We start from the raw sequence: 71,305 nt of genomic DNA, 5'->3' as shown, positions 1-71,305 counted from the left end.
TGTGATCATGAGCTTTGTAATCTAGTTGACTAAGTAGATGTTATTCTTCAACTATTGTGCTATGCAAGTAGTTTTATTATATGATCTTCGGGGACACCTTTCCTAATGGTGTGAAGGTGACAGTGTGCACACCATATTTGTTTCTTAAGCTTAATTTACAGAAATACTTATGAATTGTGGCGACTAGTCTATACCATCTTTGTATGCTCAAAGTGACAGCGTGGGGTGTCCATAGATTGGGAATGCGAACTTTAAGGAATGCTTATGCAGCCCTACGTAGTGATTTGTGTTTAATATCAAATCAGAGAGTGGTTCAGAGTAGCGTAGTGAAGAGATAATATCTATGTATTCAATTATGGTATCATTGTTGAGAGTGTACACTAGTGGAGTATGATCCCTAGGCCTTGTTTCCAAGCATTGAAACACCGTTTACAACCAGTTTTGCTACATGTTTGTTTGCTTCCATTTTTATTTCAAATTGCAATTACTACTTATAATCATCCATATTACTTGTATTTTACTATCTCTTCGCCGAACTAGTGCACCTATACACCTGACAAGTGTATTTGTGTGTTGGGGACACAAAAGACTTCTTGTATCGTAATTGCAGGGTTGCTTGAGAGGGGTATCTTTGACGTCTACCTCACTGAGTTCGATAAACCTTGGGTGATCCACTTAAGAGGAACTGGATGCTGTTCTACAAACCTCAGCACTTGGAGGCCCAAAACTATCTACAAGAATAGAAGCGTGTGTAGACGTCAGTTGCCGACGCACGTCCTATGCCCCCTATGTGGATCCACAAACGAGACTAGCGATCACCTTTCGCAGAAAGAAATGCCCTCATACCATCTCTAGTCGTGTCCCCCAAAACCTAAAACCCTTTGGGCGTGCCGGACAACACGCTTAGATGCGCCCTCCAAATGTCGATTCGATCTGGCGCGGCCCATTACGGTGTCTATCGCGCCAAGGCCAACCCCACTACACAAGGGTCGTTAGAGGCGCACAAGACGCAACTAAAAGCAACACGACCAGCGGTAGGCCCATCGCGTTAGTGATGTAGAGGTATGGACACATGGGTTTAAACCCGTCATCTATATCAGTGTCGTGGTATCGTCACGGCATATGCCATAGGGTGGCTAACGAAGGTGGTTCCTAGGTGATCTCACGGCGGTATCCGGATGCGGGTATGGGGACGAGCGACACGGCGACGTACCCAGGTTTGAGGCCCTCCGATGGAGGTAACACCTCTACTCCACCTCTACTCCTGCTATGAGTGTATAAGGTGATCACACAATACAATGATGCTCCTAGAGCTGTGTCCGGCTGCTCCTAGGAGGCTAAGGGAGATGATGATCTCTCTCACGGGGCAGCGCTAAGGGTGGAAATGGAGTCAGAGTGATCGATCCCCTGCACGAGAGGGGGTAGTGCGGCTTATATAGGCACCGACACTTTACATAAAAGACCCTATAGTCTACTGGCCGGCTTGGCCGGCTCCGGCTTCCGCTCCTTCCCGAGGCATGACGTCAGGAGCCGTTGAGGCCTCATGGCCTGTCCCATCCGGCTGCCGAAGTCAGCGGTACGGAGAGGAAGTGTCCCTGTCGCCATCAAGCACTGTAGCCAGTACGGATCGACGTTTGCCATGATGGCATGTCCGGCGCGTGGCACTATTGCTCCACAGTGCCCCGCGCTTTACGGGAGATGAAGTCAGCGTGGACTTTGTGAACCCGGATCACCTACCCGGTTCCTTCTAGTGCAAGACTCACCAGCCGAGTCGGTCTGAGGTACAAACCCCCAGTCGGATATGGCTTGTAGAAGCCGGCCCAGCTACAGCATTGGCGGCCGTAGCCAAGCCGACCAAGACCTAGAGCCAGCCGACTTCCGGACCAGCCGGCCACGGCTCCAGCCGGCTGCTCCTCAGCCGGCCTTTGCCGCGAGCCGGCCGGTGGTCAGCCGGATGCCCCGCGTCCATTGCCCTACCCGGGGTCTTCCCCCCACATTAGCCCCCGAAGCTGGCAAGGTCCTGCGTTTAGAGGGACCTAGGCAGGTTTTCCTGGCTTTTTGATCTCTTGAATATACTTGACGGCACTCGGAGGGGCCGACTGAGAATTCCCATTTAGCCGGCTGCGCCCTCATCCGGCTAGTTTCGGTCGGCTGCTCCTAGCCGGCCGCTATTTTCACTTCTGCAGCTTTTGCTTTTTTTACAAGTTTTGGTGATGTCTCCACCTTGCTAGGAAAGTTTGGGGCCGACTCGAAGTTAACGTCCGGCTCCAGCTTGAGTGCGCCGGAGTTTCCGCCGCCTCGGGTCCTGCGCCCGACTTGACCGGTCTGACGTCAGGCTGCTGCTGCCGGTTCGTCTGGTCACATCAATGTCTCCTCCGGATCCGGTGCGGTCGTGGGGGACGTGGTGTGGCGGTTTCCAGTAACCGCAGCGGTCGAGGGAGGCGTTATGGCGCAGTTAATCCGGGCGACGTGGCCACGATCGCCACCTGGAGGCTAACCGTCCGCCGCGGGCGGCTATAAATGCCGCGGGGGAGGGTACCGAGGCGGCCACTGCCTCACTTCATCTTCCTCGCGCTTCCGCTCCTCTCGCTCTCTTCTTCGCGCTCGAGCCTCTTGCTGCCCCGAGCGTTTCTCACTGGCGAACTCCGGCGAGCGCATCTCCGCCGATCCGCCGCCGCTACTCCGACGAGCCGGCGCCACGGGGCCCCGCGTTTCAACGGAGCGTCCTCCGCCACCACCGTCGCGAGATTCTTCTTCACCTTTCCGTCTTTCGTGGTCTTCTTCCTCCTCCTCTTCGTCAATGGCCGGCGCGAGCGGGTCTTGGAGGGGGTCTTACATGAGGGAGGATGACATCGAGCGCCTGGTGCGCCTCCGCCGGATCCCGTCGACGGTGACCACGAGGGCGCCCGGCGCGGAGACGGAGCCCAAGCCGGAGCCCGGCGAGCGCGTCGTCTTCGGCGCGCATTTCGACCGCGGGTTGGGCCTGCCGGCGTCCAACTTCTTCCGCCAATTCCTCGATTACTTCGGCCTGCAGCCGCACCACCTACCGGCCAACGCCTGCATCCTCCTCAGCTGCTATGTGGCTTTTATGGAGGCGTACGCCGGCTTGTGGCCGGAGATCGACTTCTGGAGCCGCCTCTTCTTCATCAAGGCGCAAACGACCGACGGCCATCTGCGGATCTGCGGCGCCGCCTCGATCTACTCCCGGCCGGGTACGCCCTTCCCCAAGATTCCGATTGTCGACTCGGTGAAGAACTGGCAGATGACGTTCTTCTACGTGCGCAACGAGAATCCGGGCTTCGACCGGATCAACCTGCCGGAGTACAATCCGGCTCCTCCAGTCGGCCGGATCAACTGGGGCTACAACGCCCGAACAACGGACCCGGACGCGGAAGTGAGCCAGCTCTGGGACTTCCTGGGGGCCGCCGTCGCGGGCGGGCTGACTGCCGAGGACCTCCTCTGCACCGTCGCCGAGCGCCGGGTGCTGCCGCTTCAGCTGCGCACCCACAAGATTGGGCACATGTCCGGCCGGTTCGATCCGACCCGGACGTCCAAGGTGGATCTCTCCAAGCCCCAGGTGGCCCGCCGGGTGAACAACATCACCAAGGCCAACATGCCGGAAGATTGGAACTACGGGCTAGCGCCCCGCAACCGGGACTTGCCGCCTGAGCTGGTAAGTTTCCTTGTTTTGGCCGACTTCTGGCTTGCGGCTGCGTGGCCGACTTAGCTCTTTGCCGACTTCCGGCTTGCGGTTTACTTATATTTCTTCTGTCTTCTTAGCTCTTCGACCGCCAGAACGTTGAGGACGGTGACCTGGCGACGAGGAGGTGGACGCCGGATCACGCCGATCCGGCCGACCAAGCCGGCGACCAGGCTGGCGACGATGACCTGCTGCAGGCGCCTGACCAGGGCGTCCAAGGGGAGCACAATCCGCCTCCTTCGCCAGAGCAGCAGGAGGACGACGAGCCAGCGACGTCCACCACGGGGCCGATCCCCGCAGTGCCTCTGCGCGCGAGGCCGCCTAGCACCACGGCGACTTCGGTGCCCAAGGGGAAGAAGCGGGTCGGCGACCGCTCCTCCACCGCCGCCTTGGAGGCGAAGGCGAAGAAGCAGCGCCGGCTGCAGCCGAAGAAGGTTCCGGAGCAGGCCGGGTGAGTCTTTCTTCTCTTCTTGTTTGATTCCTTTTCTTTCCTTTCTTTTTATACTCATCTTTTTCTTATTTATTCGGCTAGGGCTCCCATCAAGTTTACCCAGGGCGGCGGCTCCCGGCAGGCTCCCCGCGTCGTGTCGCCGCCTCCGCGACAAAGGAGGGAGCCGACGCCGCAGCCTTCGTCCCACGCGCCCACGCCGCCACCTGTCGTCGTGCCGCCTGCGGGCACTCCGCCTCCCGCAGGGGCGCCTTCTTTCGTTGTGCCTCTGGCTTCAGCGCCTGGCCGCGGCGCACGGGGTGAGCTGACGTGCCAGCCGACTCTGGACGATATGTTCCCGCGCAGCGCTCGTCTTCTGGACCCAGCGGCTGGAGCCGGCAGGGGCATGCCGCCTGCGACCGGAGCCGGAGCCAGCGGGGCTGCGCCGCCTGCGACCGGAGCCGGAGCCGGGCCCAGCGTGGTGGTGCTGGAGGAGAGCCCGGAGGGGGCACCTCAGGTGCCGGAGACGGCTGCCCCGACCGGGCCGACTGCTTCACCTGGAGCGCCTCCATCTTCGGAGCCGATGAGGGAGGAGCCGGCCAGGCAGGAGCCGGCAAGGGACGAGCCGGTGCACACGGGGGACACCAGCTCGCGCGCGTTGGTGAGGATGGAGGGCTCGTCGGCGCCGTTGGAGGGCCTTCATGTGGCTAAGGGCGCTCGGCTTCTGCATGTGGCGTCCGCCTCCGACTCCAGCCTTGGCTCGGCTGGCATCATGGAGCAGGCGTGGCTCAGCGCGGACTCCTACGAGGTGACCAGCCGGGAGGGGAACCCAGGCGTGGCGTCGGTGAAGATGTTCTTCTCCGGCTTCCAGGCCAACCTCAAGGCCAGGGCTGCTGAGACCGCGGCCAACCTCGCCAAGGTGGAGGAAGCCAGCAAGGTACGTACTTCATCTTTTTTGCAATTTGGTTATTATCCTGGTAGCCCTCCGAGGCGTGGGCCGGCTGCTTGGAGCCGGTCCGGGTTTCGTCTGGTTGACTGATTCTCTTTTTCCTTAGGCGGTTACAGAGCGGCGTACTAAGCTGTACAACCGCGTCGTGACCCGCTATCACAAGGCCAAGCTTGAGCGGTCCGACTTGGCTCGCGAGCTGGAGGCCGTCAAGGGTAAGGTCTTGTTCCTTCCGACTTGGTTTCTTTTTTCTTTGATCTTGTTTGGCTGACGCCTTTTCCGGCTGTCTTGCAGCTGAAGCCGCCAGGGTCCCGCAGCTGGAGGCGGACCTTCGGGCCGCCCGCGCTCAGTGCGCCGAGAGCGAGGAGGCGGGCCGGGCTGCTGCCGCCAAGCTCAAGGTGGCTGATGGGGAGCTGGGGCGGCTGCGCCGGCTTGAGGAGAACCACCTCAAGGAGCTTGCCCTTCTCAGGACGGCTGAGAAGGAGAAGGTGGACGACCTGAGCAAGCGGCTGCATGAGGTTGAGAAGCAGCGGCTTGCGCTTCAGGAGGAGGTGACCACCAAGTCTGCGGAGTTGTCGGCCACCGCCAAACGCTGGGTGGAGGAGATTGGCGCGCTTGATCGCGGCTTGTCAGGTAGGCCTTTTTATTTTTCTCTCTTTCCCCTTTGCCGGCTTTCGGCTGTCGGCTGCCGGCTTGGGCAGGCGGCCGGCAGCGGAAACTTTGGTTTTTTCGCTATCTCCCTCTTCGAGCTGGGGGCAGTCGGCTTGTGCCGGATGCCGCCAGGCTTTTTCTTCTTCGAAATTTCCATCTTCGGGCTGGGGGCAGTCGGCTCGTGCCGGCTGCCGCCAGTCTTACTTTATAGCTTCGGAATCTCCCTCTTCGGGCTGGGGGCAGTCGGCTCTTGCCGGCTGCCGCCAGGCCTACTTTAGGACTTCGAAAGTTCGCATTTTTTAGTTTTTTTCGGCCTTGACAGACTTCTGACGTGCTTCTCCTTTGCAGCGGCCTTCCCAAAGGCGCAGGATGCGGCGTTAGCGGCTGTTGGTGCTGCGCGTGAGGCTAGGAGGCGGGCGACTGGCGAGGGCAGCGCGGAGTACTTCACCATGGAAGATTACATGGCGTCCATGGCCGCCCGCGTCGAGCCCATCACCAAGCTCGGCTGGGAGCTCCGGAAGGCGGCTGAGGAGCTGATGCAGCTGCTGTGGCCAGCGGAGACGTTGCCGCAGGATCTCTCCAACCTCATCGCCTGGCTGGAGCGGGCGCCGGATCGCTTCCTCGACTGGAAGGAGTCTGCCACGCGCGCTGGAGCCGACATGGCACTGTCCTTCGTGCTCTCCTGGTACAGCGAGGTGGATCTCGGGCAGCTCGAGTACCGGCGGGCCGGCGTGGAGGATGCTCTCCCGGCTGAGATCAAGACAGCCCGGCTCGCCCGTCCTGCGCCATCGCCGACTTCGTCGACAAGGGCCTCTTCATCCCGGACCCGAACCCGCCGTCTGAAGACGAGGACGAGGAGATGGAAGACGAGGAGGCGGAAGACGTGCCTGAGGATGACCCGGCAGCCGGCTCCGCTGATGCTCCTCCGGCTGGTCCTCCTCCAGCCGGTGCTTAGTTTTACCTGTCTGTATTTTGCTTTTGCCAAGACAATTCGTTAAATCCCCGGAATGCCGGGTGCATATGTATGAATATTGTTGTCCTTTTATTATGTCGCACTTTAATGCGTTTGTTAATCATTTGTGTGCCGGCTTGCTTTCTTTCGACTTGTTCGCTTTTTCCCATCCGCCCCACTCTTTGGCTTTGCTCTTGCCGATCGTACGTCCGATTTGCGATCCGTCGCCGGATCAAGAGCGGGCCGCTGGGTGAGGCCGACAGTATTTCAGTCAAACGAGCCGAGTTCGGCAATCCGGCACTTTTATGAAAAGTTGCAAGTCAATTCGCTTTCACTCTTTCCCTTAGTCATCTTTCGCGTGCCGGCTTCCTAGGCCTTACTCCCGCCAGCCGGACAACCGGGTTGCGGTCTGTAGCTGGATCGGAAGCCGGCTGTCGGAAACCGGATCACGTTACTTAGCCGGCCACGTGAGAGGGTGTAAGCCAACTGGCGAAACAAAGTAGAGTACGCAAAAAACTTGTCGGAAACGGCGCTCTTGGCGCATGCTTTTTCATAGCTTACAAAAGGAGTACAAGGGATACATACATTCCTGCTCTCAAGTGTAAAATGGGCATAGCAAGTTGACATTCCAGGGACGTTTAGTCTCTTCGTCAGCCTTGTCCGGCTTGTTTTCTCTAGCCTCTTGGGCATCTATGAGATAGTAGGAATCATTGCCTACTGCCTTGCTCACGATGAAGGGACCTTCCCATGGGGATGACAGTTTATGATGTCCGGCTGTCCGCTGGATCAGCCGGAGCACTAGGTCTCCTTCTCGGAATGCTAAGGGCTGGACCTTCCGGCTGTGATAGCGTCGGAGGCTCTGCTGGTAAATAGTAGATCTGGACGCGGCCAGCAGCCGGGCCTCTTCGACCAAGTCGACTCCATCTTCGCGAGCTTCTTTGGCTTCGGCTTCTGTGTAGAGCTTGATCCTTGGCGCGTCGTGCTCGATATCAGTTGGCAGGATGGCTTCAGCCCCGTATACGAGGAAGAATGGTGTGAAGCCGACTGAGCGGTTTGTAGTTGTTCGCAGGCTCCACAGCACATTGGGCAACTCCTCAATCCAGTAGCCGGCTGCTCGCTCGAGCGGCTCCACCAGCCGAGGCCGGATGCCGGCTAGGACCAAGCTGTTAGCCTTCTCCACTTGTCCGTTAGACTCCGGGTGCGCCACAGAGGATAGGGCCATCCGGATCCCCATTTCCCCGCAATAGCGAGAGAAGATGCCTTGGGAGAAGTTGCTGCCGTTGTCGGTGATGATGCTATGGGGGTAGCCGTATCTCACGATGATTTCTTTGAGGAATGTGACGGCTGTGGAGCCGTCCAGCTTCTTGATTGGCTTGGCTTCGATCCACTTGGTGAATTTATCAATCATCACCAAGAGATGTGTCATGCCGCCTCGCGCCGTTCTAAACGGGCCCACCATGTCCAAGCCCCATACGGCAAACGGCCATGTGATGGGGATGGTTTTTAAGGCGTAAGCCGGCAGGTGCCTCTTCTTTGCGAAGCGCTGGCAGCCGTTGCACTTCTTCACCAGTTCTTCTGCGTCTCTGAGCGCAGTCGGCCAGTAAAAACCGTGCCGGAAAGCTTTGGCCACTATGGCTCTGGATGAGGCGTGATGTCCGCACTCTCCTTGATGGATTTCCCGTAGGAGTTCAATCCCTTCAGCCGGCTCGACGCACCGCTGGAACACCCCACTTACGCTGCGTTTGTACAGCTGGTGGTTGATGATTGTATAGGCCTTGGCCCTTCTCTCAATCTGCCTGGCCTGGACTCTATCATCAGGCAGCACACCGTCGGTGAGGTAGGAGAGGAATTCTTGTACCCATGAAGGTACGCATCTTATCTCGAATACGCTAACCAACAAGGCCTCCTGTGTGGGAGCTTCCGGATTCGACTGCATGGTCGCCGGGTTCGGCTTGCTAGCCGGCGGGTTCGGCTTGCTAGCCCCCGAGTTTGGCGATGAAGCCCCCGGGTTGGACTGAAAAGTCCCCGGGTTCGGCATGGTAGCCGGCGTGTTTGGCTTGTTAGCCCCCGACTTGGGCGATGAAGCCCCTGGGTTCGGCTGAGCAGCCCCCGGGTCAGCCGGCACGAATATTGAATCCGAGTCCGGTGACGGTGTGATGGACGGCTTCTTGAGAACCGCCAAGGCGACACCCGGCGGAATGGCTTGCCGGGTTGAGCCAATCTTGGACAAGGCGTCAGCCGCCTCGTTGTTTGCTCGTGGTACATGGTGAAATTCGCAGCCGTCGAAGAATCCGGATAGCTGCTGGACGTGGAAGCGGTACGAGGCCATGTTGGCGTCCTTCGCGTCCCAGTCGCCAGACGCTTGCTGTATAACCAAGTCGGAGTCGCCGAAGCAAAGTATGCGACGCACGCCGATCTCCTTGGCCAGCTTCAGCCCATGAATGAGCGCTTCATACTCCGCCACATTGTTGGATGCGGCGAAGTGAATCTGCAGGACGTAGTCCAGCCGGTCTCCCTTGGGAGAGGTGATGACGATGCCGGCTCCTAAGCCGTTGCGCATCTTCGAGCCGTCAAAGTGCAGATTCCAATGTGTGGAATCCGGCACAGGCGGTAGGTACTGCATCTCGGCCCAGTCGACGAAGAAGTCCGCGAGGATCTGCGACTTGATGGCCGTGCGAGCCTCGTAGAGGATGGTGTGGGCGGCTAGCTCCAGAGCCCACTTGGCGACCCGGCCGTTGGCGTCCTTGCTGCCGATGATTTCCGCCAAGGGCGCTGTGGCAACCACCTTGATGGGGTGCTCTTGGAAGTAGTGCTTCAGCTTCTTGGCCGCCATGTACACGCCGTAGGTGACCTTCTGGTAGTGGGGATAGTTTTGCTTCGACTGGGAGAGCACTTCGCTGAGGTAGTAGACTGGGCGCTGAACCAGCTGCTCCCTGCCGGCTTCTTTGCGCTCCACCACCAGGACGACGCTAACCACCCGATTGGTGGCTGCGATGTATAACAGCATCGGCTCCATTGAAGCCGGCGTTGCGAGGATTGGCGCGGTTGAGAGCACGCGCTTCAAGTCACGGAAGGCTTCATCCTCCTGCGGTGACCAGATGAACTTGTCCGACTTCTTCAGCAATTGGTACAGGGGCAGTGCCTTCTCCCCCAGCCGGCTGACGAAGCGGCTCAAGGAGGCCAGGCAGCCAGTGAACTTCTGGATGTCCTTGAGGCACTGCGGCAGTTCCATCTTCTCCAGGGCACTGATCTTCTCCGGGTTGGCTTCGATTCCTCGCTGAGAGACGAGGTAGCCAAGGAGCTGGCCAGACGGCACGCCGAATGTGCACTTGGCCGGGTTGAGCTTCATCCGGAATCTTCTCAGATTGGTGAAGGTTTCTCTCAGGTCATCAAGGAGGGTAGTCGTCTCCTTGGTCTTTACAACGACATCATCCACATATGCGTGAACGTTTCTGCCGATTTGATCCTGCAAGCATTTTTGCATGCACCTTTGATAGGTGGCGCCTGCATTTTTCAAGCCGAACGGCATAGTCGTGTAGCAATAAGCCCCATACGGGGTAATGAACGAAGTCTTTATTTGATCATCCGGATTCAAAGGAATCTGGTGGTAGCCTGAATAGGCATCTAGAAAAGACAACAGTTCACAGCCGGCAGTCGAGTCTATGACTTGATCTATGCGCGGCAGGGGGAAGGGGTCCTTTGGGCATGCCTTGTTCAGGCTGGTGTAGTCGATACACATGCGCCAGGAGCCGTTCTTCTTCAAAACCAGGACCGGGTTCGCCAACCAGTCCGGGTGCAGCACTTCCATGATGAAGCCGGCTGCCAGCAGCCGGGCGATTTCTTCACCGATGGCCTTCCTTCTTTCTTCGGCGAAGCGCCTGAGAGGCTGCTGATAACCCACAAGTATAGGGGATCGCAGCAGTCTTCGCGGGTAGTATAACCCAATTTATTGATTCGACACAAGGGGAGACAAAGAACACTTGGAAGCCTTAACAGCGGAGTTGTCAATTCAGCTGCACCTGGAAACAGACTTGCTCGCAAGAGTTTATCAGTAGTAACAGTTTTATAGCAGTAGCAGTAGTGAAATAACAGCAGCAGAGTAACAAAGACAGCAGTAGTGATTATAGTAAACAGCAGGATTAAAATACTGTAGGCACGGGGACAGATGACGGGCGTTGCATGGATGAGAGAAACTCATGTAACAATCATAGCAGGGCATTTGCAGATAATAATAAAACGGTGTCCAAGTACAAAGCAATCAATAGGCATGTGTTCCAATTATAGTCGTGCGTGCTCGCAATGAGAAACTTGCACAACATCTTTTGTCCTACCAGCCGGTGGCAGCCGGGCCTCAAGGGAAACTACTGGATATTAAGGTACTCCTTTTAATAGAGTACCGGAGCAAAGCATTAACACTCCGTGAACACATGTGATCCTCACGTCACTACCATTCCCTCCGGTTGTCCCGATTTCTGTCACTTCGGGGCCATCGGTTCCGGACAGCGACATGTGTATACAACTTGCAGGTAAGATCAATAAACAATGAATATCATGATGAAACAATAACATGTTCAGATCTGAGATCATGGCACTCGGGCCATAGTGACAAGCATTAAGCATAACAAGTTGCAACAATATCATCAAAGTACCAATTACGGACACTAGGCACTATGCCCTAACAATCTTATGCTATTACATGACCAATCTCATCCAATCCCTACCATCCCCTTCGGCCTACATCGGGGGAATTACTCACACATGGATGGGGGAAACATGGCTGGTTGATGGAGAGGCATTGGCGGTGATGATGGCGATGATCTCCTCCAATTCCCCGTCCCGGCGGAGTGCCAGAACGGAGACTTCTGGCTCCCGCGACGGAGTTTCGCGATGTGGCGGCATTACGGAGGCTTTACGGCGACTTCGACTTCTCCCGTGCGTTTTTAGGTCGAAGGCAATTTATAGTCCGAAGGAGGGCGTCGGAGGCCGGCCGAGGGGGCCACACCATAGGGCCGCGCGGGCCCCCCCTAGGCCGCGCCGCCTTATGGTGTGGGGCCCTCGGGCCTCCACCTTACTTGTCCTTCTGGCTCAAGTCATTCTCGGGGAAAATAGGGCCTTCTGCATAAATTCCGAGGATTTTCCCGAAAGTTGGATTTCTCGCACAAAAACGAGACACTGTAACAGTTCTGCTGAAAACAGCGTTAGTCTGTGTTAGTTGTATCCAAAATACACAAATTAGAGGCAAAACAATAGCAAAAGTGTTCGGGAAAGTAGATACGTTTTGGACGTATCAACTCCCCCCAAGCTTAGCTTATTGCTTGTCCTCAAGCAATTCAGTTAACAACTGAGCGATAAAAGAACTTTCACGAACACATTTGCTCATATGATGTATATATTCTCATGCTATGGCTAATACTTAACCAGTTCATAATGAGATACATGCAAATAAGATCATCTAACAGCTATGTCAATCATGGAGAGGTACCAACAATTAATAATAAGCATCATGAATCATGTATATAAGCAGGATTGCAATATTCATAAGAGAGTATGATAAAGTGGTATCTCGCTTGCCCGTATTTGATCGGCAAAACATAAATGCCCAGGCACCTCTGGAGTTCATAGAAAGACTAGAAGTAGTGATTGTCAAAGATAAAAGCATCAAAGTTATACCACAATCAATCATATTTTGGGACAAGCATATTATACTAAGAATGACAGTTGTGCTCTCAAGATAGTGCTCAAAGAAATAACTGAGACACAACATAAAAGTAAAAGATTGACCCTTCGCAGAGGGAAGCAGGGATTAACATGCGCTAGAGCTTTTCATTTTTGAAATCAGGAGTAAAATTATTTTGAGAGTTGTTTGTTGTTGTCAACGAATGGTAATGGGTACACTAACTACCTCGCCAACCGGACTCCCAAGAGCGGCTCCCATGAATTATTGCATATTTATGTGGCACTCCTTCCAACCTTTCTTTCACAAACCATGGCTAAACGAATCCTCGGGTGCCTGCCAACAATCACATGCCATGAAGGAGTGCCTTTTTAGTTTAGTTTTATTATGATGATGACACTCCCCCCAACCTTTGCTTACACAAGCCATGGCTAACCGAATCCTTCGGGTGCCGTCCAACAATCACAAACCATGGAGGAGTGTCTATTTAAGTTAATTAATTCGGGACTGGGAATCCCATTGCCAGCTCTTTTTGCAAAATTATTGGATAAGCGGATGTGCCACTAGTCCATATGAGAGTCCGCCAAAAGTAAATGACAAGGTTGAAAGCTAAACACCACATACTTCCTCATGAGCTATGAAACATAAACACAAATTGAGAAATATTTTGAAGGTTTTAAAGGTAGCGCATGAGAATTTACTTGGAATGGTTTGAAATGCCATGCATAGGTATTTATGGTGGACACTTTGGAACAACTTGGTTTTTAGGTGTTTGGAAGCACGAGCAGCGTTCCCGCTCAGTACAAGTGAAGGCTAGCAAAAGACTAGGGAGCGACAAATCAAGAGAGCAGTAACTGTCATAATCATGCTTGCGGCAAAATAAATTAACGGAGGCATAAAAGTGATACAAGAACTCTGAAGAAATATAAATCATAGAGGCTTAATTGACTTTTGTTCAGTCATATGCATGCGTGAGCATGTGCCAAGTCGATATAGATGAATTATTCAGAGGAGGATACCACAATGCCATACTTACTTATGAATAAAACAATGCAAGCAAACATCCATGACATGCTACTCATATTAATAAATTGGAGCTAAACATGAGAGATCATAAACTACTAGACTTTCTTAAATAACATATACCTCACATGAACCAACTAAGCGTTCTCACATGGATGAGTATATGTACAAAAATGAAAACAAATAGAGTTCACACCAGCCTCTCACCACAATCCAATTGTCGTAGATCGTCATTATTGCCTTTCACTTGTGTAGCTTGGATAATATGAAATGAAAACCACGCTCCAGCCACCGAAGACCATTGAACTCATAATGAACTTTACAAACCAAAGAAGAACAGCAAATATTTTTGGTGTTTTCGAATTGGAAACAAGAACAAAAGGAAACAAGCAAACAAAGCAAAATCTTTTTGGGTTTTCTTGTAGCAAACTAGCAATAGCAAATAAAAACGAAACAAATGCAAGAAACCAAAGAAAACAAATGGTGAAGAGAAACAACAGAAATAATTTTGGTCTTTTTGTGTTTTGGGAAGGAAACAAAGCAAAAACAAGAAATAGCAAACTAGAAAAGTCACATAAACACAAAGCAGCAGAAATTCGTCAAACTTGACAGCAGTACAGTACTCGATTTTTAATAAATTCTTCCACTGCTCAAATCGAAAAGTGTTCAACTAATGAAAGTTAGATAACAACCTGGGAAACACGCAAAAAAATTGGCTTCGCAAAATATCGTTCTGGCTATTTTTGAGAATTTTTACGGTAACAGTCCAGAATCTGTTTTCAGGCAGCACTTCCCCAAATATCATCTTCCTCTCATTAGAAAACCACTCAAACAAACAAAACAAGTATATACAAGTATCCAGAAATCATAATATGCAAAGAATGAGTGATGCCGGTATACCTCCCCCCAAGCTTAGGCTTTTGGCCTAAGTGGAGTTCAATCCCATCGAGACCATGAGGTAGTGTCTCCGTAGTACGACGAAGATGGATCATATTCCGGGCATGTGCTAGAAGAAGCACCCGGATACGTGAAGGTGTAGTCGTAGGAGGGCTCGGCGTCCTCGGAGTCATGCTGCTGGTGGAAGTCTTGTATCTTCATATGTTTCTCCACCTCCTCCTTAGTCCGCGACCATGGTTCCCTGTCAATACTGAACAAACCCGGCTGGGGAAGAGGGATTTCCTTCTCATCCCCGTCAGCAAACAACATTCTATAGACCATGTTATCTAAAGTGGAGTCAGTGGTAACAAAATAATGGCTTTTCATAGCAGCAATATCAAGCCTCCTAGGGGTTAATGGCACATCATTAGGATCAAGAGGAAGTCTTAAATGTGTTAAAACGCGTAGTGCAATAGTTCCTCCAAAAATAGGCCCCCTATTAGACAGGCGGCGAGCAGTAAGAGAACCAAGGTGATAAGATGTCCGACCAGTAAGTGCAATATTCAAGAAAGCAAGATGGTAACTAGAAATATTGCTAGTGTTCTCCCTACCAAGAATGCTAGTAGCAATGTAATATGCAAAATACTTAATGGCGGGGAGTTGAATGTTCCTTATCTTGCCACGCTGAATGGTGCGACAATCATCATCGGTGATCCCTCGATAGAGCTCCAACAAGTCCCGGGGGTTGTCATCAATCCTCCTTGCTGTACCTACAGGGGCAATATCCAATGCACGACAAAAATCTTCCAATTCCATAGTAACAGGATTACCATAGATCTTGAATGCAACTGTCGGCTCGTATTGCGTGTTGTTGAACCTGAAGCTCTCGACGAAAATTTTGGTGAGCATATAGTATTGCTCCCTTTCGTCTCCCACGTAGGTGGTTAAGCCCGCCCTATTGACAAGGGTGAAGAAATCATCCAATATCCCTGCATTTATCAGAAAATCATAACAAGGGAAGGATGAAGCATTAGGAGCTCCATTGTCCTCTTCGGGTGCGAAGCTAGGCGCGATGATATCCTCATTGTACGATCGCCTAAGCCGGGTGGCGGCCCTAGAAGGCCTCCCGGTGCTGGTTGTTCCTCTCTTGAACAATTCTCCAAAGTTGAACTTCTTCATCTTTCTTTTCTGAAATTTTTCAACAAACAATATAAAATTTGATTTGGTGACATATAATCAAGGGGAACTACTATAGGAACTTGCTAGAGTGCTAATCATGCATCAAAACTAGTTTATACAACTTAGAACAAGCATGCAAGCTCACTAAACATGTTACCTACTGCAGCAAAATATTCAATATATACTCAACCAAACAAAATTCTACTTGGATAGGCGGAGGAGTCACATACCGGAGAGCAAATGTGCCAAATTTCAGACAGAAATCTGGGCTGAGCAAGGAGATCGAAAAATCCTGAGCTCTTGAGCAAAAACGCGAGTGAGAGAAAGCTGGTTCGAGTTTTTTCGGGAGAGAGAAGATGCTGGGAGAAAGAGATGAAGTAGTGGGGCAAGGAGGCGCCCACACCACAGGGTGGTGCGCCCCCCTCCTTGGCCGCGCCGGCCTGTGGTGTGGCACCCTGGGGTGCCCCACAGGTCATCCTCTGGTGCTCCCAGGTGCCTCTTCGAAAAATAGGACCAACGGTATAATTTTTGTGAATTTTTGAAAACTTTGAAAAATGCACATTTCTGGGTATTAAGTTTATTATTACTGGCCAGGAAATTTTTTGAAAACTCTAATTAACTAAGGAACTTTGCAAAACAAAAGTGCTACAGCAAATAAGACAAATGAAGAAAGAAAGAGATGTTGTTTACCTCCTCTATGCATATAAAAGGTATTCGTTAACAAGGTTGATCAAGTCTTGCCACCGAATAATTTTTACATAGCATATGAAGAAATAAACCTCAAATCAATCATGTTACCTTGAATTGTATCGATATAGATCCAATCATAAGATTTTGATAACCTTCTTTAGGCTCATATATAGGACAATCAATAGTTCCGATTTTGATAGTTCTCACATTTGAAATAGTATTGACTCCACATACTTTATCAATCTTCTTGGGGAAATAGACAGTATGCTCCTTATCATCAACATTGAAAGTAACCTTTCCTTTATTACAATCAATAACAGCCCCTGCGGTGTTAAGAAAAGGTCTCCCAAGAATAATAGACATATTATCATCTTCAGGCATTTCCAACACAACAAAATCAGTTAATATCAAGCAGTTAGTAGTAACTTGAACAGGAACATCCTCACATATACCAACAGGAATAGCAGTAGATTTATCAGCCATTTGCAAAGATATATCAGTAGGTATCAACTTATCTAGATAAAGTCTCTTATAAAGAGAAAAAGGCATAACACTAACACCGGCTCCCAAGTCACATAGAGCAGTTTTAACATAATTATTCTTGATAGAACAAGGAATAGTAGGAATACCTGGGTCGCCCAATTTCTTTGGCACTTTGTCATTGAAAGAGTAATTAGCAAGCATAGTGGAAATTTTCTCATTGGGGATTTTCCTTTTGTTAGTAACAATATCTTTCATATACTTTGAATAAGGAGGCAATTTAATAGCATCAGTCAAAGGGATTTGCAAGAATAAAGGTTTCATCCAATCACAAAATTTATTATAGTGTTCTTCTTCCTTTGATTTTAATTTCTTAGCAGGAAAAGGCATTTGCTTTTGCACCCAAGGTTCTCTTTCATTACCATGTTTCTTAGCAATAAAATCTTCTTTAGTATACTTTTTATTTTTAGCATGCTTTTCAGGTTCATCTTCTACCTCTTCTTTATCAGAAGCATCATTCTTATCATTATCATTATCATTATTATGTTCATTACCACTTTCAGTTTCAGCATCGGAAATAGAAATACTATTAGGATCATTAATAGGTTCAGAGGATTCTACAACATTTTTATGTTTCTTCTTCTTTTTCTTCTTAGAAGGAGCACTAGGTTCAATGCGTTGAGAATCTTGTTCAATTCTTTTGGGGTGCCCTTCAGGATATAGAGGATCCTGGGTAGAGACACCACCTCTAGTTGTTACTTCATAAGCATGTTTCTCTTTAGAATTATTATTTAGCAAATCATTTTGCACTTTAGTGAGTTGATCAATTTGAGTTTGAATCATTTGAAAATGTTTAACAAGCACCTTAACATCATTGGAGGTTCTCTCCACAATATCATGCAAATTGCTAATAGCTTGGGAATTTTCCATTAGATGATTCTCTACTCTCATATTAAAATTTTCTTGCTTAACAATATAATTATCAAACTCATCTAAGCATTGCGCAGGAGGTTTTGAATACGGAATATCTTCCCTAGTAAAGCGTTGAAGGGAGTTTACCTCAATCATGGGTGAAGGGGGAATTATCTCACATATATCTTCTATGGGAGGTAGATTCTTCACATCTTTGGATTTAATACCTTTCTCCTTGAGAGACTTCTTAGCTTCCCGCATATCATCATCATTCAATTCAATTAAACCCCTCTTCTTCAATATTGGCGTTGGAGTTGGTTCAGGTGTTTCCCAATCATCATGATTCCGGCTTATTCTAGCCAATAAATCTTCAGCTTCTTCTGGAGTTCTTTTCCTGAAAACACAACCAGCACAACTATCCAAATATGCTCTAGATTCAATGGTTAGTCCACTATAAAATATATCAAGTAGATCATTCTTTTCTAAATCATGTCCAGGTCGAGCTCTGATAAGAGAACAAAATCTTGCCCATGCCGCAGGCAATTTCTCTTCATCTCCCTGATCAAATCTGTAAATTCTCTGTAAAGCAGCATGTTGAGCACTAGCAGGAAAGTATTTTCGAAAGAAAACATCACGCAAATCAGTTGGACTTTTAATAGAACCAGGAGGCAAATTATTATACCAAGTTTTAGCATCATCCTTTAATGAGAAAGGAAAAATTGTAATGACAAAGTAAGTACGCATCTTGACATCATCAGAAAACAAGCTACTCATAGAAGAAAGTTCAATCATGTGTTCTACAGCACTTTCTTTTTCAGTACCACAAAAGGGTGTTTTCTCTACAATAGTTATATGAGATAGATCAAGAGAAAAATCATAATCTTTATCCTTAATGCATATAGGAGATGTGGCAAATTCAGGATCAGGAGATAGCTTATGTTTAACAGTATATTGTGCGAGAAACTTTTTAATGTTTCTTGCATCAGTAATAGAATTGCATTTATCAATAAAATCATCATTAAGCTCCACATAATCTTCATCAGGGTCATCACTAGAATAATCAAGTTCAGGTGAACTAACAGGTGTAGTGGCATTTTCATCAGGAGTTTCAGCATTTTCAATTTGTCTAGACCTAGCAATTGTAGCATCTAGAAAGGATCCCAGTGAACCACTATCATCAAGCACAGCAGAAACATTATCAATATTATGAGAGTTTTCAGATTCAGCAGACATACCAGCTTGTGGCGGTGAAACAAGTTGACTTATACAGATGGTGAATCAAGTGTAGCAGAGGTACTCAGAGTTGTACCTTTTCTTGTAGTGGATGGTAATATTTCGACTTTAGAATCGCGAGCTTTACCCATGATGGAGAATTTATAGCGAACAATATCAATCCAAGTGAACTTCCAAATAAAGCTATGCTCCCCGGCAACGGCGCCAGAAAACGGTCTTGATAACCCACAAGTATAGGGGATCGCAGCAGTCTTCGCGGGTAGTATAACCCAATTTATTGATTCGACACAAGGGGAGACAAAGAACACTTGGAAGCCTTAACAGCGGAGTTGTCAATTCAGCTGCACCTGGAAACAGACTTGCTCGCAAGAGTTTATCGAAGAGTGAGTTTTATAGGAGTAGCGATAGTGAAATAACAGCGACGAGTAACAAAGACAACAGTAGTGATTATAGTAAACAGCAGGATTAAAATACTGTAGGCACGGGGACGGATGACGGACGTTGCATGGATGAGAGAAACTCATGTAACAATCATAGCAGGGCATTTGCAGATAATAATAAAACGGTGTCCAAGTACAAAGCAATCAATAGGCATGTGTTCCAATTATAGTCGTACGTGCTCGCAATGAGAAACTTGCACAACATCTTTTGTCCTACCAGCCGGTGGCAGCCGGGCCTCAAGGGAAACTACTGGATATTAAGGTACTCCTTTTAATAGAGTACCGGAGCAAAGCATTAACACTCCGTGAACACATGTGATCCTCACGTCACTACCATTCCCTCCGGTTGTCCCGATTTCTGTCAGTTCGGGGCCATCGGTTCCGGACAGCGATATGTGTATACAACTTGCAGGTAAGATCAATAAACAATGAATATCATGATGAAACAATAACATGTTCAGATCTGAGATCATGGCACTCGGGCCCTAGTGACAAGCATTAAGCATAACAAGTTGCAACAATATCATCAAAGTACCAATTACGGACACTAGGCACTATGCCCTAACAATCTTATGCTATTACATGACCAATCTCATCCAATCCCTACCATCCCCTTCGGACTACAGCGGGGGAATTACTCACACATGGATGGGGGAAACATGGCTGGTTGATGGAGAGGCGTTGGCGGTGATGATGGCGATGATCTCCTCCAATTCCCCGTCCCGGCGGAGTGCCAGAACGGAGACTTCTGGCTCCCGCGACGGAGTTTCGCGATGTGGCGGCGTTCTGGAGGCTTTCTGGCGACTTCGACTTCTCCCCGTGCGTTTTTAGGTCGAAGGCAATTTATAGTCCAAAGGAGGGCGTCGGAGGCCAGCCGAGGGGGCCACACCATAGGGCCACGTGGGCCCCCCCTAGGCCGCGCCGCCTTATGGTGTGGGGCCCTCGGGCCTCCACCTTACTTGTCCTTCTGGCTCGTCGATGTCGGGAAAATAGGGCCTTCTGCATAAATTTCGAGGATTTTCCCGAAAGTTGGATTTCTGCACAAAAACGAGACACCAGAACAGTTCTGCTGAAAACAGCGTTAGTCCGTGTTAGTTGTATCCAAAATACACAAATTAGAGGCAAAACAATAGCAAAAGTGTTCGGGAAAGTAGATACGTTTTGGACGTATCAGCTGCTTCACCGGCTTGGCTTCAGGCCGGACGTGGAGGTGGTGCTCAGCCAACTCCCTCGGCACACCCGGCATGTCTCTTGGAATCCATGCGAAGATGTCCCGATTCTCACGGAGGAAGCTGGTGAGCTCGCTTTCATATTTCTTGCTCAAGCCGGCACCGATGGTGACGTACTTGTCCGGCTGCGCCGGGTCCAGCAAGATCTTCTTGCTGTTGTTGGCCGGCTGGAAGTGAGTCGTCCCAGCCGGGTTGCCTGCAGCCGGCATGTCCGTCTGCGCGGCCTTGGCGAGGGCGACGGCGTCGTGGATGAGCTGTTTCTCGGTGGCGATGACCAGCGTCTGGGCCATCTTGGAGCTCTGCGTGGCGCAGTCCATGGAGCGGCGGTAGTCGCCGGCTATGGTAATGACCCCTCTAGGGCCAGGTAGCTTCATCTTCAAGTACCCGTAGTGGGGCACCGCCATGAACTTGGTCAGGGCCGGCCTGCCCAGGAGCGCGTGGTAGGGACTGACGAGGTCCACCACCTCGAACTCGATCTTCTCGGTGCGGAAGTGATCCGGCTTCCCGAACATCACCTCCAGCGTGATCCGGCCGATCGGCTGGCAGCAATGGCCCGGCACGATGCCATGGAAGACGGTGGGGGTGGGATGCAGCTCGGCTTCTTGGATGCCTACCTTGCAGGCGGTGTCGCGGTAGAGGATGTTGATGCTGCTGCCGCCATCGATGAGGACGCGCGAGAAGCGTACGCTGCGCCGGGTCGTGCCAATGGTGGGGTCGAGGACCATGGCGTAGCTGCCCGGCTTCGGCAGGACAGCCGGTGTGTCGCGGTGATCAAAGGTGATGGCCTGCTCTGACCAGTTTAGGTACTGGGGGACCGGCGGTATGACCGCGTTGACCTCGAGGGAACGGCTCTGCTGGCTCGTCCTGTCCTCAGGCTCGGAGGTGAAGATGATGTAGGTAGCATCTTCGGCCAGATATCAGCCATGGTGCACTTGGTTAGCCTCGTGGTGCTCGAGGTTGGCGTTCTCTGCGCCGGCTGGGCCACCCGGCCCGCCGGCTGGAGGGGGCGGGGGTGGAGGCGGGAGAGGTTCACCGCTTGTCAGCCGCTTCATGAAGTGGCAGTCGCGGGTGGTGTGGTTGGAGGGGTTCTTGCCGCTGTGGTACTTGCACGGCGAGTCGAGCATCTGCTCGAAGGTGTACTTCGGCTTCCATTGCCGGTCTTGCTTCTGGCGGCGGCTGCCGCCTACCGCGTTGTTCGCCACGGCTGCCACATGGGCAGAGCCGTACCGGCGGTCCGGCTGGTCGCTGTGACGCTTGCCGCGGTAGTTGTCCCGCCGGCTGCCATGAGAGGCGCCGTCAGCCGGCTTGTGCTCAGCCGACTTGTGGTGGTCCCGCCTGGAGGGAGCCGGCGTTGGTTCAGCCGTCGCCTTGCCGGCTTCTTCAGCCAGCGCGTACTTGTCGGCAATGGCCATGAGGGAGGCCATGGACTTGGGCTCGCTGCGGCGCAGCTTGTGCCACAACATGGTGTTGGGCCGGCAGCCGCCCATGAAGAAGCTGATGGCCTGGATCTCGTGCACGCCCTCGCAGGAGTTGCGCATCTCGCACCAGCGCGTCAGGTACGCGCGATCCGTCTCGTCCGGGCCCTGCTTGCACATCTCTAGCTGCTGGGGGCGACCCGGCCGGCGGTAGGTGCCGGTGAAGTTGCTGATGAAGGCCTCCTCGAAATCAAGCCAGCCGTTGATGCTGCCAGCTGGCAGGTTGTTGAGCCAGGTGCGGGCGGAGCCGACCAGCATCAGGGGGGAGTATCGCACCGCCCAGCGCTTGTTGCCTCTGGAGATGCCGACTGCGGTGGAGTAGTCCTGCAGCCAGTCCTCCGGCTTGGCGGTGCCGTCGTACTTGGGCGTGTCGCGGGGGAGCTGGAAGCCGTCGAGCATGGGCTCGTTGGCGATGCGGGGCCCGAAGCACTTGGGGCAAGCCAGCGCCTCTTCTTCCGCGATGCGGGATTCGACCAGCCGATCGAGGCGGTCTCTGGCATCGGTGGGCTCGATGCGGGGGCCCAGCCGGGAACGTGCCGGCTGGCGAGTGCCGGCTCGCTCTGGGGCCGGCCTGTGCTGGCGCCTTGGCGCCGCCTGCTCGGAGTCATGCTCCTGGTTCCGGCTTGGTGGTGGCCGGCTGCGGCCGCTGTGGCCGCTGTCCAGCCGGCTGGTCCGTCTTGAACCTGCGTGCGTGTCGCGGGAGTCCTTGCGCCGGCTTGGTGCGGGCGAGGCAGACTCGGCCGTGTCCCTATGGGGGTCCTTGCTGTTGCCTGCAGCAGCGCGGACGTGAGGAGCTTTGGAAGCACCATACCTGGTGATGAGGTCTAAGACCCCGTGTGTGGCCCGATCTCGCGGATTGACTTCGAAACCAAGGGGAGAGATGGGAGAACGCGAGGAACACGAAGAACACGACGAACACGAGGAACTCCGAGACTCACGCATGCACACCAACCCGATACACCCGATGCTTACCTCCGTGGCTCGATGGACCACGCCAATAGAATCTCCGAGGAAGAGGCACGCGGCAGAATTCCCGGAGAGAGATTGGGGTTGGAGAGGAAGAGCTTGGTGAGGGAGAGAGAGTAACTAGTACTAGAATCTCACTCAACAAGATCAAAGTCAACAACCAAGGTGCCTTGATTACAGAGGGATGATACCCAAGGGAGACTAAGCTCAAAGGTAGGTTTGAGTTCAAAACAAGTCTAAGGGTAAAGGAGGGATCCAAGCTACTTATATAGGCACACATGGCCAGCAAGGGCGAACAGGTACGCGAATGGATAAGTTAAGGCAGTTTGGTGGGTCATTCCCGTCAGATCCGGTTTGGGTCCGGTCTGACCGAGCCTGTGACCGGGCGGTCCGGTCATGGGTCCGGTCTGACCGGGCCTGTGACCGGCTGTCCGGTCATGGGTCCGGTCGACCGGGCGCAAACCGGGAATCTGCGAAGAATCCGGTCCTGGGTCCGGTCGTCGTCCGGTACGAGGGAGCTGGGCCGGTTTGCGCCCGGTTGGCCGGAACTGTGACCGGGGCGTCCGGTTGTGGGTCCGGTCTGACCGGGCTTGTGACCGGCCAGCTTCCGTCTCTTCCTTGGAGCGCTTCGAGCGACGTCGGCTTCGGCTTCACGATCATCTCCATGTCCAGATGCTTCTCTCCCTCCCTTGACCTTGGCGTCTCCTCCTCTCCGGGGTCTTGATGCGCCTTGTACCTAATGACACATAGCACGTCGGCATGAGGTAGCAATCCATCCAAAGGGGTACCAAGATCAAGGGTGGTGAGGAGCGAGTTCACCTCATCATGTAGAGCCTTGACTCGGGCTCGTGTCATCGGTCCACTTGGGGGACTTGTTGGTCTTGGTATGGAGGTGACCGAAGGCCACCCCGCATCATCTCCCCCCCCCCTTGGGAAAGAGTCATCCTCGACTCTTGTTCCTCCTCATCTTCATGATATGGCGATAAGTCCGCAACGTTGAATGTGTTGCTCACCAAGTACTTGGAGGTGGGGATGTCGATGACGTAAGCGTTGTTGTTGATGCGTTTGAGGACCTTGAAGGGGCCATCTCTTCTTGGCTTGAGCTTCGAGTTGCGTTCATGAGGGAACCTTTCCTTCCGTAGGTGGATCCAAACGAGGTCGCCTTCTTGGAATATGCGTTCCTTCTTCTTGGCGTTGAGGCGGGTAGCTTGACGAAGCACATGTTCTTGAATGGTAGCTCTTGTTTCTTCATGAAGTTTCTTCACGTCGGTGGCGCGCTTGGCGAAGTCCATGTTCGTCCGCTCATGAAGGGGAAGTGGTAGTATGTCGAGTGCCGTGAGCGGCTCAAACCCGTAGACGACCATGAAGGGACTCCTTGATGTAGTCGAGTGCTTGGCGCGGTTGTAGGCGAACTCCGCGTGTGGAAGGCATTCCTCCCATGACTTCAAGTTCTTCTTCACGAGAATGCGTAGGAGGGTGGAGAGGCTTCGATTGACCACTTCCGTTTGGCCGTCCGTTTGCGGGTGCGAGGATGATGAGAATAAGAGCTTCACTCCAAACTTTGCCATGATCGACTTCCAAAGATAACTCATGAACTTGACGTCTCGATCCGACACAATGCTTTGCGGTACTCCATGTAGGCGAACAATTTCCCTGAAAAACAAAGAAGCAATGTGTGAAGCATCGTCGCTCTTATGGCAAGGTATGAAATGAGCCATCTTAGAGAATCTATCCACTATGACAAATATGGAATCATGACCATGCTTAGTGCGAGGCAAGCCTAGAACGAAATCCATGCTAATATCGGTCCATGGTGCATATGGAATAGGCAATGGAGTATAAAGACCATAGGGGTTGGAGGTAGACTTAGCTTGTAAGCATGTGGTGCACCGGCGGCAAAGGCGTTCGACGTCGCGGTACATTCTTGGCCAATAGTAGTGGGTTGAGAGCATGGCATATGTCTTCTCTCGACCAAAGTGTCCCATAAGACCACCTCCATGTGACTCTTGCAAAAGCAATTTTCGAAGCGAAGACTCGGGAATGCAAATCTTGTTAGCTTTAAACAAGTAGCCATCATGCAAATAGAAATCATCCACTCCTCGTTCAACGGAGCACTTCTCAAAAATTGGAGCAAAGAAAGAATCAGAAGGATAGAGTTCTTTGATCTCTTCAAGTCCCAAAACATGAAAATCCAAACGGGTTAGCAAAAGGGTGTTTTTGCGGGAAAGAGCATCCGCCACAACATTGTCCTTGCCCTTCTTGTATTTGATCACATATGGGAAGGACTCAATGAACTCGACCCATTTTGCATGTCGTTTGTTCAAGTTGTGTTGGCTTTTCAAATATTTCAAGGACTCATGGTCGGAATGAATGATAAACTCTTTTGGCCAAAGATAGTGTTGCCAAACTTCAAGAACACGAACCAAAGCGTAGAGCTCCTTGTCATATATAGGATAGGTGAGGCGTGCGCCATCCAACTTCTCACTATAGTATGCCACGGGTTTGCCCTCTTGCATAAGAACACCACCAATACCAAGCCCACTTGCATCACACTCAATCTCAAAAGTTTTTGCAAAATTTGGAAGAACAAGAAGGGGAGCTTCAGTAAGGCGTTTCTTCAACTCATCAAAAGCATTTTGTTGGGCCTTGCCCCAAACAAACGGAACATTCTTCTTGGTAAGCTCATTCAAAGGGCAAGCAATGGTGCTAAAATCTTTCACAAAGCGGCGATAGAAACCGACAAGTCCATGAAAACTTCGGACTTGACCAACATTTGTAGGAGTAGGCCAATTGTGTATGGCCTCCACCTTGGAAGAATCAACTTCAATCCCATTAGCGGAAACCACAAAGCCAAGGAAAACCAATTTGTTTTGAGCAAAGGTGCATTTGGGGAGGTTAGCATAAAGCTTTTCATGGCGCAAGATGCACAAGACCTCTCTCACATGTTGCACATGGTCCTCGAGACTTTTGCTATAAATGAGAATATCATCGAAATAGACAACCACACTCTTGCCAATGAGAGGACGCAAGATGTGATTCATGAGGCGCATGAAAGTAGATGGAGCATTGGAAAGACCGAAAGGCATAACGAGCCATTCATAGAGACCGAGTTTGGTCTTGAATGCCGTTTTCCATTCATCACCAATAGCCATGCGGATTTGATGGTAACCACTACGTAAATCGACTTTAGAGAAAATCGTGGCACCACTAAGTTCATCAAGCATGTCATCTAAACGCGGAATGGGATTGTGGTAACGGACGGTAATGGCATTGATGGGGCGACAATCCATACACATCCGTTGCGTCTCATCCGGTTTAGGCACAAGAATCACGGGAACCGCACAAGGGCTAAGGCTTTCGCGGACGTACCCTTTGGCGAGGAGATCTTGAATTTGGCGTTGGATCTCCTTAGTCTCTTCGGGGTTGGTGCGGTAGGCGGCACGGTTTGGAAGCGGAGCGCCGGGTATGAGGTCGATGTGGTGTTCTATGCCTCGGAGTGGTGGTAGTCCATGAGGGAGCTCGTCAGGGAAGACGTCTTGAAATTCCTGCAAAAGAGACAACAAAGACGGAGGAATGTTGGTTAAGTCGTTAGTCGCCGACGAGGGTCCCTTGCATATGAGCACATAGTGCAATATGGTGGATGGGTTCTCTTGGAGCTCTCTCCACTCACTCTTGGTGGCTAGAAGGACACTCTTGGACTCACTCATATATGGCTTGTGGCGCTCACTATCTTTGTGGTCGGTCGCTCCCTCTCCTCTCATCTCACTATGGTGGGTGCGGAGTTGTGCCCTCGCTAAAGCCTTCGCATTATCCGCGATGATTTGGCTAGGAGTCATCGGGCGCAACTCGAACTTCTTGTCGTTGACCTTGAAGGTGTATGTGTTGGAGAGTCCATCATGTATAGCCTTCTTGTCATATTGCCAAGGGCGGCCAAGCAACATGTGGCACACCGTCATGGGTACCACGTCACACTCAATAGTGTCCTCATAAGGGCCGATCTTGAAGTTGACGGTGACGGTATGTTGTATCTTGACGTTGCCCTTGTCACTCAACCATTGGATATTGTAAGGGTGAGGATGCTTGCGGAGAGTGAGGTTGAGCTTCTCACACAACTCGGTGCTTGCAAGGTTATGGCAACTTCCACCATCGATGATGACCTTGATCGATTTTCCACCAATTCCGGCACGGGTTTGGAAGATGTTGCACCGTTGTTCTTCCATAGCGTGAGGTTGTGTGGTTAGCACCCTTGTGACCACAAGTGAGGGACTTGGGTCATGCTCACATAAGAGAGGATCTTCTCCACTTTCTTGCTCATAAGCTTCTTCACTTTCCACGGCGGCTTGCACAAGGGCTTCATATTCATCTTCATCTAGCGTCTCGATGTCACCATTCTCCATAGTGATCATAACCTTGGTGTTCTTGCACACAAATGATTTGTGACCTTGGGTGCCACACTTGAAGCAAGTGACACTAGATGGTCCCGTGGATGCCTTAGAGGAGGCGGTGGAGGAGACCGTTTGCTTCATTCGACTTTGGATAGTCGGTTTCTTGGATGTTGTAGATGACACGTCGGCCTTGGCACTTGTAGCATGAGGAGTTGATGTAGTAGGAGGAGTTGATGTAGCGATCTTGGAGGAGAAATAGGTCTTGGCCTTGGAGTACTTGATGTCCTCAATCACTTGGCGCTCGGCCTTCGATGCTTGGTGGACCAACTCAACCATGTTGGAGTATGGTTGGAACTCGACGATCCTCTTGATGGGGTAATTGAGGCCATTGAAGAAATGAGCAATGGTTTGTTCCTCGGACTCTTGGATGTTGGCTCGCATCATAGTGAGCTCCATCTCCTTGTAGAACTCCTCAACGGTCTTGGTGCCTTGCTTCAACTTTTGGAGCTTGTTGAAGAGGTCGGTCATGTAGTGCATTGGGACAAAGCGAGCATGCATCTCTTTCTTCATCTCTTCCCAAGTGTCAATAGGAGGGTCACCCTTTTCTTCCCTAAGAATGAGTACTTGCTCCCACCAAGTGTTGGCGTAGTCCTCGAACTCAAGAGACGCCATAGCCACTTTCTTGGCACCGGAGTAGTTGTGGATGCGGAATATCTTGTCCACCTTGAGTGCCCATGAGAGATATGCCTCGGCATCTTCTTCACCCTTGAACTTCGGCATGGTGAACTTGAGTCTTCCAAACATGTTCTCTTCATCCTCCAAGGTTCTTCTACGAGGAGGGGCGCCTTCATCTCTTGCGGCTAGAGGAGGAATAGGAGGCCTTCTACGGCCAACCATAGCATTGGGTTGGCGTTGGAGGTGCACACTTGCTTCACTTGGTTCACGGTGAGGATGTGGTTGAAGATCTTGTCGTGGTTGTTGACGATGCTCAAGGTTGGGTCTCTCATCTTGATCATGGTGTGGCTCGCCTCGTCCACGTTGGTCATGGCGAGGGTGGCGGCGAAGATCTCGCCGAGGTTGATCTTGAGGACCTTGGACTTGGGGTTGGTCGTCACGCCCATGGTGGGCATGGCGATCCGCTTGGTGACGATCTTGTTGTAGGACTTGGTCTTGTGGAGGGCGCTCATGAGGATGAGCATGGCGATGTATTTCTCCACGCCTAGAGTTGGAGCGAGAGTCTTCATGACGAGCTTGTGGGCGATGAGGTCGATGATGGTCTTCATGCCTTGAGGACGAAAGGCCACCATGAGAATAGTAATCTTGTGGCGAGCTTGATGAAGAGGAAGTAGAGCGGTGTCGGCGATGGCGACCCAAGTTGGTGATGGCGCGCTCGAGGCTATCCATGCGCCGCTCCATGTTGGCATCATTGGCCGCCATTTGGCCATTCAAGTTGTCCGTAGCTTCACGAAGAAGAGCCAAGTCTTGGTTCACGGTGGAGAAGTTGTGAGCCACCTCATCGTATTGCTCTTCGATGCGCGTCTCGAAGAGGGTGAGTTGCTCCTTGAACTCTTGTCGTTGCGTCCATAGGTTGTGTTGAGTAGCCAATCTCTCGGTGTTGCGGAGGATCTCTTCATCCCTTGTGGTATCTCCGTTCCTATCCATGATGGAAAGACAAGAACTATGTTGTGTATGTTAGTGGAAGGAGACTACCTCGCACTCTTACCAAGGTAAGATAGTATTGAGGCAACCCACCAAGCCGAAAGTAAGATCAAGTGTATCGGGGACACACGCAAAACCACACGCAAAAGCTAGCAAATATGGTGTTAGGTGAGTGTTGTGGAAAGCCAAAAGACAAATCTAAGATCGAGTATGTTGTTAAAAGTGAGTAAGGTCCAAAAATCCAAATGTCAATGTGAAGATCACTATAAACACGGAAAAAGTTGTGGAACACACACACGAGATAAGCGGGGTTAGTGCAACCAAAAGTGAGCGGAAAAGTGTATGTATAAGTGCTCGGTGTCACACTAACACAAGGAGAGCCAAAGCTTCGGTTGCAAAGGAAGAGACAACAAGATTCACACGCGGCCTCTCTTCTCGTATCTCTCTTTTGCTTAAAAGCTTTTTCTCTTTTGTATATGGTGGCACTTGCACTCGTTTGTATCTTTGGTGGCACGTGGACACTTTTGTATGTATTGGCGTATGGATGTATGGATGTATGGATGTATGGTGCTACTCGCACTCTTTTTGTGTTTTTGGGGCTTTTTCACGCACTATGTTAGCGTTAGCCTCGCTTTTGCTATCTTGCCACACGAGTGTTTGCTTGGATGCCTTACTCAACGCGACACACACACCTCACAATGCGGGGCCACGTGCAATGTCTCGCAACACTAGACAAGCAATGCTCGATGGGATAGATCGCAAAAGGAAGAGGGGTTACAAGGTGAAAGCTGCAAGTTATACCTGCGATGATGGTGGTGGTGGTGGTGGTGGTGATCGCCGGAAAACGAGGTCGAAGGGGGCGCGAAGATGCGCCCGGTGCAGGGCCGGTTGGACCGGATCCTGGACCGGCCTGTCCGGTTGCCGCCCGGTCGACTGGGTTCTGGGCTGGCTCGTCCGGTCGTGGGCCCGGTGGACCGGGTTCGAAACCGGATTTCGCGAGCTGGAGCTTTCTCTCTCCTGTTCTTCCCCAAACCAAAACCAAATCGACCAAAACGAAGGGAAACGATGGAATTGGAGGCTCAAAGTTGAGGAAATAGTAGATCAAGCACAACAACACCAGATCCACGGACCAAAACCACTCAAAACGCAACCAAATCACTGATCAGTCAAGAGGCAATTTGGGGCTATTTTTGGGGATTTTTTTGGAAAATTTTCTAGGAACGAAATCGGGTGGGTGGAAGGTCAAATCCGCAGTAACCAAGAGCTGCTGATACCATATGATGAGGTCTAAGACCCCGTGTGTGGCCCGATCTCGCGGATTGACTTCGAAACCAAGGGGAGAGATGGGAGAACGCGAGGAACACGAAGAACACGACGAACACGAGGAACTCCGAGACTCACGCACGCACACCAACCCGATACACCCGATGCTTACCTCCGTGGCTCGATGGACCACGCCAATAGAATCTCCGAGGAAGAGGCACGTGGCAGAATTCCCGGAGAGAGATTGGGGTTGGAGAGGAAGAGCTTGGTGAGGGAGAGAGAGTAACTAGTACTAGAATCTCACTCAACAAGATCAAAGTCAACAACCAAGGTGCCTTGATTACAGAGGGATGATACCCAAGGGAGACTAAGCTCAAAGGTAGGTTTGAGTTCCAAACAAAGTCTAAGGGGTAAAGGAGGGGTCCAAGCTACTTATATAGGCACACATGGCCAGCAAGGGCGACAGTGTACGCGAATGGATAAGTTAAGGCGGTTTGGTGGGTCATTCCCGTCGAGATCCGGTTTGGAGTCCGGTCGGCCGAGCTGTGACCGGGCGGTCCGGTCATGGGTCCCGGCTCGATCGCCTGTGACCGGCTGTCCGGTCATGGGTCCGGTCGACCGGGCGCAAACCGGGAATCTGCGAAGAATCCGGTCCTGGGTCCGGTCGTCGTCCGGTACGAGGGAGCTGGGCCGGTTTGCGCCCGGTTGACCGGGCCTGTGACCGGGGCGTCCGGTTGTGGGTCCGGTCTAACCGGGCTTGTGATCGGCCAGCTTCCGTCTCTTCCTTGGAGCACTTCGAGCGACGTCGGCTTCGGCTTCACGATCATCTCCATGTCCAGATGCTTCTCTCCCTCCCTTGACCTTGGCGTCTCCTCCTCTCCGGGGTCTTGATGCGCCTTGTACCTAATGACACATAGCACGTCGGCATGAGGTAGCAATCCATCCAAAGGGGTACCAAGATCAAGGGTGGTGAGGAGCGAGTTCACCTCATCATGTAGAGCCTTGACTCGGGCTCGTGTCATCGGTCCACTTGGGGAACTTGTTGGTCTTGGTGTGGAGGTGACCGAAGGCCACCCCGCATCACCTGGGGTCCTTGGTCTGCTCAGCTGCAGCCCGGCACAGGTCAGCTACGCGCTGCGTCTGGCGGCGCAGCTCTTCTCCTTCGAGGAGGGCCAGCTCCTTCGCAGCGGCTTCGGCTGCGAGGATGTTCTTGTCGGGGGTGTTGTAGACGGGTAGCTCCGTGGATGGAGCCGGCGCTTCCGCGCCGTCGCGCTCGATCTCGGTGCCTAGGCCGCCTCCTCGCCGGCGGATCATGCCGGCTCGGCTGGGGTTGTTGCCGCCCGGCGTGAAGCCATGGGCGTGCTCGTACTCGCGCTGGGTGATGGCCAGCTGGCGCTTGGCGCTAGCCAGCTCGTCGACTCTTTGGAGGAGGAGGCGGCGATGCGCCTCAGGTCCGCCTCGACGGTGGTGGCGTCGCCGCCTGCGGTGAGCGGAAGCTGGCTCGCCCGGACTTCGTCCAGCCGGGATGGTGGCGGGGGCGCCTTCGGGCCCGAGCCGGATGCGTTGGGGTCGACGTTGCGCTCCAGGTTGGGGCCACGGATGCGCGTGGACTTGATGGGGGGCTCCTCGCCAGCCATCATGACTTGCACGACGGCGGGGCTAGCGGGAGCGCTGCTGGCGCCAGCTCGCGGAGGAGGGCTTGCGCAGCGCAGCACCTGCCGCGGGTAGCGCGGCGGTGCGACGGTGGCGACGTAGACGTCGTGGCCGCCGAAGGAGATGACGTTGCCGCCGGCTGGGAAGGGCCGGTCGACGAAGCAGCCAGCGTTGTCGGCGCGCGGTCGAGGAGCCGAATCTCGGATCAAGCACAGGGCGACTCGCTCGCCGGTGGTGATGGTGAGGCCCGTCCGGATGAAGACACCGGCCGAGGATGCTGAAGGCCCCACGGTGGACGCCAAATGTCGTGGTATCGTCACGGCATATGGCATAGGGTGGCTAACGAAGGTGGTTCCTAGGTGATCTCACGGCGGTATCCGGATGCGGGTATGGGGACGAGCGACACGGCGACGTACCCAGGTTCGAGGCCCTCCGATGGAGGTAACACCTCTACTCCTACTATGAGTGTATAAGGTGATCACACAATACAATGATGCTCCTAGAGCTGTGTCCATTTTGCTCCTGGGAGGCTAAGGGAGATGATGATCTCTCTCACGGGGCAGCGCTAAGGGTGGAAATGGAGTCAGAGTGATCGATCCCCTGCACGAGAGGGGGTAGTGCGGCTTATATAGGCACCGGCACTTTACATAAAAGACCCTATAGTCTACTGGCCGGCTTGGCCGGCTCCGGCTTCCGCTCCTTCCCGAGGCATGACGTCAGGAGCCGTTGAGGCCTCATGGCCTGTCCCATCCGGCTGCCGAAGTCAGCGGTATGGAGAGGAAGTGTCCCTGTCGCCATCAAGCACTGTAGCCAGTACGGATCGACGTTTGCCATGATGGCCTGTCCGGCGCGTGGCACTATTGCTCCACAGTGCCCCGCGCTTTACGGGAGATGAAGTCAGCGTGGACTTTGTGAACCCGGATCACCTACCCGGTTCCTTCTAGTGCAAGACTCACCAGCCTCGAGTCGGTCTGAGGTACAAACCCCCAGTCGGATATGGCTTGTAGAAGCCGGCCCAGCTACAGCATTGGCAGCCGTAGCCAAGCCGACTAGGACCTAGAGCCAGCCAACTTCCGGACCAGCCGGCCACGGCTCCAGCCGGCTGCTCCTCAGCCGGCCTTTGCCGCGAGCCGGCCGGTGGTCAGCCGGCTGCTCCGCGTCCATTGCCCTACCCGGGGTCTTCCCCCCGACAATCAGGTCAAGCGGTGTAATGGCCATGCATCTTTCCTAGGGAGCCGCATAGTTTCCCTAGGTGGTGCAAGGATGTGTCTCGTCGTGTATGGTCGTGTGGCCATCGCCCTGCCCGCCTCTACGCTTACCTCCGTTGTATAAAAGGTGACCTCATCCTCTCGCCGCTCTCCCCACACCCTCGTCCCTCTCTCCCTCGCCATTCACTGCTGCAACATTCTCGCCATGAACGACTTCGATCGGCCGCTGCTGAGGCGTGGGAGTTGTACATGGCCTGCTATCTGGTGCCCCCGGACACCAGATAGCATGCCCCACACCCTCGTCCCTCTCTCCCTCGCCATTCCCTGCTGCAACATTCTCGCCATGAACGGCTTCGGTCGACCGCCGCTGAGGCGTGGGAGCCGTACGTGGCGTTCTATCTGGTGCCCCGGACATGCGCCTACCCAACAAAGGCGGCTGGAAGATGGTCGTCAATGGTGTGGGCATCCCTCCGGCGCCCTCGCGTGGGACGGAGCGCTAGTTCGACAAGTATCCGAGCCCAACACCGCCGCCTTCAACCGGAGGAGTGCGCTGATCCCACCTGGGTGGCCACCGACAATGATGAGTGTTGGATCGACTTCTTCAAGTTTGCCTTCAAGTTTTCTAAGGCGTGTCGGGCCGCACTCTGTCCACCGTCCTCGACGGGATTCGTCGCGGCGCTTCGTACAATGACGCACAAATGTATTGCGGATCCTCGAATAAAAACATTATCCATGTTCTCTTTTAAATTTGGGTCTTAAGAGCATCTCCAGCCGCGTCCCCCAAAGCGCGCCGGATTGAGCGTTTGGGGGACGTATTTCCTTGGTGCCGCGTTTGGGGGACGTCGCTCCCCAGTCGCGTCCCCCAAACGCCGCCCCCAAAATTTAAATAGATAGAATAAAACTCTTTACTAATATTTAAATCGGTTCAACATAAACAAAATACATATAAAACTTCGAAAAACATAATTAAATTACATATAAATTATTTTAAACTACTACTTCTTCTTCTTCGATGATGGCCCTGCCTCGTCATCGTCATCACGGTGGCGCTTCCTGCTCGTCACCTCTTCCGAAGAGGCGGTGTCGGCCGACGCGTCGAAGTCCTCCTCGTTGTCGCCGGTGCTCGCCGGCTGCGCCTTGGCCTTGGCGGTATTGGCCTTCGCGTCCGCCTCCGCCTTCGCACGGGCCACCGCCGCCTCCTCTGACCCTTGTTCCTCCGCGTCCTCCTCCACGCCCAGCCATTCCTCCCGCGGCTGTCCAAGTGGCGGGAAGGGAATAAATGCGTCGCTGCTGGGCGTCGGAGCTTTCTCCCACCAATGGCGCCATCCAGCAGGCTTTCCCTCGCTGGAGGTGTCGGACGGGAGCTCGGAGATGTAGCTCATCGTCGTTGGAGGTGTCGGATGCGGCCGGTGAAGATCCAAAAGCGCCGACGTACGGGTCTTATATTGAGCGCGGGACGGCGGCGCAGAAGTCGAAAAGTGCAGCGGTTGCTCTTCCGAGGAGTCCCGACTCCATTCCGGCGGTTGCCGCGTCGTCGACGCGGTTGTCAATGCAACGGTTCCGCTTCCCGGGAACTGCACCGTCGCTACGTAGGCGGCGGCTAAGCTTCCGTGCCGCTGACGCGTCGGGCCCGCGCCTCCTCGCTTCTCATTTGGTTGTGTCCGGCTTGCCCGGTGCGTCCCCTGTGGGACGGGGACGGGCTCGGGGCGCCGGACAACGAATGGGGCCGCGCCGGACAAAAATGGGCTTTGGGGGACGCGGCTGGAACGCATTTTCTATCCGGCGCGCCCCAAATCCCTTTGGGGGACGCTTTGGGGGACGCGGATGGAGATGCTGTAAGTTGTTAATTTTGGATGAGAAGGTGGGTCATGTTCTCTGTTAAATTTGGGTTTACTAACTTGTTGATTTTGGCGGAGAAGAACACCAGCAAGCATATCCAAATTAACAGTGCGGTGCAATGATTCGTGTCATTATAAACGGAATATCTTTACTATAGTAGTACTCCCAGAGATGATAACTCCATGATTGATCCCTTTCCAGCGCCTTGCGCGTGTTGGCGTCCTGTTTGGACGATGTGCAGTGCACGCTTCGTAACGTAGCACGCTGGTGATTCCAAAAACGGTGGTCGTAGGCGATGCCAGACGAGCGAGCATACTGGGCACTCCCGGATTAGTCAATTGTGGAGTTGCCGGGACACGGAGGTGCGGTTGAAACATGAAACCCAGCGGCGGTGACGGTGGGTGCCCGTGGAGCGTGGACCCTAGCTAGCTAATGGACGGTGTTGGGGACCGGGCTAGGGCTTGGGCTGAGCGAGTTGACGAGGGTGGTGGTGAGCGTGCCAGCCATTCATGTCACAATTATCGGGCCCAAAAGACACCCTCGGACTCCACGCGCGCGCATCGGAATCATCCCGCTCCGATCCGAAACACCAAGAGAAAAGACACGACCCAAAAGTGAACCCACTCACGCTTCAGTCTTGCCCAGCAGCAGCTGCTGCACACTCCCAGTCTCTGTTCCACCATCTTCCCTTTGTCAATTGTCACAGCCCGCAATTAGCTAACATATTAATAAACCGGCTCCGATTCCACATGTCCGGAGGTTTACTCGCAAATCTAGGCGCCGATTAGCATAACCATTGCTCCCATCATCACACTCAAAAAGGTCCTCAAAAGCTAGACCTGCCTGCTTTACCAATTTGTAAGTTTGCTTACAGGCTTTACCTGCTTAACAGTTAGCCCTCGTGGCCATTGGGCTTTGGGCTTTCTACTCTTTTAGACTTGCCTGCTCTGAAGGCCAGGCCAGTGCACCACCACCCTGTGCTGCGGTGCGGTGCCTCGTCACTCCCCTATTTACTCCCACCACTTGCTGTCGCTCACGCTACGGCTAGCACTACTTCTTGCAAGCTTCCATCTCCAGCGGTGAACAAACGGCAGCAGCGAGCAGACGAAGAGCTGGGGACGGCAATGTCCAGCGTGCAGTGTTCCTTCTCGTTGCTCCTAGCGTTGCTGCTCTGCTCCTGGCTCGTGCATCCGTCGCAAGCATTCAAGGTACGTCCGCAGAGCTCAGTTCCAGCTACATGTCGGACTGAATTGTCGCCGTCGTTAATGTGTAATGGCTGCCGCTCAGCTGCATGGCGGCTACGGCGAGGAGAAGGTGCCACTGAGCTTCATAGTGGCGGACCCAACGCCCGTGATGTCGCCGCTCGCCGCGCCCCCGCCCGTGACCGGCGCCAACGACGACGACGACGGCATGAAGCCGAGGCTGCCGACGGAGCGCTGGAGGCGCGGCCACGGCGGCGAGGTACGGCGCCACGCGCACGCTCCCGCGCTCGCGCCGTCGTCGTCGGGCCCTGCCCCTGCGGCGAGTGCGCCAGCCTCGGCCGACGCGCCGGCGCCGGACTCCGGGAGCGGCGCCCCGTTCATTGAGAGCAGCCCCGCCGTGCCGGTCCCGCGCGGCGTCAGGGACACCGCCACCATCCTGCCAATGCCCGCACCAGGCGTCAAGCGCCAGGTACTACTCGTCTACTCCTACTTGCAGTTTTACTTTCCTTTGAGCAGGTACACGCGGTGCGCATTCCGATTTTCTTCTTCTTTCTCGTTAACTTGGTAGCGATCCTATCTTTTGCAGGACGTGGGGAGAGCTGCTTTGGTTCGACCTGGTGTGGTGGTAGGGCTTATTACCATCATGGCGTCTTTAGGAGCTTTATGCTAGACTAGATCTTCGTCTTCTTTCATCTCTAGGAGTAGTAGCAGCCAGTCTAGCAGATTCGACGGAGCTTTATTTCTTTTTCTTCTTCCTTTCTCGCTGTCTTTCTGTATACCTGCCCTAATCCTCTGTAAACAAAGCTCGTCTTCCTTTTGTTTGGGGCTACCTTCTTTGTCTTCCTTTCTGCTACTAGGCTTAAAGCTTGCTGCTTTCCTCCATGTCAATCCATGCCATGCGCGCGCACGGTAAAGCACTGCGTGGTACATACATGGCGGAGAAAGGAAAAGAAGTGCTAGGAAAAAAAGGTTGAGTAGTACTGTAGGGTTTCTTTGAATCACCGGATTACAAAACACAGAAATAGGAAAAAGTTACATGAGTCTAATAGGATTGCAGGAGGAAAACGTTAGCAATAGACACTTGTACAGAACATGGAGAAAATACAGGAACAACGACTCGATACTACGCGAATGAGCATAAACAGGGGCGGAGACGCGGGGGGGGGGGGGGGGGGTAGCGAGGTCCAGTACTCTATGTCTGTATATCTATAAGCAGGATGCGCTATTGGACGTACATAATTAGGTAACTAGCAGTACTTAAGCCCATACACGGACGGAAGCCCAGCAAGCAGAACAGCCCATGTATACCAACGATCGTGGACTCGTGGTGCGCCTGGTCGATGCCCATCTTCTACTCTGTCCACTCGATCAGATCGATCGGATCGATCTATCTTGCTACCAGTTGCGCAGGATCGCCTGGCGGCGGCGACAAAACGCCAACCTTTGATTGGATGTGCTGTCTCTAGTCTCTAGGCAGCGGTAGCAGCAAATGCCACGGCTTCGGCGGATATCGCTGGCTACGCCCGCACTAAGAGCATCTCCACTCGTGCCCCCGTCGAGGCCCCCGGCGAGCGTTTTTTCCATCCGGACGGTGTAATTTGGCCCAGTCGCGCCCCCGGTTCCTCGTTTTCGTCCAGATTTGGCCCTTCATCCATCCGGCGAGCCCACGCCACCCCCGCCCCCCCTCCCCCGGGGAGCGCTCGGGAACTCCGGACGAGTGAAAAGCGGGGAAGGGCCCGATCTGTCGGTGACTCGACGCACGAACCCCACCGCCACGTCGCTCAAAATCTCCCCCACCCCTCGTATCTCTCTCGCCGCCGACACCACCCCGCCGGCTTGTTGCCCAGAATCCGCCGCCCCTCCTTTCCCACCTGCCTATATTCCGCCGTCTTTGGACGACGGCCTATCTGGCTGCTCTTCCGCCGGCCTGTTTTCCGGCCTGCTTGCTCCTCGTCGCTCGCGGCTCGGGTTGCCTCAACCACGCCCGTCAGGTGTTCGTCCATTTGCCTCGCCGGCCATGGACTCGGACGAAGAGGAGGAGCAGATGTTCGTCGAGCTTATGCAAGAAGAGATGGCAGCAGCCGCCCAAGACGACAAGCACATGATGATCCTTGGTTGCTTGGCAAGCATGTACGCATGTGGACATGGCAAGCTGGCGGTCGACGTGGTGGGTCGGCACGAGGTCGCCGGAAGTGCAAGCCGAGACAGCGAATGGAGGGATCTCGCATGTTGTACGCCGACTACTTCGCCGACAATCTATTGCACGGTGAGAGTGTTTTCGGCGTCGTTTCGGGATGAGCGAAAGCTATTTCGCAAATTGTGTATGCCACCGCCACTTTGATCCCTACTTCGGATGCAAGGCGGATTGCACTGGTTTGGTTGGATTTTCGTCACTGCAGAAGTGCACAGTGGCTATGAGGATGCTGGCGTATGGAGCTCTCGGTGATACTGCAGATGACTATCTTCGGATGGCGGAGTCCACCGCCCTTGATTGTTTCTACCGGTTCTGCAGGGCCGTCATAGCAGTGTTCGGGGACTATTTCTTGAGATCACCCACTTTCGAAGACACTCAGAGGATCCTTGCAACAAATGAAGCTAGGGGTTTTCCAGGGATGCTTGGAAGTATTGACTGCATGCATTGGCAATGAAAGAACTGTCCGTTTGCGTGGCAGGGAATGTACAAGGGTCACAAAAGGGCACGCCTTTGTGATACTTGAAGCAGTGGCTACCCATGATCTTTGGATTTGGCACTCTTTCTTTGGTATGCCTGGATCCAACAATGACATCAACGTCCTAAACTGCTCCCCGGTCTTTTCCAAGCTTGTTGAGGGTCATGCTCCTCCGGTGGACTATGTGATCAATGGTCGGCACTACAACAAAGGATACTACCTTGCAGACGGTATCTATCCAAAGTGGGCAACATTTGTGAAGACTATCTCCAACCCTGGCACCCCCAAACTTTGCGAGTTTGTCAAGAAACAAGAAGCTTGCCGAAAAGACGTCGAGCGAGCATTTGGTGTCCTCCGAGAGATTTCTTTGTCGTCAGGTTCCCGCTATGACTTGGTCCAAAGATCAGATGTGGGAGGTGATGAACTGCTGTGTGTGCCTACACAATATGATTATTGAAGATGAGCGAAAGCATCCGGTTCCTCTGGCTGAGCAAGAAGCACCATATGAGAGAGAGGGTCCTCTTGCATAGCCTAATCACCAGGTGCCTCCATCATGGGCCGCCTTCTTTGCTATGCGCCAGGAGATTCGAGACTCTACAATGCATCAGCTGCTGCAAGATGATCTGGTGGAGCACATATGGAGGCTCCGAGGCAACGCCAACGCCGACGCCAACTAGTCTGTCTTAATTTGTTTGAAAAATTGTGAAATTGTGTGCTTCATTTGTTTCAGCACTTGTTAAACATTGTACTGATTATCGCCGAATTTGTTTCAGCAATTTTCGTACTCTTGTTTGCCGAACTTGTTAAATTTTATGTTGAATTTGTTTGAAATATGTCAAATGGTCGAGGTTGGGGGTTTCCTGCCGGGGGGACGGCTGGAACTTCGGCGCTTCCCACGCCAAATCTTCATCCAATCCGGACGAAAATTTCGCCGGATTTGGGCGTGGGGAGCCCAAACGAGTGGGGATGCTCGAGATTATGAGTCAAGGATTCAGGTATGTACAGCCGTACATGGTAATCTGATCTAGTTCGCCTTTTTTTTGCTTCATTTTATGTATTCGCTAATTGGAAAACAAAGATAAAGCATACAATACTGTATCTCTTTTCGCTCAAGTTGTTTCACTTTCGAATCTGACCTAGTGCTAGGAATTTAGATCAATTCGGTGGTGAATGGTGATAGTAGCGCTATATTTGAACTTCTAAAAAAATAGGCGAAAATGTACCAGTTAACTAATGCTATTAGCTATTTGCAAACATTGTTAATAACTTGATATTTAAGTCTTGTCTAAACTTGATATATTATACTACAACGTGTGATCGTCGCTGCTCGCCCCCCTATGCCCAAATCCTGGCTCCGCCCCTGAGCATAAACAAAGGTTACAACGGATGTTGAAACTTCTATGCGTTTGATGTGTAGAAATGCAGTCCATAGAAATTTTAGAGGTGTCATTTCTTTGATATATACAAAAGGTTTGTTTAGGAAAAACAATCCTATAGATTGGATCATCCAAATTTTCTTTGAAAATCCTTCGATCCAAAAGGGACCTTATTTGCTGAACGCAACTCATATGTCTCATTGTCCCAACCTAAGGGCAACTCCAAGGACGCTCCACATTTCGATTAGCGGTTTACAAGTGTGTGTGGCTTGTTCGTCCGATGCACCCAAGCGACCCATTTCAAACACAGACAAGTCCTTTTTTTTTACTTTTTGCAAACATTTTGAATCAAAGATAATTATACAAATGGGCCAAAATTTCAGTGTATAACTTTAAACTAAATATAAACTAGTACATAACGTAAAACCTAAACTAAAACATTTAATAAACTAAACCCTAGTAATCTAGGTTTATATTAATACTCTGAGCAAGACTCTATCTTCATGAAGATCGACGGCTCGGTCTTGACTCTCTATTCATTCCACAATTATAATCGCATTCTCTCTTCGTAATTGGGTCTTCAAAACAAAGAGATAGAAAAAATGTTGGATTATAGTGACACGTACTTCAATGCTTGAGAACTTTTTAGGTTTTTTAAATCATCTTTTCTTAAAACAAATCTAACACGAGCTACGAGTGGATGGAAATTTTCCTCTAAAACATGATTCTTGGAGGATTTGGATACTGAGGAGTCCTTATTGTCTGGTATGTCGTTTCATTTGCATATTAGAATCAAAACAAATCTAAGAAATTAGGTCCTCGAAACAAAAATCTTATGAAATTCCTCGAGCGAGAGAAACTCTTATGCTACTTCCTGAATTTGTACACTCCACAGGTTTTGAATCAAATAACCTTATGATCGTTTCAGGTGTGGTCGGTACTACAATGGCAAATAGTAGGAGTGATGTTCGACTTCATGATGCTTAAAACTATAAAATGAGTAGAATGCATGTTTGCTCACCCGTGTGAAGGATTCAAATAGTATATGTTCATGTAATCCATATGTGTAAATTAATGTGGAATATTAACGATTCAAATAATCCTAGTTTTGTAGAAGATCTGCTAACTTAGAATTCATTATTATTCAAAACATGTCGTGTAACCATCTCACTTTGATGATTTTGTCATATGGGGATCAACATATGGTAAATAAGAAGTCTTTTTCAAAACTTGAAGGTGATTCAAATTCAGAACAAAAATTTGATCTATTTGTCACAATGATAGAGAGGTGGCTGACGAGATAAAATTGTTCTATACCCGTCAAAACATTGTATCTTTTCTTTCACTCACCACCTAAAAGGAAAAGAAAGAGAAATCTAGCACAAATATATATAGGAACAATGATACTTTGGTGTGGGAGTGGTTGGATTTTTTCAATGAGGGATTTTTTTCATTGAACTCAAATGTTAGCATCAAGATGATACAAATGACAATAATTTAGACTCGCGCGCTTTCCGCATAACTAGGATGGCACACGGCCGCGAGAAAAAATAAAAATACAAAGAACATTTACGTTCTTGATTCATATATATAACACCTAGGGTGGCCGAGGGCCGATCGAAAGACTATGTTGCCAAGTCTATTATGAAATAAAAGAATATTTATTTGTTTGTACTCAAATAAACATATGTCCATCTGGTGTTTAAACTTCCCTGGTTGGTGCCTTGGTGGCATTGTCCTACAAGAAGAAGCTCATGGGTCTAGTATGTTGCAGGAGAGCCATGGCGGCTACACGCGGGTTCATCACGTTTGCACAGAAGCAGTTACACGTAGGTGAAGCAGGGTGTTGTCGCTGGAGTCGTTGGTGTCTCATCAGCCCTCACCCTCTCCTCGCAGGTTAAAAATGTGTAAAAAAAAGAGAAGTCCAATTTACCCCCTAAACTCGTCTCAAAGTTCAGATTATAACCCTTAACTTTATTTTGGTTCAATCTTCAACCCTGAATTCTATAAACCGTTCGGAATTGGACCTTCTACCCTTTTTTAACATGTATTGAACCGATTTTTCTCGCCAATTAGCAGGTTTTCTTCCTATATACTGTACCAACTCATCAACATACAACATACACAGTACAAGAAAAACCAGCTTAATACAATTCAAGGTGTGATTTTGAACCGTTTTTAGAATTTAGGGTTGAAAGTTGAACCAAAATAAAGTTGAGGATTGTAAGCTGAACTTTCAGACAAGTTTAGGGGGGTAAATTGAACTTCTTTCTAAAAAAACAACATATTAGGTAAGATAAATATGTCCAGTAACATTCGATGCCTAGCAGCAACATCCGCTTCGCATTTTGTACCCTTGAACATCCGTACGCGCATTCGTAAATTTTTTAAAAAAAATATGGAAACGAAATGTGGAAGGGAAACTATATAAATAGAATCAATTCGCTCACGAGACGAAGTCACAAGCTGGTGATCGGCACTAACGCAAAACATTCGGCCGGTGCCTCCCTCAAATCGAATGCGCGCGTGAGTAGTGGTATGAGCTCGATCGTGCCCCTGGACCCTGGTCCATTCTGTTAAGTGCGGCTGCGTACTGCACGTGACAGGAGCACGCGCGTAGCATTTTCCGGTGAGCGTTCTCCACCTACCAAGGACCCGCCGCCAAATAAATTCAGAAACACGTGAAACTTTCAGTCGGTCGCTATTGTATGCACAGATTAACCGCGATGGGGTCCGGTTGTTGCGACCGGGATGGCCCAGATTCCTCTGCTCTGGTGTTCGTGTGTGTGTGTGTGTGAAATGCAAACTAATATGGGCTGTCTGACGTGGGCGCAAAAGCTGCAGTTCAAATGGACGCCCATGATAGATAGAGATTTCATTTTTAGAGACCGACCGACTAGACTCGAGCGGCATATTCACGTCTTCTTCCTCAAATTATGCCATGACGAAGCAATGCCAGGGTCGCTACAAAAAGCCACTTGGGACTGCGTGAGGGTCTGTTTGTTTGGGCTGCAGCTTTTGAGAAGCAGCTGTTGAGCTATGGAAAAGCAGCTGTGTGAAGCAGCTGTGAGAAGCAGAGATTTGATGTTTGGCAGAAATGCTGTTAATAGCTGCTGTAGCTGTTATGAAGAATGAAATCTCTGAAATGCCCCTGAATGATAAAAAAGTTGTATAAATGCTAATTTGATACGAATCAACTAATTTTATCTGTTTTACAAGACTTGTCTATATTCAATATGAACTAAAGACAGGAACAGGTCGAGCTTGGAGGAGGACCGAGACGGCGCAAAAATAGCTAAATTATTTGCAAACCAAATATGTTTTGCCTTCACAGTATCGTGCGCTAATGCGTGCATCTAAATCTAGTTAATGTAAATGCTCCCTTCGTACCCGGATATATTTGGAGTGCTTGGTTGAATATACAAGATCATTATCATCTATGAGCAGATATGTACAGATATTAGCGTGATACCTTACAATAAATCTCCACCCAAGTTAGATGGACAAATTCGAGGCATCAAAGACAGAAGTAGACTTATTTTTTACAATTGCTAGCATCACTTGAGAGATCCAGGAAAGTAAATCTCTAGGCAGCGTCCAGAGGTGGTGGCAGTTCCCAGCGAGGTCAAGCTCGACCCGTGAGCGCAGCGGCGGCCGTTCTCAGGAATTTCTGCCGGCGGATCAAGATCCTGTCGCCGGGGGCCGACGGAGACGAGATCGACCCGCGGGCGCCTGGTTGAATCGGTGACGGCGGGACTCGGCGGCGGGCAGTGGCCGCGGCGGCCGTGAGCTTCGGCGGCGGGGCAGCGCCGGCGGCGCGGGCGCCTGCGGCGGGGCGGAGCCGGCGGCGGGGGTGGGAGTCGGCGACGGGGCGGGTGGCGCGGCGGGGCCGGGAGCCGACGGCGGGGCCTGTGGGAAGTGGCGAGGCAAAGCGCCTCGTATCCTGACCCGGGGGAGAGGAAAATGAGGTTGGGCAGGTCGGGGCGGGTCCGGGTGTGGCCATTTCACAGGCACCCTTCGGTTTATATATGGAATGGCAGGTTTTCTGTTAATATGCTGAAGTATAGAGGGCACTTTAGTCATTGGCAGTGCGGGAAGCAGGGAAAAGCTTGGGAAGCACCTCCCGAGCTGCTTTCGCCCGCGGCGGGTTGGTTAGTTCATTTTCCGATAGCGCTTCCTCACAGCGCTTCTCAAATTTTGGTGTTTGTTTGAGCTTCTGCTTTTACACCTCTAAAAGCAGCAAAAGCAGAAGTAGAAGCCCAAACAAACAGGACCTGAGTGGGCTGCTTTTCAGCATTGCCAATGCATAGCGTCAGGGATGTTACCTCGCAGCTTTATTTTGGTTCGGGTGCTCCAAATTAAGTTCGGATAAGGAGGCAGACTCTTCATCAGGAGGCAGCCTCTTCAGCCATAAAATGAAAACTGAGTGGAAATGTGAGAGAGAAAAGAAAAACCAAATCAGCTTTTGAGAGAAAGACATATTAATGGAACCATATCATAGCATGCATATGTCAAAAGTTTTATCCAAGCCTAGTTGGACAACTGCCTCCATTGTTCATGCCCTAAGGGCATGGCCAACGCCTAGCCCCAGCATGTCGCCCCATCAGGCCAGCTAGGCTCGGATGTCAGAACTCAGCTTCGGTAGTCGCTCCGCAAACCGTCAGAGTCGCTTGCAGAGGAGGCCGCCTCCTCCGGTGAGAAAGAGAAAAAGCTGAGGAGAGAGAAGGGACAAAAGGATAAAACGAGAAGGGGATTGGACATGCAAGACTACAGTGCTACTCATCCGGTGCGGTGAAGAAAGTGAACACGGGGACAGAGAAGGTGGGTCCCGGTAAGTGGTGGTCTCCGTTGTGAGATTTTTGGTCCGGTGGATACTTCATCTCCTTCTTTTATCTTTTTGGACATGATGCAGTATCAAGTTATCCCTCCATTGCTCATGCCCTAAGGGCGCTCCCAATGCAGAACGATAAAGCCGTATCTTAGAGGTCTCCACGTCATCCATCAATAGAAATAGATATGTTCGCTCCAGTGCGTCGTCTCTTCTTTTTATTAGGCATTTATTTCTCTCCACCCTATCTTGTGCTATCTCACGCCAAGGAGCCCAATGGCATCGTCATGACATAATTTGAGGATGTGGCTGGTTTAGATACAGTACAACGTGGAGAACCAACCTGAGGTTGGGTGGTTAGGAGGGTGGTTGTACCCCCAGCCCACCAGAGTTCAAACCCCAGGTTTGACATCTGTGTGTCTCATAAAGGCGGAATATTCATTCAGTGGGAGGCGACGTTCCCGTCGACAGCGAGGCGCCTGTGGTGACTTCGTCAATTTCAAGATCCAATCCGCCGGCTCAGTCTTCCGGAGGTGCTCATAGGGGTAGGGGTGTGCGTGTGTGCGTTCATAGGGGAGAGTGTATGCGCGTGTATGTGAGCGTCTGCGTTTGTACTGTGTTTCTCAAAAAAAAAAAAGATACAGTACAACGTGGAGCGTTGTGACTGCTCTAAGCATCTCTAGTCCAGACAACGCAGATCGGTCCATAAAGAAAGGGGGTATGCGTTTGTAGTGGATTTTTGGACACACCATCGTGTAGATGGTTCGGCCCGTAAATTTTTTACGCGGTCCTGTTTTGTGGCTGCATCGGTCAATGTATATAAGTATATTCCGTCGAACCCTCGTCCGTCCACATCCTCTCCCCCTCCGCGGCACCGTCCACCTCCATTTCGGCGCAGGCGACCGTCACCACAGATCTTCCACACCGCATCACCATGGTGTCTGGTCGGTCCTCAAACCAAGACGAGGCACGGAAGATATGCTCTGACATGGTGCGCATCCGCAACTCATATAGGTACACCAAGTAAGGCATGATGACGCGGCACTTGTTCAGTCGACAGGAGGCGAGCTTCGCCTCGAGCTTGCGTCGCACCTCCTACGCCTCCGCGACGACCTCACGCCGCACCGCCTCCTCCTCAACCTCGCGCGTGCTACCACCAGTGAAAGTGGAGGTGGATGTGGTGCCAGGGTTTGCTCCAGGCGACTATGTCGATGATGAGGAGAAGACGACGCCCACCACCTCTTTGTTGTCGTGTTGGTCCAGGAGAACACTCGTCGGGCCGCAGACAAGGAGGAGGAGTGGTGCCGGGAGGCGAATACGTGGAGGAATGTCTTCGTCGACCCCGACTTCGACGAGGAGGAGTGAGCCACCCCACGCCGCACTACTGCGACAATAGGCTCCAGTGAGGTATCCCGGAGCCGCATTTTCGTAGATTAGGATATCGTGGCATCAATTTCTGTAGAATTGAGGGCTGATATTGCACTGCAATTGTTCCGATTTCAATGTTGAAACTCAATGTATGAACTGAATGTTAATTTCCCCTGCGAAGTCTTTTTTTTTAATTAACATGCTCATTTACGTTGTCTGTTCTGCACGACGAAATTTGACACCGCAAAGGTGGTTTGCGGTGCACTTCAAACACGATTTTGCAGTTTAGGAGCATCTCTAGGCAAAACACGCCGAATCTTAAAATAACTGCAGTTTTGTGGTTTTTGGTCGAACAAACATCCAGACCAGAAATCTCAAAACGGCCTGATCCGGATAATTTTTTGCAGCAAATTTCAACCGTGCCTCCGGAACCCGTATATACTGAGTATCGAGGGGTAGGTTCCCAGTTATCGCATTCCCATCTCACGCGTGGCATGAGGGACATATCAGTTCCGCTTTTCCCGCATGTGGCGCCGCCGCCATCTTCACCATGAAAGATGAGAGAGTACCAGTAGTTAGATCTTGATAATGCAAATGGTGACGAACCGAGAGGCATCATTTAGAATGTCAACGAGCGACGGGCACAATGCTAGCTGATTCGAGATAAACTAGCATAGGCACCTTACTGGTATTTAGTATTCTGGTTTGTTATTGTCTCGTATTGTTGCAGTGGAGACATGCATGGAGATTTAACTGACTGTTCAGTTAACCTATTTGCGGTATGGAAGAAGAAAATCGCTAGAGCAGATCTTGCATACATGTATCCAGTTTACACCGCAAAATCGGATATACAGTTATGCGGGATCTACTCTGTCGCGACAAATTTTACACCGCAAAACATGTATCCAGTTTACCGCATCCTTGTTTTACGCCGCAGCTGCTAGAGATACTCGGAGAAAACCTCTTATATAGAGAACGATTTGCAGCGTACACTGTCCAATCAATCAAGCAGCATCAACAGTCGAATGCCAATAAAATCAAGTGATGCACAACCTAGCCATGCATACAGGCATACACACCCCAACAAAAAATGGCGCCCAAATAAACAAGAATGCCATTGTCAATCTCGAGAATCCTCTTTCAAGGGCACAAACATTCTCCCAGATATTTATTTCAGACAGATGCATCAGCGACGACCTTGCTCTCTTCAACACTTGGAGCAGGATCAGCAGCAACCTGAGCTGCATCAGGATCCACACTGCTTTCTTCAACACTTTGAGCAGGAACAGCAGCAACCTGAACCGAATCAGGATCGACACGCTTCTCTTCTTCCGCTACCGGTGCTTGCGTGTGAGGATCCTGCTCAGCCTTTGCTCCCAGTTCTTCACCCGTGTGGTCTTGCTCGGTCGTTGTGACGGAGGGCTGGACGGTGAGCAGCTCCGTTGTTGCTCGAGTGTTGTCAGCAGGAGCAGCTGCTGGTTCAGCCTTCTTCTCCTCCTCATCTGGAGCCTCTACGTCACTGTCGGCGTTCTGTCAAACGGAGCAGATACATTAGAGCTTCTTGGGTCAGGAAGGTATAAACAGCACAAATTCCAGGATACGTCATCTCGATAGCAGGGGTACTAGAAATTCTGCTACTTATGAAATTTATTGACACTCTACGTAGCTAGATTTTCTCATGTGGGATGTGGCTATACATATATCAAACATGAGCATAACTGAAGTACTGGGAAATATAAAACCAAATTTGTTACTAGTTGTAAGTGAAGACTGACAGATGAGGCAGCTGCTAAAGCAGGTTTATGGAATATGCAAGGAGTAGACTGACTAAACATGCCATTTGCATACATGGTGCAAAGTTAATGACCTTTACCGTGCCAAAGTAGCGAGGGAAGAAGAACCTAAGCTGTTTACCTCTTTGAGCAACTCACTGAGGGACCTCCGGCGACTCCCGTCGGCGGCCGGGTCGGTCTCAACTACACCGGCCTTCTTCTCGGCGGCATCGTCCAGAACAAGAGGCGCGTCGCCCTCTACCTTGAGATCAGCAGGCTTGGTCGCACAAGCTCCCATCTCCGCCGCCGCCGAAACCACCGCAAGCACGAACGAGGGCAACAGAGAGGAAGCAGGCAGCCAGGAACACGCAGTATGCGGTATAGCCGGTGGCACGGTAGGTTAATTAGGTGCCGCGTTGCCATTGAGGCCGGCCGAGATATATATGCAAATGCAAGGAGACTCCAGTCAACGTCCTGGGGAGCACTGCTGCATAACAAACTCCTGCCCTGCTGCACTGCACTGTCATTGCGGTGGGTTTGGACTCGGTGTGCTGGTCTGTCTGCAGGACAGGCTCCGGAATTTCCTGACGCCCTTTCCCTTGTGATGCTAATCACACTAGGTTCGTGCATAATGATTCAGCGGCCCTTCTGTCAAAGTGATAATCATTGGACGAAAACAGGTGGTTCCGTTGTTAATTTGGTCGTAATCAGGAAAGCCTCCTGTCTGCCTCGCATGATTGCCCATCAGAGGTTTGTTCTTGGAGAGGGGTATAGTTAGTCACATAGCAGCATCAATCCTCGGTTTGATAACATAACGCACCGGTTGTTGCGTAACAGGTACTACCGGAAACAACCAAACCTTTTTTAAAAAAATCTGAATAATTACTGGAGAGATGAAGATTGAAAACCAGTGCACATAAACTGGGCTTGCTAGTTGACACATTCAGAGACAATTTGATCGCAACAGTGAAAAGCATATCAGCACCAGCAACTCCATTGTTTTACCATCCCAGAAACATTTCCCAGGTTCCATGGACCATATGGCAATATCCTTGTTTGCTGGGAAATAGAGCAACCCTTCAGTTCTTTTTTCTTTTTTTTTTGAACGGAGCAACCCTTCAGTTCTTGTCAACTCAGAAGCCGGTGATTATATTCACCACATCAGAATCAAAATAACTTTGATGCTTGTCGTGATCTAAACACAGAGGTACAAACTGAATTCATGCCTGATGGTTTAGTATAAAACAAATGCACAACTTGTGCACAGTAAGATGGTTGATGCAAGTGGTATCCTAAACGTCATTTAGAAAGAGGGAAGAAGTCTACAAATTTGCAACCTGAGATCCTATTAACCTGAAAACCATGTTGGGGCTCCACAAGCACGTCCAGTCAATGCCCTCAACATGTTATAGCACACCGGTGGTGGTATGACCAGGGAGACCTCCTATGGACTGATGAGATGCCATAAAAATGACAAGAGTAGCAAACAAGAACAAGAAACATGCTGCAGGTCGACAGCAAAAGAAAAGCCAAATCAGAGAAATAACAGAAGACTAATGACAGCATAGACATACAAGCATTTTGAGATGTCAAAAAATACCAATTGTGAACATTTGATATCTGGAATATAGTCATTTAGTTGATTGATATGCAGTTAGCTGATCTAAAATTTAATCCAGGGCCACATATCAATATACAGATAAAAGACATATAACTATCATATTGAGATGTCAGGAGGTACAAATTGTAAGCAATTGACATCTGGAATAGTCATTCACCTAAACGATATGCAGTTGGCTAAGATAAAATTTAATCCGGGGCTACAGATCAATTTACATATAAATCTGTAAGCACCTGAAACAGACAAATGATTTCCGGCACTGCTAGGTTCTAATTCTATCATTTCCAGTCTGCAATAACTAGATATTCTTTGGTTTGATACCCATCTCTATTTCTTTAAGGTTCAGCTCCAGCTCCAGCCGCTCATTCTCCAGCCTCATCTTTTCATGTTCCAGCCTCGTCTTCGCGAGTTCCCTGTCCTTCTCCTCGCTGAACCCCAGCCACTTGAAATGGCGCTCATCCATTTTAAGCATATCGTTTTTTATCTTCAGCCGTTGTTTCTCAATTTGAATCCCCTGAGCTAGTTTCTTCTCACCAGATGAAGTGCCGGATCCCTCGCAAACTTTGTCCACATCAATAGCAGCGATTTCTGACAGATGTGACCCAGACTGTGTCTCGCCCTGATCAATCCGCAGCTTCTTGGTGCCATGACTTATGTGATGATGATATTCAGCAGTGGCCTCCATGACATCATTAAATTCATCATCTTCCTCGTAGTCATCATCCGAAAACGTCATATAATCATCGTTATCATCATAACCAAATGAGTTGTTCTTTCCATGATCATCTTGACTCCTAAGACCCAAACGCAGTGACTTCTGAAGGGTGGGATCTTCAAGCAGACACTGGCGATTGCGGTTGTGGTATGAGCACATCTCTTCATAATGCAGATGCTTTGAGCTGAGATGCTTCTTAGCTTCTTCCCTGAGTTTTCCCGAGAGTTTCACACCTTCAAGAAGTTGTGGGTTCTCGACGATCTGGCAGGTTGTTCCCCGGCCAAGAATTTCAGTGAGCCTCTTGTACCTCTTGTTGAGGTCGTTGAACTTGTCCTCGCACTGCTGCGGCGACACGGCGAATCCCCTCTCATTCATCGACCTGGAAACCAGCTTCCACTTTCCCTTCTTCTTCAGCATGGCGTGATTCCTCTTCCTGCTGCTTGAGCCGCCACAGTTGATGTCGACCTCCTCATCGATGTACGCCACGGCGGACACGAGCAGCTTGACCATGTCGCTGGTCCACTTCACCCGGCGCCACAGGGACTGGCAGGCCTCCTTCCAGCCGTAGTCATGGCCATCGTCTATGTCTTCGTCGTCGCTCAGTGAGATCTTCACCGCGTTAGCAACGAAATCCTGCACCGGAATCGCAGGGGAAGGTAACATACCATGATGGAGCTGGAGCTGGGGCTGGGCGAGCTGAAATGGCTGCTGGCGCGACTCGAAGGACGGCTCTATGTCGAGAGGGGCTCCGGGCATCAGTGTTCCTGGTGGCAAATTCCCCTCCATCTCCGAACAGACGGAGCTTCCCAGAAATCCCAACGTCTGCCCGGAAAGGGGTAGACAGCCGAGGTCTGCAACACGGCAACGGCAAACTATAGCTAGGCCATCAACACCAAAGAACCAGAATGGGGAATCCTATGAAGAAAAAAACAGCCCCAAATCAGATCAGCACATGAGAAATCCCCTTATGTTGACCGCGGATTTTTCCGCCTCCGGAGAGGGGAAATCAAGAACGGAGATGAACTAGGATCAGAGACGAAACCATACCGAGGGAAAATCCTTTCTTTCAGTCGTAGCAGCGAAAACTGGAACGAATACGACCGCGAATGCGAACCCCGTCAGAAAGAGCAGCGGCGCACGAGAGGCAGGGAACGTTGCCAATCTTGGGAAAATCTTGGTGGAATGGAGAGGGGAGGGAAAACCTTGCAAGGATTTATCTCCTCTTTTCGGCTGGTTGGTGGCAATCTGGCAGTAATCACGCGCAGAGATCATAAATGAGTACAGCAATAAAGGACGGGCAATTAAGGTTACTAATAAATAAATAAATTTAGTAAAGCCTGGATGCTTGCAAGATCATTCTCCAATAAATAAAAATTAAAAGAATGGAAGGAAGGAGCCAACTTGACAGGGATGGCGTGTGCTGATTAGTGCGGGGAGTGTGTGCGGCACACTGCGCACACGCATGGAACTTGCAGGGGAGAAATTCTACTCTCTTACCGCTGGGCCCCGCTCGTGGGCGTGCACTGCCGATGCGGCAGGGTGTGAGATCGACTTTGTTAAAAATACAAAATGTGTCTAAAGGTTTTCAAAAAAAATGACAGCACACATCCATATTTTATGTACAAGTGTACAATACACAAGAATTGCAGCTTCAGATTTACCAAAGAGACAATTTTGTGTCGGTCAATAGTGTGAAATATTATTCGCTCACAAACCACACTATTTATAGTCTTCTTTATTTTTATGTTTAGAATGATGTTTAGATGATTTATTTTTAACTTGTAGATATACATGTATGCATGTAATTTTACTAGGTTTTCCAATACTTTTAAATGTGATTATTACGAGTTGATCATTTGATGTGACCTAAAGCTTACCGGATCTACATAAGTTTACCCCAGAGTAAGCCCTCTCCCGATGTTGACACTATCGACATACGTCAAATACTTTTCATGCATCGAGCGGCTAATAAAAAGGAAAAAAAATAAACCGTCATGTATCAGTAATGTTGGCGCCGCACTATCCTACATTGAGATCACTATATCTTGTAATAAGTGTGTGAACGATATATGATATGATACGGTACGATACGCCAATATTTATAGTTGTACACTTATGAAAATCGCGCCTACTATATTAAGTGTGTGATCAATAAAAGGATACGGTACGCTTGGTCATACCTCGGGTTAGGCACCGGTCAAGGAGAGAGAAGGAAGCGGCGACTGGATGTGCAACGTGGAGGCGTGCGGTGGCGTGTAAGGGTTGGTAGGACAGGGTTACAAGGAGAGGATGTGGTTTCAACTTCTTTTTATATGGTGGCTCGTTTAGGAGTTTTCTAGATCTAAAACTTGGGTCATGAAATGTACTGGTGCTTAGGACACACCGGCTTTTTGGACTGAAAATGAAAGCCCGTGTCTGGCCTAACTTGTTTTCTATGCTGCAAATGAAGGCCTAGGAATGGCCCAATGCAAATCCCAAACATGCCCTAGACCATATTTTTGGGCTAGGTTCATGCCAGGTCATCGAGTCAGGCTACTCATACACAGGAACATGATGCGGTGCATCATGATATATCTAACTAAGTTCGGGACGTAGAAACTCCAAATTTTGAAACAAAAAAAAACACAAGAAATAAAAAGTTGTCTACCATGGATTTCTATAGAAATCGAGAATGCATAAAAAAGAAAAATGCCATCGAGATATCATGCAAAAAAGACATAAAATTGTGAACACAAAGAGCGGCCTCGTTTTTAATAGAAATACCACTATATCTACAATGCCTATTCATGTGGCTGATATGGTATCATGGGAACTTTCTATATGAATCATTGTAACACCGCGGGTTTCTAGGAGACACAAGGGTAGATTTAGGATTTCTGCATTCATCTTTAAAAACTAGGGGAATTTTTTTCGCTTTCTTTAAAACACAAAGTGCTCGCGATCATGACACTGATTCTCATGAATTAGGGTTTTGTCATCAAAAGTCAAAATATTGTTTGGATTCGAGATAATCTTTGTTGATATTAAGCAGAAAAGGGAAAACCTGGGTAAAAGTTAAACAAAGTTTAATTTAAATTCAAAAGTAGAATTTGAATATCACATTCAAATTTGATTTCAAATTATCATATAACTCAAATATCAAAGTAAAGAAGTTGTTCTGTAAAGCAAATGCACATTTTATTGATAACCAAGACATTACCATGTCTTTACATTGATTTTGAACAAAATAAGATCACAATTTAAGTCATTACAAATTTGGTTACAAATAGTGGAACCTAAACTAAACCTACACTACATCTTCACTTGGAGATGCTCAACTTGATCACCTGCAGATACATCAACAAACTAGAGAAATATGTTAGGATTAAAACGTTGCCAACACCACAATGGTGAGGCATTTTAATGTATGAGCTTGACAGGCAGATTTTAGGAATGATCCTAGAATCCATGCTTTGAAAAGAAGAGCAAATCAAAGAAAGAATATAGTGAACCAAGGTGACCAAGTGAGTGACCAATTGGCAAATGATCAGCAATAGTAAAGTAAAACCATTTAAAATTCAATTTTACTAAACCATGAAGTATTACAGGGAAACCTGATAGGAAAAGTAAAACTATGATAGTAAATAAGATAAAGGAATCATGTCAAGCTCATCTGTAACAAAAAAGGGGAAAAGAGAGCAATGGAAAGCATCTTGACACTAACAGTCAAGATTATTTCGGTAAACAACTAAGGATATAACAACAAAAGATATTTAGTAATTATGAAAAAGTATGAAAAGTTTAGTGAAAGTAATAATAACTATGTAATTGACAACAATGTCAAAATAAATATCTAGAATAAAACATAATGGGCAAGTGGTGCAAGCCAAGTAAACAACCGAGCTCAAGGCGTGATGAACAAGTTATATGGTTGAAACTTGAACCATATAGGGGGCACAAGGAAGCAACAAAGTCACTAATTGCATGTCATGAGGTGTCAAGCCCACTACATTAGTCAAGGGACTACAAATAAGGCAGTTGATGGCTTCCAAGTGCAGGAGATCAATTTTAGTCATTTTCAATAAGAAAGGTTGTCGAACCCACGACGAGCTGAAGGTATTGGTTAAAGGATTTGACAAGTAAACAATAATAAGAATGCAGTATTTTTGGTGTTTTGGGTGTATAGTTTGCAATGAAATAAAATGTAGAAAGTAAATAGCAATACGTAAATGCTCTCAATGCGAGAAAGCCTAATCCCCTATGCAGCAAGAGGACAATCTCAAGTGTGTGTGTGTGTGCCTATATGAGTCAAGTGTTCCCAAGAGCAGCATGGATTCACTAGCATTAATAGTTCTACATAACATGGTAAATATTTTGTCAAGTTTCATTCCCTTAGGGGAGAAGCATAAATTAGGTGCAGCCATAGATATGAGCAAGTGCACCCTTTATAATGGATCATAGAGCCATTATCATGTGCAATGTATAGTAATCATTAAGACATAAATGTCCCACCATAGCAATTAGATCATTGGTCCCCAACATAAACCCCTCTAATGCAACTCAAAGTATTGGAAAATGGTTCCTGTCACTCCGTGCCTTCCAACACTAATACATTACATTAAAATGTAGCCCTATGAGCCCATATAGGTGAAGAATATGAAGTCGACATTCGCATAAAACCATCATAGAACAACATAAAAGATAAAAACTTGATCAAATACTCATTGCACATCATATAGAATCATAGCCAGAAAATCCTATGCCCTCACGAAAGTGGGGAACTACTCACAAGTGTCAAACATGATATGGACAAGAGGCATAATGATTACAACACAATCTGAATATATAATCTCTCCACCAAATAATGACAAAGTACCAATCACAATCATGCAAATATCCCTTAAAATAGTATTCGGGGTTCAATCAAACACAAACTATGAGGGGGATGAAGTCGATCTCGTAGATGGTGATGGTGATGATGATGGTGTTGATGGAGATGGAGATGGAGATGTTGATGGAGATGCCTCCCCCTACATCAAGGAGGAGTGGTGATGACGATGGTGTCGATTTCCCCTTCACCGGACGCACCGGTGCGGTAGGATCTACCCTCTCCCGTAATAGGAGAGGACTTTCGCCTCCACTGCTGCCTCAATAAATCTCGGGAAAAATATGGCTTAGGTTTTTGGGAGAAACGGAGGCACATGTATAAAATGGGGCACGAGGCGACGCTCGAGGGAGAAAAGGGCATAGGTGGTGCACCCAGACATGGGGACATGCCACATGTCCTCTTTCCCCCTTGTGGCTCCCCTCGCGTGATTCTTTGGCCCACGGTCCTTCTCCCGGTGAAAAACTGATAATGCTCTGGGAGCTTTCAAAACTATAAGAGACTTGATAACTACTAGATGAAAGCAAAACCAAACTAAAGATAACTACTAAAACCGGGATGATGAACTAAAAAGCAAAATAGACTTGATATAATGATACGTCTCCAACGTATCGATAATTTCTTATGTTCCATGCCACATTATTGATGTTATCTACATGTTTTATGCACACTTTATGTCATATTCGTGCATTTTCTGGAACTAACCTATTAACAAGATGCCGAAGTGCCGATTCTTTGTTTTCTGCTGTTTTTGGTTTCAGAAATCCTAGTAACGAAATATTCTCGGAATTGGACGAAATCAACGCCCAGGGTCCTATTTTGCCACGAAGCTTCCAGAAGTCCGAAGAGGAGACGAAGTGGGGCCACGAGGTGGCCACACCCTAGGGCGGCGCGGCCCCCCCCTTGGACGCGCGGCCCTGTGGTGTGGGGCCCTCGTGCTGCCTCCTGACCTGCCCTTCCGCCTACTTAAAGCCTCCGTCGCGAAACCCCCAGTACCGAGAGCCACGATACGGAAAACCTTCCAGAGACGCCGCCGCCGCCGATCCCATCTCGGGGGATCCAGGAGATCGCCTTCGGCACCCTGCCGGAGAGGGGATTCATCTCCCGGAGGACTCTACGCCGCCATGGTCGCCTCCGGAGTGATGTGTGAGTAGTCTACCCCTGGACTATGGGTCAATAGCAGTAGCTAGATGGTTGTCTTCTCCCCATTGTGCTTCATTGTTGGATCTTGTGAGCTGCCTAACATGATCAAGATCATCTATCTGTAATTCTATATGTTGCGTTTGTTGGGATCCGATGAATAGAGAATACTTGTTATGTTGATTATCAAAGTTATGTCTATGTGTTCTTTATGATCTTGCATGCTCTCCGTTATTAGTAGATGCTCTGGCCAAGTTGATGCTAGTAACTCCAAGAGGGAGTATTTATGCTCGATAGTGGGTTCATGTCTCCGTGAATCTGGAGGGGTGACAAGAACCTCTAAGGTTATGGATGTGCTGTTGCCACTAGGGATAAAACATTGGTGCTATGTTCAAGGATGTAGTCACTAATTACATTACGCGCAATACTTAATGCAATTGTCTGTTGTTAGCAACTTAATACTGGAGGGGGTTCGGATGATAACCTGAAGGTGGACTTTTTAGGCATAGATGCATGCTGGATGGCGGTCTATGTACTTTGTCGTAATGCCCAATTAAATCTCACTATACTCATCATAATATGTATGTGCATGGTCATGCCCTCTTTATTTGTCAATTGCCCAACTGTAATTTGTTCACCCAACATGCTGTTTATCTTATGGGAGAGACACCTCTAGTGAACTGTGGACCCCAGTCCAATTCTCTATCTTGAAATACAATCTCTTGCAATCTTTGTTCTCTTGTTTTTACGCAAACAATCATCTTCCACACAATACGGTTAATCCTTTGTTACAGCAAGCCGGTGAGATTGACAACCTCACTGTTTCGTTGGGGCAAAGTACTTTGGTTGTGTTGTGTAGGTTCCACGTTGGCGCCGGAATCTCTGGTGTTGCGCCGCACTACATCCCGCCGCCATCAACCTTCAACGTGCTTCTTGGCTCCTCCTGGTTCGATAAACCTTGGTTTCTTTCTGAGGGAAAACTTGCTGCTGTGCGCATCATACCTTCCTCTTGGGGTTCCCAACGAACGTGTGAGTTACACGCCATCAAGCTCTTTTTCTGGCGCCGTTGCCGGGGAGATCAAGACACGCTGCAAGGGGAGTCTCCACTTCCCAATCTCTTTACTTTGTTTTTGTCTTGCTTAGTTTTATTTACTACTTTGTTTGCTGCACTAAATCAAAATACAAAAAAAATAGTTGCTAGTTTTACTTTATTTGCTATCTTGTTTGCTATATCAAAAACACAAAAAAATTAGTTACTTGCATTTACTTTATCTAGTTTGCTTTATTTACTACTACTAAAATGAGTAATCCTGAAGTTGAAGTTCGTACGTTTAAGCAACGAGGGGGAGAATGTTTAAGAGATGCTTGGTATAGAATTAGTGATGCTCATAATAGGTGCATTAAGAAACACTCCACCACTATCTTACTCAGGAATTTTTATGTTGGTATCTCTAGCTGGAATAGGTATGTTCTTGATAGTCTTGCAAAAGGTAATTTCCTAAGTACTCCTGCATTAGAAGCTAGCTGCATTATTGAGAGTCTATTTGGAATACCTCCTGTCGATGAAATTAAAATTGAAACCTCTCTTGAAGATGTTATGAAAAAATTGGAAACCATAGAGAAAAAATTTCCAAGTATTGAAGCTAAATTGGAAATGTTACTTGATAAAACTGATGAACTTGATAAATCCTTAGGAGGAATTGGTGAAAGAATTAGTGTCCTAGGAACTTGTGTTGTCCATGATGATCAAATCAATAGGATTTATGAACTTGAAAAAGCTATGGGAACCTTGGGTTCAACATTTTCTTCTCTTAAATATAAGGAGAAAGCTTATGTGGGTAAGGAGCAAAAGTTTATGTATGTATCTAAAGTGCCTAAACCAAAGAAGTATTATTATAGGCCTAAAATTGACAAAGCCCTTAGTACCACTGCGGATGGGGGAGCTCATAATAACGATACACCACCCTCCGATAATACTTGATACACACTTTCTGCGCCTAGCTGAAAGGCGTTAAAGAAAAGCGCTTATGGGAGACAACCCATGTTTTTACCTACGGTACTTTGTTTTTATTTTGTGTCTTGGAAGTTGTTTACTACTGTAGCAACCTCTCCTTATCTTAGTTTAGTGTTTTGTTGTGCCAAGTAAAGTCGTTGATAGAAAAGTTCATACTAGATTTGGATTACTGCGCAGAAACAGATTTCTTTGCTGTCACGAATCTGGGCTGTTTTCTCTGTAGGTAACTCAGAAAATTATGCCAATTTACGTGAGTGATCCTCAGATATGTACGCAACTTTCATTCAATTTGAGCATTTTCATTTGAGCAATTCTGGTGCCTCGATAAAATTCGTCAATACGAACTGTTCTGTTTTGACAGATTCTGCCTTTTATTTCGCATTGCCTCTTTTGCTATGTTGGATGAATTTCTTTGATCCATTAATGTCCAGTAGCTTTATGCAATGTCCAGAAGTGTTAAGAATGATTGTGTCACCTCTGAACATGTTAATTTTTATTGTCGCTAACCCTCTAATGAGTTGTTCTAAGTTTGGTGTGGAGGAAGTTTTCAAGGATCAAGAGAGGAGTATGATGCAACATGATCAAGGAGAGTGAAAGCTCTAAGCTTGGGGATGCCCCGGTGGTTCACCCCTGCATATTCTAAGAAGACTCAAGCGTCTAAGCTTGGGGATGCCCAAGGCATCCCCTTCTTCATCGACAACATTATCAGGTTCCTCCCCTGAAACTATATTTTTATTCCATCACATCTTATGTGCTTTTCTTGGAGCGTTGGTTTGTTTTTGTTTTTTGTTGTGTTTGAATAAAATGGATCCTAGCATTCACTTTATGGGAGAGAGACACGCTCCGCTGTAGCATATGGACAAGTATGTCCTTAGTTTCTACTCATAGTATTCATGGCGAAGTTTCTTCTTCGTTAAATTGTTATATGGTTGAAATTGGAAAATGATACATGTAGTAATTGCTATAAATGTCTTGGGTAATGTGATACTTGGCAATTGTTGTGCTCATGTTTAAGCTCTTGCATCATATGCTTTGCACCCATTAATGAAGAAATACATAGAGCATGCTAAAATTTGGTTTGCATATTTGGTCTCTCTAAGGTCTAGATAATTTCTAGTATTGAGTTTGAACAACAAGGAAGACGGTGTAGAGTCTTATAATGTTTACAATATGTCTTTTATGTGAGTTTTGCTGCACCGGTTCATCCTTGTGTTTGTTTCAAATAAGCCTTGCTAGCCTAAACCTTGTATCGAGAGGGATTACTTCTCATGCATCCAAAATACTTGAGCCAACCACTATGCCATTTGTGTCCACCATACCTACCTACTACATGGTATTTTCCGCCATTCCAAAGTAAATTGCTTGAGTGCTACCTTTAAAATTCCATCATTCACCTTTGCAATATATAGCTCATGGGACAAATAGCTTAAAAACTATTGTGGTATTGAATATGCAATTATGCACTTTATCTCTTATTAAGTTGCTTGTTGTGCGATAACCATGTTCACTGGGGACGCCATCAACTACTCTTTGTTGAATTTCATGTGAGTTGCTATGCATGTTCGTCTTGTCTGAAGTAAGAGCGATCTACCACCATATGGTTAAGCATGCATATTGTTAGAGAAGAACATTGGGCCGCTAACTAAAGCCATGATCCATGGTGGAAGTTTCAGTTTTGGACATATATCCTCAATCTCATATGAGAAAATTATTAATTGTTGTTACATGCTTATGCATAAAAGAGGAGTCCATTATCTGTTGTCTATGTTGTCCCGGTATGGATGTCTAAGTTGAGAATAATCAATAGCGAGAAATCCAATGCGAGCTTTCTCCTTAGACCTTTGTACAGGCGGCATAGAGGTACCCCTTTGTGACACTTGGTTAAAACATGTGCATTGTGATGATCCGGTAGTCCAAGCTAATTAGGACAAGGTGCGGACACTATTAGTATACTATGCATGAGGCTTGCAACTTGTAAGATATAATTTACATGATACATATGCTTTATTACTACCGTTGACAAAATTGTTTCATGTTTTCAAAATCAAAAGCTCTAGCACAAATATAGCAATCGATGCTTTTCCTCTATGGAGGACAATTCTTTTACTTTCATTGTTGAGTCAGTTCACCTATTTCTCTCCACCTCAAGAAGCAAACACTTGTGTGAACTGTGCATTGATTCCTACATACTTGCTTATTGCACTTATTATATTACTCTATGTTGACAATATCCATGAGATATACATGTTACAAGTTGAAAGCAACCGCTGAAACTTAATCTTCCTTTGTGTTGCTTCAATACCTTTACTATGAATTATTGCTTTATGAGTTAACTCTTATGCAAGACTTATTGATGCTTGTCTTGAAGTGCTATTCATGAAAAGTCTTTGCTATATGATTCACTTGTTTACTCATGTCATATACATTGTTTTGATCGCTGCATTCACTACATATGCTTTACAAATAGTATGATCAAGGTTATGATGGCATGTCACTCCAAAAATTATCTTTGTTATCGTTTTACCTGCTCGGGACGAGCAGAACTAAGCTTGGGGATGCTGATACGTCTCCAACGTATCGATAATTTCTTATGTTCCATGCCACATTATTGATGTTATCTACATGTTTTATGCACACTTTATGTCATATTCGTGCATTTTCTGGAACTAACCTATTAACAAGATGCCGAAGTGCCGATTCTTTGTTTTCTGATGTTTTTGGTTTCAGAAATCCTAGTAACGAAATATTCTCGGAATTGGACGAAATCAACGCCCAGGGTCCTATTTTGCCACGAAGCTTCCAGAAGTCCGAAGAGGAGACGAAGTGGGGCCACGAGGTGGCCACACCCTAGGGCGGCGCGGCCCCCCCCCTTGGCCGCGCGGCCCTGTGGTGTGGGGCCCTCGTGCCGCCTCCTGACCTGCCCTTCCGCCTACTTAAAGCCTCCGTCGCGAAACCCCCAGTACCGAGAGCCACGATACGGAAAACCTTCCAGAGACGCCGCCGCCGCCGATCCCATCTCGGGGGATCCAGGAGATCGCCTCCGGCACCCTGCCGGAGAGGGGATTCATCTCCCGGAGGACTCTACGCCGCCATGGTCGCCTCCGGAGTGATGTGTGAGTAGTCTACCCCTGGACTATGGGTCCATAGCAGTAGCTAGATGGTTGTCTTCTCCCCATTGTGCTTCATTGTTGGATCTTGTGAGCTGCCTAACATGATCAAGATCATCTATCTGTAATTCTATATGTTGCGTTTGTTGGGATCCGATGAATAGAGAATACTTGTTATGTTGATTATCAAAGTTATGTCTATGTGTTTTTTATGATCTTGCATGCTCTCCGTTATTAGTAGATGCTCTGGCCAAGTTGATGCTAGTAACTCCAAGAGGGAGTATTTATGCTCGATAGTGGGTTCATGTCTCCGTGAATCTGGAGGGGTGACAAGAACCTCTAAGGTTATGGATGTGCTGTTGCCACTAGGGATAAAACATTGGTGCTATGTTCAAGGATGTAGTCACTAATTATGTTACGCGCAATACTTAATGCAATTGTCTATTGTTAGCAACTTAATACTGGAGGGGGTTCGGATGATAACCTGAAGGTGGACTTTTTAGGCATAGATGCATGCTGGATGGCGGTCTATGTACTTTGTCGTAATGCCCAATTAAATCTCACTATACTCATCATAATATGTATGTGCATGGTCATGCCCTCTTTATTTGTCAATTGCCCAACTGTAATTTGTTCACCCAACATGCTGTTTATCTTATGGGAGAGACACCTCTAGTGAACTGTGGACCCCGGTCCAATTCTCTATACTGAAATACAATCTACTGCAATACTGTTCTACTGTTTTCTGCAAACAATCATCTTCCACACAATACGGTTAATCCTTTGTTACAGCAAGCCGGTGAGATTGACAACCTCACTGTTTCGTTGGGGCAAAGTACTTTGGTTGTGTTGTGCAGGTTCCACGTTGGCGCCGGAATCTCTGGTGTTGCGCCGCACCTACATCCCGCCGCCATCAACCTTCAACATGCTTCTTGGCTCCTCCTGGTTCGATAAACCTTGGTTTCTTTCTGAGGGAAAACTTGCTGTTGTGCGCATCATACCTTCCTCTTGGGGTTCCCAACGAACGTGTGAGTTACACGCCATCATATAACTCCACCAAGCTTGAGTTGTTGATGTAGATCTTATTTATTCTTCTTCTCTTGCTTCTTGGGATCTTGAAGGTTTTGAAGCAAGCCCGTCATGAGATCATAGGCTTGCCTTAATTGCCTATAACTCTTAACAAGATCTTCCCAAAGCTTCCCTATCTTTTCCTTGCTAGGCTTCCACTCCGGGGTTGATCCTCTCTCCTTTTTATTGGGGCAAAGATGATCCGACTCCCTTGGAAGATCCTTAGCCGGAACCCTCATATTTTCCCTATAGTGAAGATTGATAACAAGATTTATCAAAGACAAGAAATTTCTAGGAACTCTTCCACCAGTGCTTATGTGAGTGTCGCGCTTCATCCCCTTAGGAGGAGGCACAACTCCCACAGCAGCCACGGGTATAAGAGGTGGTTTAGTGTTGTCGGTGTGCTCGTAACCTTCTTTTGCTTCCTCTTCGTCGTCATATTCTTCTTCCTCTTCTTCTTCTCCATCGGAGTAGTCCTTTCTTCTCCTCATCCTCCACATGGATGTGGGGCTGAGCCCATCGAGCTCATCATCATAATCGTGCATTGAAGAGCATTGGTAGGAACCTCCAGAGGACATGGCAAAGACTTTTGGTGGAGAGAAATCTGAAAGAAAGGGCAGAAAAAATGTTCGCTCGAAATGACATGATGCGAGATTAAATAGGCATAGAGGGGTATATATTGATAGTTTTAGGTCAAAACGAAACATTGGAGTCCAAACGGAGGCAAAACGGAAGTCCGAGGGGCAAAAGACCTCGGGTAGCGTGCCTAGGCAGGGGGTGCAACCTGGGCCCCTTTTGCCCGTCTTGACTCCATTTCGTCCAAATCTTTCGCGATACGCTCTTATTTTCCAAAATAATAACTATCCTAAAATATGAAAAGATTCTGAGATTGATACGTACCTGATATCGTCTTTTATTGGTTTCTGATGTCTGGCAGGGGATAATTCTTTGCAATTATGGCTTCCGTACTATGGAGATTTAAATCCTCCACCTTTCCTATGAAGTTTTCACCTGCAATAGAATGCTTAAGACATTGTACATTAACAACATGAGGTTTAATTTGTAATCTCCATGAAGACGGATGGCTCCGGAGCGATACACCTCCTGCACAACTAATGGACCTTGCCACCTTGATGATAGTTTTCCTGCAGAAAACTTGAAACGAGAGTTGAACAATAATACTTGGTCTCCTATTTTGAATTCGTTCCCCTCTATCATTTTTTCATGCCAAATTTTAACTTTTTCTTTAAATAATCTAGCACTTTCAAAGCTTCATTTCTCCATTCATCTAGTAAGTTTAAGTCTAGGATTCTTTTCTCTCCCTCAGTTTTAAAATTAAAGTTGAGTTGTTTAACATCCCATCTAGCTTTATGTTCTAGTTCTATAGGGAGATGACATGCTTTTCCATAGAACATTCTATAAGGAGACATACCCATTGGATTTTTATAAGAAGTTCTATAAAACCATAAAGCATCATTGATTTTAGTTGGCCAATCAGACCTAGCTCTATTAAGCATATATGATATTAAGTTTCTTTTCTAATATGAGTTTTATTTCCCTATTACTTACTTCAATTTGACCACTAGTTTGTGGGTGATATGGAGATCCTACTCTATGATTAACACCATATTTAGCTAAGGTCTCCTAAAGACTCCATTTATGAAATGAGAACCAACATCAGTAATTAAAAATCTAGGTACTCCAAACCTGGGAAAGATGATGTCCTTAAGAATTTTCATTGTTGTAGCATGGTCAGGACTCTTTGTGGGAATTGCTTCCACCCACTTTGTAACAGTCTACTACAACCAAAATATGAGTATGCTTTGTGGTTGAGGCCGGGAATGGTCCCATAAAGTCAAATCCACATACATCAAATGGTTCAAGAGGCAGTGAATAATTCATAGGTATTTTATTTCTCTTACCAATGTTTCCCACATGTTGACATTTATCACAAGCTTTAACATAAGAAGCACAATCCTTAAATAAAGTAGGCCAATAAAAATCAGATTGTAATACTTTTTCAGTTGTGTGGTCTCCTGCGTGGTGTCCTCCATAGGGACTATCATGACAATCTTTTATAATGCTTTTATGTTCAAACTCGGGTACACAACGTCTAATAATACCAACTACGTACACTTTTCTTATAAACAAATGGATCATCCTAGAAATAATGTCTAAGATCATAGACGAATTTCTTCTTTGTTAATAAGTAAAATGAGGTGGTATAATTTTTCCAACTATAAAACTAGCATAATCCGAAAACCATGGAGAAGCTATTCTTGCACTTGATACATTAATGCTTGCAAGTTGGTCATTAGCAAAGCTATCATTAATAGGAGTGGGATCTACCGGAATGTTTTCCATTCTAGATAATTGATCAGCTACCGGATTGTCATCGCCTTTTCTATCAACAATGTGTAAATCAAATTATTGAAGTAAGAGAACCTATCTAATAAGTCTAGGCTTAGCATATTTCTTATTCATAAGGTATTTAATAGAAGAATGATCAGAGTGTACTATGACTTTAGAGTCTACAATGTAAGGTCTGAACTTATAACATGTAAAGATCACAACTAAGAATTCATTTTTAGTAGTAGCATATTTTAGGTGCCATCAAGAGTTTTACTAGCATAGTATATAACATTTAGTTTCTTATCAACTCTTTGGCGTAATACAACACCTACCGCATAATTACTAGCATCACACATAATTTCAAATGGTAAATTCTAATTAGGGGGTTGAATTATACGAGCACTTATCAAAGCATTTTTTAAAACATTAAAGTACTCTACAGAATCATCGTTAAAAGAGAATGGAACATCCTTTTGCAAAAGATTAGTAAGAGGCTTTGATAGTTTTCAAAAGTATTTAATGAATATTCTATAAAAACCAACATGTCTGTCAACACCCGGATTTTTAAGTCCAGATGCCTATTATGCCATACATCACAATCCCAGGAATATTGTTGTTGCGAGGCATAATAGTTGATATCATAAGTCATCATTCATTACAGACCATAGTCGTCTTATAAATAGCGATCACATGATCCAATATTACACAAATAGTTGATCTAACGATCAACGAACACATTACAGAGCGGAAGCGTAGAAGTAGTGGACTATCTAATCCACAGGCCAACGCTTGATGTCAGGAGTAGTCCTAGTTGTCGTAGACGTCCTGCTGGCCGTCATCTTGGTACTGCTGCTCCTCTTCATAGTCTGGCCATTTGAATAGCCAGGGACACATCCGTGAGTACTTTAAAGTACTCGCAAACTAATACTAGTGTAAGTACTATTAAATTGAAAAAAGGGGGTGCTAAGCTCTAGGTTTATTTGCATAAAGCCAATTTTAGTTCACAAACATTTCATAAAGGACTCTTCATGTGCTAACTAACTCAAGTGGGAACATTAGTGTCATTTCCACAACTCAGTTGTGATTCAAAATCAAGTCACCATTCAATTCATCCACCCTTTTCAAGAAAACATCTGACAATGGAACAGTATGGCCTTTCCAACCGTCCATAACCGTGGACACGACTATTCGAATAGATTTACACTCTGCAGAGGTTGCACACTTGTGCCACAACATTTGATTACATCCGTCAGGGGTAACCCTGAATCATCGTAACTCAGTACGCGGATCATCAACCATAAACTTTCACTTACATACCCTAGTATAGGTACCTCTCCCCATGAGCTTGGCCTCTCAGTGAAGACCAACCGTCAGCCTAGGAACTGCACAGGGCTTGGGCCGTACATTCACCTCATTTCACATCATATCACTTTTAACGGAGGCAGCCTCGGCATAACCCCTATGATGTTTGTTCAGAGGGAACCCATACTAAGATGCATAAACTTCCAGTTAAGCCCTACCCATAATCAGGTATTGTGGGGGTACTCAAAAATTGGAAAGGTATCGCATCCAAACCAACCATCAGTTTTTTTTTATCAAATTCACCAAGTCATTCAAGTCACATTCACCTTCAAAATCTTTCAATAGAATGACTCATCATTCCAAGGTTTTCAAAGTCACTTCAAAGCATAAGTTCCCATCTAGAGTAGTCAATTTTATTTGTTAGCGCTAGCACTAATCATGAGGGGTGCTATCTAGCTTTGAGGCTAACTTTGATACTCTTGTAACACTCTATACTTAGACCAAAGTTAACTATAAAAGTAATCTTTGATAAACAAATTAAAAGCTTGTAAGGTAAAAAATTGGGATGGGATTATTGCACATAAGGTAAAAGTAATGTTGCCTTGCTCAAATGGAGCTTTGCACTTGCAAGAATATTAGCTTGCCTTGTTTGGTGTACTGATCAAAGTGGTCTTCCTCTTCCTGGCAGTAGACCTCCTCCTCCTGGTACTCCTCGGTACTAGCGTCTAAAAACGGATACGAGGTAACAATCACCAAACAAGGTTTAAGAGCTAGACTAAGCACACAATTGGTTCACTCAAGCTATTCTAGCATCACCATACAAGTAACATGTGGGTTGGATTTGTTTCTTCTTTTAAGAAAATAATTTCCTCTCATTACAATTATTGATTAAGGCTTCTCTTTAGATCTTGGAGAAATAATTTCCTCTCATTGAATCCTGTTAAGATTTAAGTTCCTCAAATTAGTAATGGCTGAATTCAAGTTGACCAAAGTCAACAAGTCGTCATTAGCATTTTGAGGAAAAGGATTTAAATGAGGTAAAGCACCTCATGCAATATAAACAACTATTTGATTTAAGATCCTCAAGTAAGCAAAGATGATACCATGACTAGGGAATATGATTTAAATGAGGTGCTACACCTCATAGTTTTAAAATCCTAAATTTTGAAATGATTTAAATGGGCTAGTATTGACTACATAGCCAATTTTTGATTCTATCCCATGATCATACAAAGTAACCATGTGATATTTCTGCATAAACAATTAGAGGGTTTGAAAAGTGAATCATAGCAATTGGATTCACCTCAAAATTCATTTTGGTTGATTTTCTAAATTTCTTTGAACTCTGAAAACTCTCTGACTTGTTATTTTTACTATTCAAATTCTACAAAAGATTTAGGTTTGAATCCAGTGTGGTTGGATAGAGATTTTCATAAGCTTTCCAACAATATAAAGTTGGTCAAATTTGGTTTGGTAGATTTTGTTTTATTTAAACTTAAAGAGGACACTAGTAATCAAATTAACTGAAAGTGTTTGAATCGAATTTGAAATAAATGGGCTAGGCGGGAAAATAAACGGGCCAGGAAGGGAGAGAGGGAGGTGGGCTGGCCCAACTGCGCGTCCAGCACGAGCAGGCTCCCCGACATGGTGGGACCCAGCAGTCAGTCTGTCATCAACGCCGAAGCGGTAGGTTCTATCGTGGACCGCACGATTAGAACGGGATCCAACGATCCACGTTCATCGTCATCGACGGCGAGAGGGCTTACTGGCGCGGCGAGGGTTTGGGATGGGTGAGCTCACCGGCGGTCGGCAAGGCTGGGCATCGGCGGTGTTCGAGGTTGTCGACAACGGCGAGTTCAGCGGTGGTCGTGGGAGGAGCTGAGGTGGTCGCAATCAACGGCGGCGTTTGCTACGGTTCCGCAGGCTCCGGCGACGAATTGGCTTGCTCCGGTGGCCAATGTGGATGGGAGAGGAGTGGAGGAGATCGAGAGGAGGATGGGGAGCGAGGTGGTGTGCTCAGAGAGTGAAGGGAGAGGCGCTATTTATAGATGCGAGGAGGTGCCCGTGGGGTGCGGTGATGTCGAGCATGGCGCGGCCGCTCTGGTGCTCGAAGGGGCAAGGTGAGGGCAGGGCTAGGTAGGCGACGTCAAGGCGAGGCTAGGGAGCGTGATGGCGCAGCAAATGATGGACGAGGGCGTGCAGGAGCGTGATGGAGGTGCGCAGTACCATGGTGGACGGACGGCGATGATGTCGACGGCGACAGCGCTCACGCGGGCAAGGGAACGTGTCTGGCGGGTTGATGTCATCCAGGTGAGCGCGTGTGAGAAGGGAGAGGGCGAGAGGAGGGTTGTGTCAACGGCGCTCGACGACGCTCTGTCGTGTCCAGGGCGTGTCCTAGCGCGACCTGGCACGTTCTGGGCGCCGCAGACATGGCGCGTTCCCGACGGTGAGGTGTTCCTCTCCGATCGTGGCTAGTAAACGCAGGCTCAGTAAATCATGGGGAAGCAGAATGACATGGTTGGCTAGGCTAGATAGGTGAGGAAGCTAGGGTGGCATGGTGTGTGCATGCATGGCCGGCATGGCATGGTTAGAGGAGGGGCTATGGAACAAGAGAGGACCAAGTGGTGATCAAGTTTGGCCAGGGCACTATTCAGAATAGTGAATTTGATTTAGTGTGATTCTTGCCCACCAAGTGCTTGATGTAATGGCCGCAAGAGAATTCTTGGTGAATTTTGCAAAGATTTTTGGTGGTGTTGAATCTAACAATATTTGGCACACAAAGGTGGTGGTGGGTGCAAAGTTGAGTGGTTTTGTGAAAAACCATAAAGGGTAGAATCTAGAATGAGATTTGGTGTTGCAACTTGGCTTGATGAGATTAAGAAATAGAAAAGGAATTGGTCAAGGTGGTCAACACAAAACTTGTTCACCTTGAAGAGGTCTTGGATGAGGTGCAAAGAGTTGGAAAAGTTTAGTTTAGAAAACTCTTAATACCAGGGCTCAAAGTAGGCAAGATGTTAAAAGTGTCACATATGACCATTATCATATGTGACTTGGTTTTTGATTTTCTCTTCATTTGATTTGGGTTTTCTTGATTCAAGAAGTGTTATTAAGTGTTTAGTAACATTCTACAAGCAATGGCACAAGCCAAAATGGCCTAGGTCAAAGTTTGCAAAATGACCATACGCACATGTATGTGATGAAATGCATTTTTCTTATTTTCTTTGCTTCACTTAGGCATGGGTTAGGGTTTATTTAGGGTTAGATTGAGTTTGATAAAGGTTTCAAACCATTTGGGGTAAGGTATGAGGGAATAGGGCAAGATTTTCCATTATGGCTATATGCCACATATGCCTCTATGTACAATTTTATTTTCTTTTTGTTTCACCTTGGATTTGGTTGGTAAGCACTAGGTTGGTTTTGTTGAGGCCTTTCAAACCACCTACACAAGGTAGACAAGGCAAAGTTTATTATTTGCAAGAATAGCCATAGGCTTACTTAGGCCTCTCTTCTTGATTTAATTTTTTTATTATTATTTTGGTTTTCTCTTGGAGGATGAAAAAGAAGGGTGAGGTTTTAGGGTTTAGGAATATTTAAAAGTAGTTCTCATAAGAATTTTGGCAACAACACAATTATCAAGCATAAGCACTATGCATAGCACTTGATCCAATAAAAGTTTTTATTGGTTCTTATTTTTGGAAAAAGGAAATTCATTTTCTTCTTTGTTTGAAAATTTGGGATGTTACAATGTCCAAGGAAACTTCTTGTACCTTTAATATCATGCGGGTACGGTAGCTTCTCTATGGCTTCTATCTTTGTGTAGTCCACTTCAATGACTCTTTCCTGAAACTCGATGTCTAAGGACTAAACCTTCTATTACCATAAAATGTCAATTGTCCCAATTTAGGACTAAGTGTTGGTCCTCACACTGCTGTGGAACTTTGCCAAGATTGAATACATAGAAAAATCATCCATGAGTACTTCCATAATTTTCTCAATATAATCAACAAATATAGAATTCATGCATATTTAAAAATTAGCAGGAACATTACATAAACCAAATGCAATTCTTCTATAAGCAAAAGTACCAAACGGACAAGTAAAAGTAGTCTTTTCTTGATCATCTTTGTGCACTGGAATTTGAGAGAAACCAGAATAACCATCTAGATAGAAAAAATGTGAATGTTTAGATAATCTTTCTAGCATTTGATCAATGAATGGAAAAGGATAATGATCTTTACGAGTAGCTTTATTTAGTTTTCTAAAATCAATGCACATTCTATAACTAGTAATAGTATGCTGAGCTACAAGTTCATTTTCATCATTTGGAACCACAGTGATTCCACCTTTCTTAGGTACACAATGAACATCACTCATCCATTTACTATCAGCTATAGGATAAATAATACCTACTTCAATGAGTTTAATTACCTCTTTCCTTATCACTTCTTTCATTTTAGGATGAAGATCGACGGTGTTAGTAATCAACAACGGGCTTTGCATCTTCTTCCAAGTTAACCTTATGCATGCATAAAGCGGGACTTATACCTTTCAAATCATCAAGTGAATAGCCAATAGCTAAAAATACAAAATGTGTTTAAAGGTTTTCAAAACAAATGACAACATACATCCATATTATATGTGCAAGTGTTACACAAGAATTGTAGCTTCAAATGAACCAAAGAGAAAATTTTGTGTTGGTGAAGTGTGAAATATTATTCACTCAGAAATCACACTTTTTATAGTCTGGGTTATTTCAATGATTGTAGAATGATGTTTACATGATTTATTTTTTATTTGTACATATACATGTATGCATACAATTTTACTAGGTTTTCCAAAACTTCTATATGTGATTATTTAGAGTTGATCATTTGATCTGACCTAAAGTTTACCAGACCTATATAAATTTACCCCAGAGTAAGCCCTCTCCCAATGTTGACACTATCGACATATGTCAAATACTTTTCATGCATCGAGCGGCTAATAAAAAGGAGAAAAATAAACCGTCATTTATCAGTAATGTTGGCGCCGCACAATCCTACATTGA

General features: G+C 48.2%; 3 protein-coding genes across 4 annotated transcripts; 1 reads left to right on the top strand and 2 right to left on the bottom strand.

The window, feature by feature from the left end:
- The first annotated feature begins 35,836 nt into the window (after positions 1-35,836).
- LOC127334560 (uncharacterized) lies at positions 35,837-36,879 on the top strand. Its single transcript, XM_051361047.1, has 3 exons — positions 35,837-36,068; positions 36,148-36,531; positions 36,649-36,879. Exons 1-3 carry the CDS (start codon positions 35,985-35,987, stop codon positions 36,730-36,732), a joined length of 552 nt encoding a protein of 183 aa, XP_051217007.1. The 5' UTR covers positions 35,837-35,984; the 3' UTR covers positions 36,733-36,879.
- A 10,371-nt stretch (positions 36,880-47,250) lies between these two features.
- Positions 47,251-48,493, bottom strand: LOC127330383 (uncharacterized). The gene is made up of 2 exons (XM_051356614.2): positions 48,218-48,493; positions 47,251-47,833 (listed from the first exon to the last, which is right to left on the bottom strand). Exons 1-2 carry the CDS (start codon positions 48,371-48,373, stop codon positions 47,477-47,479), a joined length of 513 nt encoding a protein of 170 aa, XP_051212574.1. The 5' UTR covers positions 48,374-48,493; the 3' UTR covers positions 47,251-47,476.
- Positions 48,494-49,769: 1,276 nt separating this feature from the next.
- On the bottom strand, positions 49,770-51,656 carry LOC127334561 (uncharacterized). Of its 2 annotated transcripts, none has more exons than XM_051361048.2 (2): positions 51,459-51,656; positions 49,770-51,326 (listed from the first exon to the last, which is right to left on the bottom strand). In XM_051361048.2, exon 2 carries the CDS (start codon positions 51,195-51,197, stop codon positions 49,995-49,997), a length of 1,203 nt encoding a protein of 400 aa, XP_051217008.2. In that variant the 5' UTR covers positions 51,198-51,326; positions 51,459-51,656; the 3' UTR covers positions 49,770-49,994. The 2 variants fall into 2 exon arrangements, with proteins under 2 accessions (XP_051217008.2, XP_051217010.1); XM_051361050.2 differs by having other exon boundaries at positions 49,770-51,262.
- Positions 51,657-71,305: the final 19,649 nt, after the last annotated feature.

The sequence above is a fragment of the Lolium perenne genome, chromosome 6 (genome assembly GCF_019359855.2).
Source record: "Lolium perenne isolate Kyuss_39 chromosome 6, Kyuss_2.0, whole genome shotgun sequence".
Lineage (NCBI taxonomy): Eukaryota > Viridiplantae > Streptophyta > Magnoliopsida > Poales > Poaceae > Lolium > Lolium perenne.
The sequence above is the reverse complement of the archived record's forward strand: the minus strand, read 5'-3'. Positions and strand labels throughout refer to the sequence as shown.

Bases quoted from the DNA above. Each gene is read 5' to 3' on its own strand.
- LOC127334560 (XM_051361047.1), top strand. From the start codon at position 35,985: ATGTCCAGCGTGCAGTGTTCCTTCTCGTTGCTCCTAGCGTTGCTGCTC. The intron at 36,069-36,147 runs GTACGTCCGCAG...GCTGCCGCTCAG, and splicing joins ATCCGTCGCAAGCATTCAAG to CTGCATGGCGGCTACGGCGA. The intron at 36,532-36,648 runs GTACTACTCGTC...TATCTTTTGCAG, and splicing joins CACCAGGCGTCAAGCGCCAG to GACGTGGGGAGAGCTGCTTT.
- LOC127330383 (XM_051356614.2), bottom strand. From the start codon at position 48,373: ATGGGAGCTTGTGCGACCAAGCCTGCTGATCTCAAGGTAGAGGGCGAC. The intron at 47,834-48,217 runs GTAAACAGCTTA...TCCGTTTGACAG, and splicing joins TCAGTGAGTTGCTCAAAGAG to AACGCCGACAGTGACGTAGA.
- LOC127334561 (XM_051361048.2), bottom strand. From the start codon at position 51,197: ATGGAGGGGAATTTGCCACCAGGAACACTGATGCCCGGAGCCCCTCTC.